This window comes from Arachis ipaensis, chromosome B5 (assembly GCF_059453495.1).
Source record: "Arachis ipaensis isolate K30076 ecotype BB chromosome B5, ASM5945349v1, whole genome shotgun sequence".
Taxonomy (NCBI): Eukaryota; Viridiplantae; Streptophyta; class Magnoliopsida; order Fabales; family Fabaceae; genus Arachis; species Arachis ipaensis.
Window position 1 is genome coordinate 135,668,011 of NC_142440.1, and position 72,089 is coordinate 135,740,099.

The window sequence follows — 72,089 nt, forward strand, 5'->3', positions numbered from 1 at the left end:
AGGATCTACACACATAGACCACTACAACCTTTATTTAAAGTGCACTTGATTTTATGATTAATTTGAAAAATTATTTCAAAAAAAAGATTATAACATTAACCATTTTACTTGTCAACCTAAAATTTACTTAACAGATCTACGATCAAGATCTATGGAAAGCACATTCGAAACTATGCTGTTAGATTGAGATGAGTTTAAGTAAATAGTTACCATGAATGGCAAGATCTATGGAAAGCACATTCGATGCAAGACCACCATGAACAGTTCCAGGCTCAGATGCCAAGGGGTTTGTTGCTTCAATCAACTTTCGACCAGTTGCAACAACACCTTTACCCTCCCAGACCATGGCAACAATAGAACCAGAGATAATGTATTAGACCAATCCATTAAAGAAATGCTTTGTAATTACTATCAATTTGTGGAGTTTCTAAGCTAAATTGTTAGCACGTATGTTAAGTGGTAACAAAAACAAAAGAAGTTACCTTTCAAATAAAATCCCTTCTTCTCAAATTTGCTAATAATCTCCCCAACCTGAAACAGAAAGTAGTTTTTTTTTCAAATATTATAAGGGAGAAAAAGAACAACATTGACCTATTTTACAAAATATCTACCTACATCAACCTAATTACTAACAATTTCAAACAATCAGTATTGAACAAATAATTAAAAAATCAGTAATGAACAATAAACAACAACCAGCAATCAACAATGAATAATGAATAACAATCAACCATGAACAATGAACAGCAATAGCAATTACTAGCAATTTCAAAAAATAACAACAAAATAATGAACACCAATTAGCAATGAACAACAATCAACAATCAAACAACAAATATATAGAACAATAAAACTGAAATTATTGATTTATTGATTAACAAGTTAACAACAACCAACAGCAATCCATCAATGATTATTGATTTATTGAACAGAAATTAGTCAAATTACTTAAATACATACCTGACGCGGAGGCTCGGGCTCCATATCTCAGTTGAATTGGCGGCTGGGTGGCTCGGTGGTCGGTCCTGTGCTGTCCTGTGTTGTGGGTTAAGTTAAAACGCTGCTGTGCTGGGTGGCTCGGTGGGAAGAAGGCTTCGGCGATCGGCGGCTCGGCGCTGCTGGGAAGAACGTTGCTATTGGTGCTCGCTGGTGACGCTGGGCGCTGCTGGGAAGAACGCTGCTGGGTCAGTGCTCGCTGGGAGGAAGGCTTCGGTGTTGGTGGTGGTAGGAACTGAGAAGAATAAAAGGCTTCGAGAAGAGCCTGAGAGCAGCAGAGAGTGAGACTGAGAGAAGAGAGGGAGCAAAGCTAGGTTTATGTTTGGGTAGGGGTGTTCAAATCCAAACCGATCCAAATTAAACCGCTTATCCAATCCAATTCAAACCGAAAACCGATTAAAACTGCACTAATTCAGATTTGATTGGATTCTATTTTTTACAAACCGCTGGATCGGATTGGATTTTGGATCTACTTTTCATAACCGATCCAATCCAATCCAAACCTCACAATGTACTATAATATTATAACATGTTCAATTTGTTATATATTTTTATATTATTCAGTATTATTATTATTTAATAAATATTTTATGTTCAAAATGTTATTTATTTATTTATTCTAACCTATAATTTTATTTCTATTGTTATGTTATCGTTGGCTTTTAAAAATATTGTTGAGACTTGTTATGTTATTGTTGATTATTTAATTGATGTTAAGACTTGTTATATGTATCTAATTTTTTTAATTTACAAAATCGCAAATCCAATCCAATCCAAACCGCTTGAAATTGGATCGGATCGGATCAGTTTTTTTTAAGTCATCCAATCCAAACCGCACTGCAAGCAAAATTAGTGTTCGGATCGGATGAGTTTTTGACTCAAAACCGATCCAAACCGCACCGCGAACACCCATACGTTTGGGGGTGGGGCGGGGGGGGGGGTTAGGTGACTTAGGTCATGAGTGAGGACTGAGGAGACAGAGTCACGTTTGGGGTCTTTGGGGGGTGGGTGGGTTGGTTTTTTAGGGTTTTTTCATATGCCGGTTCGGTTTGGTTCGATTAGGGTTTTCATTGTCAGAACCGAAAACCGAACCGAACCGCAATAAAAACAGCAAAATTTATTTTTTTTTGGTTTTTTTAATTTTCGATTTGTTTGATTTTTTGTTTATTCGGTTCGGTTGATCGGTTTAAATCGGTCCGAATCGGTTTTGAACCCCTAATTATTATAAGAGGAGTGCTAGAAGGTCAGCAATTTTTGTGATTTGTAGTCATCAGTAGTGTTTTTAATGGCGTAAGATTATATCTAATGGTGTGAAATTACTCACTTTTTTTTACTGGTTAAGTGTTGGTCAAATTTAATAAAAGTGCTATCTTCTAGACTTTCTCTTATTATAGGTATAGCGCTCTCCACATAAAATGCATCATGTACTTGAGAGTTAACCAAATTCTGCATTTCTAGATATTAAACTCTGCTCTTACCTATAACACATCACTAACAGAATTCTTTTCCATTAGACAATTTCTGGAATCAAACGAATCTTCACAAATTGTGCTCTTGTTTTCTTTATTTGCAATTTTTATACCCTGAATTTTTATGTTTAATAAGTAAGCAAGACATTCCTCCGATACTAGTTTATCTCACATTCAAATGGCAGAAGAATAAGGCTCTTCATACATGTTAGTATATAATAACAGCAAAAAACAACTACTAATGCAAATTAAAGGATGTGATGTTAGTAACATATTGGCTAGGTCATTTGTTCACTTTTTAATCTCGTTTGCTAACACAACGTCATGAGTGTGGATGTGATGCTTATTGTTGGTTTCAGAATTCTTTTTTGGTAAAGATTATTGTTTCAAATTTAAAGGGGAAAAGTGATAAATGTTAAATAACAAATTTAGATATTCAATTTAGTTTGTGTTGAGCCATTTTTTGTTGAGTATCCGAATCAGTTCCTAAAATTTTTGAATCAACACTTTAATTTCCCAAATTTTATAATATACAAATCAGTCTTTAAAATTAGTTTTTTTTTTTTTATCCAATGCAGTTTCTTTCTGTTAGTTAATGTTAACTCGCACATGTGTTTGTATGATTTGACAGAAATAAACATTAAAAGCTATTTTATGTATTTTAAAATTTAAATAACTAAAGTATCCAATTTTTAAAATGTCAAAAATTGATCTGGATATTTTTTTTCTTGCAACCATACCAAAAAAAAAAAAGATGACTAAAGACCCCACTTATTTTGATAGCGAAAATTTCGAACATGTAACATAATTAACAATATCAGTTAAACTATCAAACAAAATAAAAAAGTATTAACTAATACCAAATATCAATAACTGACTCCACCAAATTTAAACGATAATAAATCCAAACATCATTCGTTTAATAACTCAATCCAGCCCATATATTTCTGTTCGACCTGAGCTAATCCTATCATGACAATTAAAATTCCATTGGAAGATCTAAAAAGAAAGAAACCTAATAGGAACAAGTAACAACACAAGCAGAACATGGCTGAGAACCAAGAATTTTAGATAACAAAATAAAATGTTAAAAGTTGATGCTTCAACTATTATATACGCGTTACCTCATTCAACAATCATGGATCTTCTGCATTTGTAAGAAAGTCTTAAGCAAAATAAACAGAAAAACCACAATTAGATAAGCTAATAAATAGTAGAGGCAAAAAAGCATTGCCTCTAATATAATGTTCCCTAATCTACAATTAGTTTAATAATTAAGGATTAGCTTTAGCTAAGAGGTACTCATAGACCTCACATTGGAATATACACCAAGGCTTGTTAACACTAATAAGTACATAACTTTTAGTAAAAGAACTAAAAAGTATACATATTTGATTCTAAGTAAGCTATCAAACCAGTCTCTAAGATTATAGTTTCTAAATCATAAGAAACTATTTTGCGTTTTCATTTTCATTTTTAATATTTTCTATTTTCAAAATTTATCGAAGGAAAAAAGAAAAAACAATTGAAATATTTTTTTCTCTTTTTCCTCCATAGAATTTTGAAACCAGAAAAACTGAAAATGAAAACACAACCCAATGGCACCTGTGAAAGCTTGGGATCAAGCACATGTTGGATTCATCCCACAGAGAATCAAGTCCATGTTCTTGAGCTTCTTCCATAAACTAGTTCCTTTCTTATTCTTATCCTTCTTCAGATCATCAAAACTCCTTCCAGAAACAGAACCAGTTGAAGAAGAAGAAACACTTCCAACATCTTTCCACTTGAACCTTCTGAGAACACGAACCTCCAAAGATATTCCATTGCCACCAACATCATTGTTCTTATTCCCTTTGCATACTCCATCATCACCAACATCTCTCTTGAGAAGCCTCTCATAATACTCTTTGTTCCTCTTCTCCAATCCATGAATCTGAGCCTGAAGATCCTCAATCTTCCTATGCAGCATAAACACTCTATGATCCTCCCTCATCTTGAGCACACATTTCGCCAATTCCCCTGCCTTGCGCTTCACGAAAGCCGATTCAGACACCAGTTCCTTATTCTCCTCCACCAATGTGTTCACCCTGTAACTCAAACTAGCATTCTCATTCAACAAAACATGCCTCTCAGACTCCAAAACCTCAAGTAGACTCTTCTGAAGCTCGTTCTTCCGCGACGATTCGCAGTACTTCCTCTCCATTGCACCAACCTCATGAACCATCACATCACACTCCACATTCTTCATCACAAGCTCAGCAACAATGACATCAAGATCAAGAATTGGACTCATGCTTGAATTCCCATGCTTCAACTTCACCACATTGGATTGTGGTTGGTACGAGATTGCGCTTTCGGTATCCGAATAATCAACATTGCTTGTTACACCAATGCTACTTTCTTCTTGGTCAGAAAACCCTCCTCCATCAAGTGTTGAAACCTGTGAAGAGTGCCTGCTATGGTGGTGCTGTTGTTTCTGCTTTGCAAGTGTTTGAATGTACCTATCAGATAAAGTGATGTATCCATTGTATAAATCTTGCAAAAGGGTAAGTAACTGAGGCCTCTTTTGGTAATAAGACTCAGCTCTCTCTGCAAATGTGTCACCCACTTCTTCATCTTCATTTTCTCTTGTCCCCATTGTCAGCACTTTCATCCTCTCCTCTAACTCTGCCATCACCAAAAGGTTTCAAATTCAAACATTAACTAACAAGAAAAAAAGAACACAAGATCATAATATAATAATAATATTAATGACAATGCTATGTAACGCACTCTTGTTACCTGATTTACTAAGTTCCATGGCTTCAAATATATAAGTAAAGGTCACAAATTTGAAATTTCTAACAAGGGCCTAATAATCAATGAGGTTCACCAAGAAACAATAAAAGGGGTGGAGGATAATACAGGGGTAGATGAGATCTCAAATGGGGTTGATGAGTAATTGAGGTCTAAGATAGTGACAGATTACCCAACAAGGACATTAAATAAATATAATGCAAAGTAGTAAAAAGTCCAATAGTGTAGGACTATAATTTGAAATTGAATTGAAATGTGGCTTCTTTATGGTCATATATAGAAGAAAGTTTTCTCTTTTATTATGCATATATATGTAGGGTATGGTACTCTTGTACCTCTGCATATCTCTGCCTCTAGTTTTAGGTGCAAAAGTCAACATCATTGTTCATTTGTACTACAACTCTGCATGTGCCACTGTTTAGGTTTAGCCAGGAAAAAAAAGGTCTATTTCTCTCACTATTCAATTTTTTTTTTCTGTTATAAGTAAATTATTTCCTTGTCGGACAATTTTGTCCTTTATATTTTCATTACATTCAAAATTCTCAAATCATATAACAAAAACTTCATTAAAATTTAAAATATAATAAATTCATCCTTCATAATTTACAATTAGTTATTTTACCATTAGAAAAATCATTTTTGTACGTATACAAAAAAAAGTCTGCCATCATTTTGTTTTTTAAGAATATCCATTCTATTTACTAACTACATCCTTATAGTTTCAGGTTTTCCAAATGATAAAAAAGAAATTTATCTTTTAATTTTTTTTTGACGTATTATTTATGTGGTTAAACTTGAACAATCAAATGATTAATTTCTGATTTATAGATTTCTTCTTACTTCCGTTTACTCGTAATAATGATCTCTTATTTTTTAATTTACTAATAATTTAATATATTAATATATAACATGTATCTAAATATATTAAATTATCTTAAGAATAAAAGATATTAACGATTAAATTAAAAATAGAGATTTATAATAAAATTGTTTTTACATAAAATTGATAATTTAAAAAATTATTAAATAATTTGACAAATTTAATTAAATTGTCATGAATTTTTATTTAAATTAATTTAGATTAAAAAGTAAAACATACCGCAACAAAATGAAGAAAAGTTGGAAGGGAATATGAGGGTAAAACGGAAAGGTGGACATTTGAGATGAAAAGAAAATCAAATATAGACTGCAACAAGGCATTACTGAAAAAGTGAGCTGTGACTGTGTCAACAATATCATATTCATATGCGGTTTCAAATTTTGAAAATAGTGTTCCGTGAAGATCAATTAGAAAGAAAGAATGGAAGGAAAAGCCAAGCAAAAAAACAAAAAGGGTTATGCGATAGAGACAACGGTCCATAGCCAATTGTGTTTGTTTTGGAGATTTCCTTCAAAATCTAAAAATGCAAATTTGAAAACGCTAAAAATAGACTACACCTACCTGCCAGCAGTCACCTCTTGAAAAATGAGAAAAAAAATTTACATTAAAAATGCTTTATATTTTTTACACTTTTAAATAACATGTTGATGTGTAATTCGAATCAGCTGAATTCGAATTATGTGATTTTGGGTGTCAGTGAGTAATTCAAATCTACATGGTTCAAATTACATGTAAACTGAGTTTGAAATAGGTAGGTTTAAATTACATGTAAAAGTGGTTTAGTTGATTGATGAATCAGATTTTACTTTGGCTTATTTGTTTTAAATCGTTCTCTCCTTGACTTGTTTACTTTTTTTACCCAACAGAATCTATATCGTACCAATTACATCAAATTAGGTTGTAAAACACTCATTTTTTTAGTTATGGAGATGAGGGTAGTGTTGCGCATGGTTATGGGACACATGGGAGCTAGACCATTGTGTAGGGCAGCTTTTTGCTCAGTAGCAGGCTGGAGAACTCGGACCGTGCGAGTAATGTGCAACGAAAATATGATGACAAAATCGGATGGTCCGATTTCAATGTAGAGAAAATTTGAAAATGCAGCAACACCCTAATCGGACCCTCCGTTTTGTGGGTGTTTAAAAATTGATAAAAAATTCCTTTCACAAATCTCATGGTCCGTTTTAGGTATCATAGGTTATTTTTTAATCAGAAGCCACTAAACGCATGGTCCGAGTTGGGTTTTAGTTTAAATTTTGATTAAAAATTCCAAAAAGAAGTCGCATGGTCCGATTTGAGTGTTATAGTTTTTTGAATTAGAAGCAAGTAACCGGTGGATCCGAGTTATGGGTGCATATATATATGTACAAAAGGGTGTGTGTCGTGAAGAAGATTTCAGATCTGGTTCTTCTTCTTGCTCGAGCACTTCTTCTCCTCTCTTCTTCCTGTGTCTTTCTTAGTTTCGGTGTAGTCAAAAATTTTGGTTTTGAAATTTCTGTTCTTATTTAGGTAAGTGAGAAAGATGGATGATAGAGTTCTTTTTAAAGTGTATTATTTTGGTCAGATTTTGTTACAAACTTCTGAATGAGTGAAATTTATTTGTGAAAATCCGTTAGATGTTGTTATTCCCTTCACAATCTCATTTGAAGAGCTCAAATGTGTGATCTGTGAGAAGATTGATTCTGAGATGTCGAGAAAAATATCTTGCATTTTATACAGATATCCGATACCGGTGTTTGGTGGATTCGTCCAATTTGAATCCAAATATGTAACGGACGAAGCGAATTTGCAAGAGATGTTTTCAATGTATTTTGAAAGTCGTGCCCGAATCTCGTTCATCGAGTTGTACATTGAATTTGAACAATCTGAGGTCGACCGGAAGCGTGTCATTCATTTAGTGTATGTAAATCCCCTTTTTTATATATATTTTTTTGTTATTCTGCAGGATATTCGCGGACGGTGCGTGAGTACGAAGTGCGTTACTAGCGTTTACGAGAACAGAGCGAGGCTTACACTAACTGGTTAAACCGAATCCTCCGTGAACAGTATGCGTTGGCATTTGATGGTGGTTACCGATGGGGTCACATGACGACAAACCTAGTCGAATGCATTAACTCTGTCCTGAAGGGTGCACGCAACCTCCCAATCACTGCACTTGTCAAAGCAACATTCTACAGGCTTAACGAGCTATTCACCAGAAAAAGAGCTGAGGCGGAGGCAAGGATTAATGCTGGCCATGTATTTTCGGAGCTTGTGACCACGAAATTGCATGCAAACCAACTTGCATCAGGAAATATCCAGGTTAACTGCTTCGACCGGCAGAATGAGGTATTTGAAGTGCGTGAGATGCCTAGTGGACTGGAGTATGCTGTCGACCTACGTCGGCATCAATGTGACTGTGGTGAGTTTCAGGTGGATCGGATCCCGTGTCGGCATGTTGTGCAAATCAATGGCTGGACTGGCAATTGTATGTTCATGATGTGTATAAGATGGACCAGGTTCGACGGGTTTATCGAGCTAGGTTTAGGCCACTGGGAAATCCTTCTACATGGCCTACTTACACCGGACCGCGATTCGTACCCAATCCATTCCTAAGACGCGTGACCAAAGGTCGCCCCAGGATGACCCGCTTCTTGAATGAGATGGACACGCGGATGTTGCGTCCTCTACGACGATGTAGGCAATGTGATGCTGAGGGACATAGCCGTAGTAGATGCCGTCGGTCAACTGGTGCACCTGCTGGTCATAATGCTCAGTAGTTTTATATATTATCTTTCTCAGGATGTTATTATCTTTCTCAGGATGTTATGTATTAATATGCTATTCGAAACATTGTAACTTATATCAATGTACTCTTATGACACATGCAACTTAATCATGCATACTAAGTTTACATGTCCCTGTTAAAAGATACATAGATTCATTAGGTAATACATTGAGAAGTTTACATGCATACTAGGTTTACATGTCCCTATTAAAAGATACATAGATTCATTAGGTACCCTATTGAAAAGTTTACATGCATACTAAGTTTACATGTCCCTGTTTAAAGATACATAGATTCATTAGGTAATACATTTAAAAGTTAACTAATACACGGATTCATTAAGAAATAAATCAGAAAGTTAACAGATACATAGATTCATTAACGAATACATTGAAAAGTTAACTAATACAACACAACATCTATTTTCGCATTGCCCACTTTACATCGTTCACAAGTTTCTCGCATTTTTTGGGGCCTTTTTGAACACAGATGGAGTGTATCGATTAGCACTACGACCGAGCGGATCAATCCTGAGATTGTAGCCTTTGTCCGTCTCATCCGGAGTACGTGCCTCACCTGTACACAGTTTAATTAGACAGACCATCCAAACAGGAATATAATTACATAGACTAAACAAACAAGTATATCTGTACTATCAGTCTCAACAGAGATACCACACATGACTTTCATACCATTAAGTTATCAAACAACTATATATGAATCTGAATCATATGAATGTAATTAAATCAGTTGACCATAGAAATAAGGCAATACTAGTACCTGCATCATCACCATAATCAGATGCATCATTACGGGATGCTTCAGCCTCATCAGTTTCATCATCTTCCTCGTCATCTGGTTCATCTACAAGATACTCATCAGTCTCTTTATCAAGTGTCTGAGCATTTTCTTCAATTTGACTCATTGAAACACGGTGAGGATTACAACTATTAAGAACTCCTCGACCACCTTCACTTCTACTAGAGTCACCAGAGACCAACCCTCCTGATGCGCCTGAGGAGGTGATACCCGGGAACCTTGCGTCCAATGAATACCGGCCCGCCATGATATCATACTGATAGCCATAATGTGATTGACCTGCATCTGCCGCCATGAACCCAAGCAACTGGCTAAAAGAACCTCCTTCACCTGAGTCATACTGTGGCCCACCCCAATACTGCTGATGGATTGGGTATGATGAGGTAAAATGCGTCTGAGGTACATATTGGTTTGAGGACTGAGGTTGTTCTTCGGGAGGTGGAGGTGGAGGTGGAGGTAGTGGTGGAGGTGTCGATGATTGTGGTAACTGTTCTTCACCTAAATCATCATTCTCTTCATTTGCCTCATTCCCTTCAACCACATCATTCATGACCTCATCACCCTCATCATTCTCTTAAACGACAAGATCCAACAACCTCAAGTGGTGGCCATATTTATTACGGTACCAGTCCATGTAAATATCTAAGGGATTCTGTGGAGGCATTGGAAGATCAGTAAGAACATGATGATACATGTTTGTCCATTGCATAACCCAAATTATTAACAACCACAAATACTACTATAAAAAAATCATAACTTTCTAACCAGAGCAACTAATTAAATAAAATCATGCTAAATTTTTTGTTAACTACGAAATGTAGTCATTGCACCCTAACTTATCAACTAATTATCTATCATTATTAATCATTTATCACCAGTAACTCCACAAATAAACATTAAATTAAATCACACCACATACATAGTTACTGAATTTAATTAACGAATAACAATTTTACCAAATCCAATCTACTAAGTACTAATATTTTAACTCCTAAATTTAATTGATTACCTTATCGGAAAGCTAACAAATTTTTGTTATACTTTACAAATTCTAATTGTTGATAAAAAATCCTCTACATTAATCACCACCCTAAATCTTTCTTTATTTACTGTAACCAAAAATTTCTATCACTTATACTGTTATAATTTCAAAAATTAATTATGAACGTTAAATAATTAATTATAATTTCTATAATTCTTACAAAAATTTCTATACATATATTATTTTCTATTAATCTATAATTGTCCTAACTCAAATATTATGATTGATTAAAATATTCTCCAACCATATTTACATATAATAATAATAATAATAATAATAATAATAATAATAATAATAATATCACTTATATATATATACTCCTAACTTGAACTACTAGCACCAATAATTTTAACTAAATTTCTAAAAACATTCAGTATATTTATTTTTAAATAATAATAATAATAATAATAATAATAATAATAATAATAATAATAATAATAATGTCACCCTTTAACTACTAACAACAACAACGATCTTAATTAAATTTATAGTAAAAATCAGTAAATTTTTAAATAATAATAATAATAATAATAATAATAATAATAATAATAATAATAATAATAATAATACATGCTAAGCTAAGCTAAAACTCCTAAGACTACTGCACCACGCATGCCGCAACAACAACTAACTATAACTAAAAGTCTAACAACTGTAATTATAATTTTAAATAATAAAAATAATAACGATGATAACATTAAGAATAATAATAATACTGAGGTTGTCTGTTATATATCTCCTAAAACACCTTAAACAATAACTATAATTAACTTTCTAACAACACTAATACTGATTTTGAAATATTAAAAAAAATTAATAAATATACTTACATAATCATCATAGCTGAAATAATTTACAATATGATATTCAGGACGATTAACATCTCTATATTTTTTTTTCTTTGGCATTTTGATCTGTTTTGTGTGAAGGAGTTGTGTGTGTTGTTGTTGAAGGATGAAGAAGAAGAAAGAATGTAGCTGCTGGGTGGATGGGAATAAATGAAAACGATGGTTTGAGGGACTTTCGGAGGTAGGTGTGGGAAGTAAATACTTCATTGCTGCTTGAGGGGCACCGTCCTGGGGAGCAAGGGAGCTGCAACGCGTGGAAGTCCCTTCACAACTCGGACCCTCCGTGTTGTCCTTGCAAAACGGACCGTGCGATTAGTTCCCCCAACACACACGGTCCGATTTCGTTCGTCTCTGATCCCACACTGTAGGTAAAGCACACAGCCTTCTCATAACGCCGTGTTACCCCAACGTGACCTCATAAGAAAATTAATTAGCGTGTAAAACACAATTTGTCTAATCCCTGAATCAACCACATGGACATTGGACAATTCCCCTACTCACTAAGTGAACTAGCCCAACATTCATTGGCTAAATTGCATGCAATGTAAAAAAAATGTATCCTAATAAATAATGCTCTTTTGTCTTTTTAATAATGATTTTTTTATTTATATAAGAAACAAATCCTTAAAACACAAGCTATTGGAGGACCAAAACAGATGGAAATGGAATATATAATAACTAAATAAATTAATAATTAATTAATTATTAGTAACTATTAATATAATATTGTAAAAGCATATGAATATAATAAGAGAGATATAGTTATACATTTAAACACAATATTATGGATACATTAAAAAGTACATTCACTTGATACCCAAAGTTAAAATTTACTATAAAAAAATAACTTTAAAAAAAGAAAGTTTGAAATTTAGTTAAAAAACTTTGATAATTACCAATGAGAAATTTTAGTTAAATAAAATAAATAATGAGCTTTAACCGATCAATAAACCACTAAATGAGAATATTTTAATAATTTAGTTAATGATTTCAAAGTTAGCGTTTAGTGGAGAGATAGAAATGAAAAGACTGAGACTAAGAGACAGAGATTGAAATAAATCTCAGTATTCTATTTGGTACAAAGTGGCTGACAGAAATTGAAATAAGAATGAAATTTTAATTTAATTTGTACAAAGGATAAAATTGAAATTAATGAATTGAAATGAAGGTATTTTAGGTATAAAATGTTATTAAAGTTCCAGTCTCTATCTCTAAAAATTTTAGTCTCCTGTGTCTCCACTTTTTTGAGGTACGAAAATACTGAAATTTTAGGAACAGAGACAGAAATTTTAGTACTAGTCTCTGAACCAACAAACATGATACCGAATCTCAATCTCTCAGTCTCTGTCTCAATATCTCAAAACAAACACTATCTAAGTGACAAAAATTATGAATGTAAGTTTCCCGTTTCCAGTAATAGTAAGGAAGGCGCGTGTAAAAGAAGTGCGTGTTGGGTAAAAATAAACAACATATGAGAGGGTAAATAATTGGTGATTCTAACGGAAGAATTGGACGATTGACACTAGAGAGGGACATGAAGTTTTTTAGGGTGGTGAAAGTATATTTTGGTACTTAAAAGGATCAAGATAGATAATGAAATTGGTAATAATTTGAGAGTTCTTTTATAAATATGGATTTTAAGCATATGAACTCATCTCGAGCATCACTTGCACTGGCCAATCAACAAATTTATATCCTTAAATCCTATCAACAATGGCTGCCGAAAATTAAAAAAGAACATGACTATAATCAAATATCACTATCAAATTCAACGTTCCCATATCATAAATCAAAGACTTCTCGAAAGGAATTGTTCGAAAATAACATTAAGATCAACCGCAAATTGCAAAAACAAAATATAAAAATGGAAGTGAAAATTGAAGTGAGTATCATTCATAAACAAATTGGCGCATTTGGGATCAATGGTCTATTGCTCGGTAAGCTTTTCGAGAAGGCATTGTTTTCTTAGCATCCATGATCTCTCCTAACACCCCTCCCGTAAAACCATCCACGGAGTTACTATGTCGGTGCCTCGGCCTAGCTCCTCCGGTGTTGGCGCTATCGCTGCCATCAGGACTCTTATCTTTTCTTCGTTGTTGCCGCTTGTTGTGGCGCTGCCGTAATGGCTCCAATTCGATCTGTTTTCACTGTGAATCGGACCATTGAGCTTCTCGACGACAATGGAGGTAGATAATATTTCTTCGTCGACCTTTCTGAATTCCAACAAGGAAAAAGACAACACCTCAAGAAGTTCCTCAAAGGACCGTACAACAACAACTCCAAATTCTCCACCGCTGCTATAGACTCTGACTCCATTTTCATCGGTGAATTGTCCGTCTTCTTATGAATCTTCGAGCAATAATTTTTTTCTCGTTTTTTAGTTACTTTATGTTATAATTAATTAATTAAATAATTCAACTAATTCATACATGACATGTTTACAAGATGATGGCTTTGTTTCAATGCTTTTGCCAAGCATCCTTACTCTCACGCACGGCAGCAACTTGTTTACCAAACCCATTCGTCCTAATTAACTTCCGTCAATTACAATCTCCAAGTTGAAGAACTGGTATGACGCATCTTTTGCTCTGATATTATTGGCAACTGGCTCTGTTTTCATGTGGTTTACAAAAAATTATCAATGTTTTGTTTAATCCAACTAGTGTATTTTGTTATTGGCACAAGTTGAGGGCTAAATTTTTAATTCACACCCTTTGTACGGCACCAATCAGAGTCATTAAAATAGAATATTCTCATCTAGTCCTTTAAGATCTTGCTACTACTTTTTCCACTATAGACAAAACTGAAGAACATATCTTGAATCAATTTGATCCTTCTTCTCTAACTTGTTCAATTCTTCTCCTTCTCCTTCTCCTTCTCCTTCATCCATTCCATTTCATTTGCCATTCAAATACTGACTACTTTCAACAATCTGACTACTTTGTATGTGAACACATTCAATTCAGATTTCACTTTCAGATCTTTTTTCTCACTATCCTTTATTTTTTGGGGAAAATTCAGATGCAGTCAACTTTACGTAAAGTTGATAGCTGAAAACCGTTAAATAATTTAAATGATTTGACTAAATTTTTATCTAATAATTTTCAATTATCAACTTCACGTGAAGTTAATTGCATTTGAGTTTTTACCTTATTTTTTTCTTTAATTTCTTCTTTCCTTCCTTCCATTTATTGCTTACTAGTACATTACTACTTTTTTTTATTGGCTACTCTTACTCTATACTATAGTATATACCTTCTTCACATTTTATCTAAACTTTTGCTTAATGCAGTGGATTTTACCGACAAATATTTTTAAAAAAATTATTAAAATTTAAAAAATATTTTTTAATAAAATTTATGTATTTTATTTTATTGGAAACTTAAAACTTTGTTTTCAACTTTTCATAAAAATTTATTGTTTTTGAATCCTTAGCAAAATCAATATTATTTATCATTTAATTAAATAAAAGATGCTACAAAATATTTTCCAATATGTAACATTAAATGTTTTTAAATAATTTCTTATGATATTTTTTCTTTTTACTTTTTTGTAGGACATGTAATATATAATTTGATGTATTTTAAAAATCTTTTTAGATATTGGAGAGAAAAAGGTAGGGGTGGGCAAAAATCATTACCATTTTATGATGTTAGAGAAAAACCCCACAAAAATGAGATATTTACTCAGAAGAGAGATGAAAGTATTACTTGATCTGAATGCATATTAATTTTGGAATGGTACAATGAGTTTAATACATACTAGAAGTGCTGGTGAATAGCCAGGAAGGTATAATGTTGGTGTTGGTGATGATGATGCTTTTGTCTCTAAACCCTTTTGTGGATGAAGATAGCAATGTACCATTTGATGAAATCACTTTCTCCTTCCCCATATCCAAAGGGTTTGGGACCCCCTCCATTAATTTCACACTTTCTTTTGCCTCACTCTATACACATTACAGCAATAACCGGTGAGAAAGAATCAACAACTACAACTACTAAATCTTCTCAGGGAACAAAATAGGACTATTTTCCAGAAATGAGAGGTTCTTTTGCATTTAAGAAGAATGAAACATGTGGCAGAAGAACAATATGCACAACACAAGGGGCAAAAAAGAAGCAAGAGTGATAGATTATTATATTTGGTATACTAGAAAAGCTTACTAATTCAAAATATCACTTCTATTAAATTATTCTCAAATATTGTGCAAATTGCTAACATATGTCCATGTAACAATTAATCCATTTTAAAATATATAATTATAAAATAGAATTTTGAGCAAAAACCTTAGAAAAAACACTTTTCTTTGAAATCACAATCTGGACTTCTATTGTGAAATATGATGACTACTAACCTTTGTAGGTTTATTTTTGGCATATAATGTAAGATAACTAACTCAATTTTAAAATTTGTTAAAATTTAAGAAGAAAATTAAACTTGAATATTTACCTAGATCGTAGAATTTCTTAAACGATTTACACATTTAATTTACACAAGTAAAATTTTTATCCCTGTTTATGAAGAGACATATTTACATATAAATCATAAAATTCTTGCTATAATTTATAAAAAAGAATTAGTGACACATAAATTGTGGAACTTCTACCACTGTTTATAAAAAGTTAAGTTTGTACATAAATACAAGACTAAATCACGAATTGTATTTTTAAGTGTGAATTACTTATTATAAATTAAATAATTTACAGATAAAAGTCTAGATTTTTTTTAAATAAATAAATAAATAATATTATTTTTTAATAACAATTAATATTTAATCTAATATTATATTCGAAGATCCATTTTTTTTTTTGGGTTACCTGCTTAATTTTTAACTAGGTTGCCGTTCCACAAGGCAACATGCAGGTTCTACACACATACCATGGCTGGGTCAACTTTAATCTACTCCTACATAAAGAATCCCCATTGTGATGACAAAGAAGGTTTTGGAAAGAATAAAAAAAATTAGGAAAGAAGAGAATACCTACAAATAATTTGTATTAAAAAATATTAAATTTTTTATTAAACATTTTTTTGAAAGAATTTGGATTAGTCTAGTTTATTCAATTTTTAAAAATATTATCTTTATAAATAATAAGATTAATGTTTGTACTCGTCAATAAATATACTACAAAAATTTATACTCATCAAATTAGTTATGTATATAAAATGGAAGTCACTCAAATAAAGACGTCTAAAATGTTTTTTTAAAGATATTTTTTAGTAATTAAAATTTAACACATATAATCGATTAAACTGTATTATTTTTGTCAAAATTAGGCTAGACAAATTAATTTGATCGAAAAAATGATAAATCAAATTTTAAACTGATCTAAATTAATAATATATTTGATAAAAAATGACTATAATACTCTTATTATAGAAAATGATTAAAATACTTTTATTATATATATTAATTTTAAAAATTCTAAATTTTAGCCCTCTGCCGTTATAGGGTTAGAATTTAGAGTTTTCAAAATATATATATATAGGCTAGGAGTATTTTAGTCATTTTCTATAATAAGAGTATTATAGTCATTTTTTATAAAAATAATATTAATTTAGATCGGTTCAAAATTTGATTCATTATTTTTTCAGTTAAATTAATTTTTCTGGCCTAATTTTGATAAAAATAACACAGTTTAATTAATTATATGTATTAAATTTTAATTATTAAAAAATATTTAAAAAAAAGAAATTTTAGATATATTTATCTCCGTGACTCTCATATAAAATATATGTTAAAAAAATTAAATAATACATATATTTATATATAATTATACAGTAATTAATTATTTGTACACAAAATATTTTTAAAAATTGAATAAATCAGACTAATCAAAATTCTAAAAAAATGTTTAATATAAAACTCAATATTTTTAGTACAAATGATTTATATCTTTTCCTATGGTCTCCAAAACCATCTTTGCCATCACAATGATGGTTCTTTGTATGGAAGTGAATTAAAATTGGTCAAAGTAGAATTTTATTTGCAGAAATTGTTTTGCAGGTCGTCTATCTGAGCGGCGACTTCTGTAGTATTTGCAGGTTGTCTTGCTCAATGGTGACTTAGTTAAAAAATACACACATAATAAAAAAATTGGATCTTTGTATATAATCCTAGACTTTTATACGTGAATTATTTAATTTATAAATAATTAATACACATTTAAGAATGCAATCCGTTGCTTAGTTTCACAGTTTATGTACAGACTTAATTTTTGTAAATCGTGAAAGGGAACCAGAGTTTATGTGTAACTAATACCTCTTTATAAATAGAAAGGATTTGACTGTTTATATGTAAATGTCTAAACTATTAAAAAAATTTTGTAATTTATATAAAATTGAAATAAGACACACATGTAATTAATTTAAAATTGTTATATTTAAGTAAATATAAATTTTAATTATTTTATTTAAATAATTTATTCTAATAACTATGTAATTATAAATATGTACATAGGTAAAATTATAGATGTTAATTTTTTTAATTGTGTTACATCTTTACCCAATTAGTGAGAAGATTACAATGATTTATAACACTATAAATCACATGTTCTTGTGGTACTTACTAGTACTTACTTCATCTTTATGTTATACTTATACATGAATCAACCTTCTAATGAATACATATATCATTATTTATGTTCCTGCAATACAAGTGATCAATTTCTATTGCCATCATATTTACTTAGCACCGCTTTATCCAAATACCATTTCTCTCGTTGGCACATCTTTTTCATTCTTTTCACAATCCGAATGATTTCTGCGCCTTATAAAGTATATATATTGTTACTTGATATTTATTCTATTAGACTATAAGCTATTATTTCTCTGAATAAATATCAAGTAACATATATGCTTTGGAAATATAGGACTTATAGCAAAATTTTTATTTTTCAACAAATTTTTGTTTCACTTACTTTATTTTTATTAATGAATAGTAAGTTAAATAAAATAATTTTAATTATTGTTTTATTATTTTTTAAAATTTAGTTTGATAAATTTTTTTAAAAAGATACTTGTATTTTTAAAAAATTACATTAACTTATATTTATTAAAATTTAAAAATTTAATATAATATCATATATTAATAAATATCTAAATTTATTCTTATATTTATGTCTATAATAGCTAGTATTTTTAATTTTAAAAGTTAGTTTAACAAGCACAATTATTATTATTTGTACTCATTAAATTTTTTTTAATTTAATAAACATAAATTTTATAATTAAAAAAATAACTTTTAAAAATTAACCTTGATAAGCTCCTTTCAAAGAATAAAAATTTTACTAACCACCAATAATATATTTATACTAGTATCCGACCTATTAGAAATATAATCATCGGATAATATAATTATGTGAAATCTTACATAATAAATCTGTATATGAAAATTATAAAAAAAGAAAAAGATTTGCAGAGTGTAAAAAATATATATTCTTTTAGTCACCAAAAAAATATATATATTCTTTTTAAATTTTATAGACAAATTCTTTTAAACATTGTGAAAAACATTTCAAATTATTTTTTAACAATTTTACTGGTAAAAAATACATTTTTTTAATACGTAAAAAGAAGATTTTATTATTGTATGTTCAGAGCATTTTCGTTATTTATTTAAAAAAAATAAACTGTGTACCTACAAAAAGTAATGACGTCCATATCACCATAAATCACCTCATAAACCTCATTTTACTGCTCACTTTCTCCTCCAATTTTAAATAAATAAATAAAAAGTGAGAATCATCCTAGCATATAAATATATTTTCTTGATTAAACGATACTTTTTTGTACCTCTTTAGTTTGAACACACTAGATTTTCAACTCCATCCCATATCATTTAAACATGTCATGTGGCTGGAATTGAAATATTAAGTAAATCACCAATAATATTATCCAAAGATTTAGGTTCTCACAAAAAAATCTTTGTAAAATACAGAAATATTCCAAAATATATTAAAGGTACAATTTTTTTTTATAAAATTTGATTAGTTTGATGTCATCATCTTCTTTGAAAGAAAATTGATGAAGATGGTTATGCTGTCAAATTTGACAAGTTGAAGGTTTTAATTTACTACATGTTTCTAGGAGTTATAGAATCATGTTTGAGAAAGTCAAAAACAATAAGCTAAGCTTATTAAGATACAACTATATGCAAGTTGTATGCATCTCATGGCCACCATATATTGATGCATGGTTATCCCTTTAGAGATGTTGATTAGTTCTTAAATGAAGATCATAAATTAAGATGAGTAGTCAAATTGAGAGTTATCACTTTCTCGGCACTACCAAAGTATAATAGATTAACAGACAATAAAAATATAAATTATTATTATTATTATTATTATTATTATTATTATTATTATTATTATTATTATTATTCTCTCTAATATTATTATAATATTATTCTTCTTAAAATATTATTACGTTATTGTTAAAAAAATTATACTAAGATTAACTAAAAAAATGCTATTTTACGGGAATTTTGTTACGGAGCTTTTAACTAAATCACATTCTTCATTAAAGCCATAAATAAAATTTACATACAGAGAAATTTATATAGAATTTTCTTATCATAGGAGATTAAAATAAATACTGAAATACATTAAGTAGATGAAATAATTGACAAGCTTTTACCTTTCTACAAATACAGAGCTGCCTAAGTAAAAACTTTCTTTTTTTTTTTTTCATTTGCTTTATGTTTTTTGAAATTAAAACTTTTTCAAGCTTTGATAAGTTGTCAAAAGTCCAACGACTTAATTGACCAATTTTACCATTGACTTGAATCATTTTCCAAATTCTAGGCACCTAGAATGACCATTAGAAACATGATTAAGAGCCTCCATCTCCTCCTGCTGCTTAAGTGTCTCATACAAAGGAGCATTCCTAGTCTCAGGAATCCAAATGCTCAAAACGCCACTAGCAATGGACAACACCCCAAACACTATAAAAGAAAGTGATGGGCTCAACCGGCCCACCACCACGAGCAGCGGCGCCACCGACCCCCCGAGCATCGCAGTTTGCCTCAACATTGAGACAGCAAAGTTCCTCACATTTGTAGGAAACAACTCCACACAATAAATGTACAAGATATCATAGGCCAAGGAAGAGCCCATAAACCCAACTGCCTCAACAATCAACTGCCCCCAGTTCCCGCCAAATTTGACATGCGCCTTGGAATTTGAATACCCCTTTGAGAATATTAGGCACAGAATGCAAGAAACGCCTGCCACGTAGGATGAAACAGAGAATAACAACCTTCTTTTAGAAAATCCCAACAGAAAAGAACCAGCAAAAACAGCAGGGATTTCCATAACCGCATTTATAGCCACCGAGACATAAAGATTGAAATTCAAATTCTCCATGTTGAGTTGAACTCCGTAGTAAACAAATCCAACCCCAAACCCAGCAATCATAACAAGAACCATTCGTTTCGCAGCCCATTTTGTGGTCCAGAGATTCTCTCTCTTGTTCGAAATTGTTCCGGATTCTTCATCTTTCAGTTCAGAAGGATTTGCTAAGGTTAGATTCTGAGGGAATTCGTCTTTGCCGTTTATTTTGGCGAAATATTTCAACACTTTCAATGCATCTTTGCTTCTGCCTCTTATTAGAAGCCACCTTGGGGATTCAGAGACCCAGGGGAGTATTATGATTGCGTATGCCAGGGGCAAAATGGACAAGAATTTGTACAAGTTCCTCCAATTTGTTCTTGTTGGGTATGCCAGAAGAGGGAGTGAGAGGAATCCAATTGTGTAGAAGAAGAAGCTGTATTGGCCGGCTTGGCCTCGCCACTTGCGTCCAACTGACTCTGTGGCGAGGACAATGCAGCTTATGCCGATTCCTGATCTCGCAAACCCTGTTGAGAATCGGAAGAAGGCATAGGCGTAGAGGTTTGGGGAGTAGGATGTGGCAAAAAATGTTATGGAGGTTAAGATGCATGAAATCATCACTGCTCTTTTTCTTCCAAGCCAAGTATCTGCTAGGTGCCCAAATATCGCAGACCCTGAACCAAAATTTGAAGAACATGTTATTTAATGTTGTTACAAAGTAACTAATTAGTTAAGGGTTATGCTAGTTAACTAATGATTTTCTTGAACAACATGAATAACCACCAATCAAATAAAAATACACTACATTTTCAAATTATCCACCTAAATCTTAATATTAGAATAATCATCCGTACATCTAATAAAATGAATATCTGATACATCCATTTTCCACATTATTTAATATTTTCATTGTCTACGTGTACTTTTCCATTAGTTAATTACTAACACAATTCATATTCACAACATCATATGTATGGATGCCCGCCCCTTAAACTCATCCACTATGTATTATACTATATTATATTATAGGCTATTGAGTCTTTGTATTTCATATGCTTCTGTATGGCCAAATTCATATCCAATAATTCACTTTTGCAATGGGTGAAAAGTTTATTACATAGAACCAATTATTTTCGCAATTACATGTTCTATCAGTTGAGTCCAAAAAAGGGGATATAAAATCACCAAAGATCAAAAAACCCTGTATCCTTTGTACAAAATGCAAGGTATTTGTTTATGTGTATATAAAAAATTAACTACTAGATTAATCGTCATGTATTTATTTATAAATATATGTATGTTTTATATACTTTTAATGTATCTTTTATATTCTAATATTTATACAAATGACTGACTTGATAATTAATTTTTTTGTACACATATTAACGTTAAATATATACGAAGCATGAGACTATATTATGGTGATATATGATATTCTAAATTAAAAGTATAGAGTAATGATTTTAGTAAATGTATATTAGCATAAATGAATATAAACATAGTAATTAAGATTCTAAACAGGTATATACCTAAAAGAGAACCAAGGAAGTTGACAGAAGCAGGAACAGCAGCAAGAAACTTCCTATCACATATAAGTCCCCATTCAGCTACGGTGGAGCTTCTATCTCCACCAACCCATTCCCAGCTCCCAGGCACCAAGCCACAAACAGAACCGCCGCGGCCGTCGGTGCAGTACACCCCATTCTTGCACCTCCAAGAAGGTGGCTGTGCATCACTGAAGATTGTGACCAATGTGCTATGTGCATCAAATATCCATGCAAATGAAACCACAAGCACATGCAAGATTTGGGATAATCCAAGTGAGCCTACATAAGCTTCCACAACTTCATCCACAGTTAGCTCAAGTTTTGTGCCTTCTTCGCTTTCCACCAGGGTTGTGCCTCTTCTTCCATGACTCTCTTCTGATTGATCCTGTTCCATGATGCTTTCTACAATAATCAAAACACAATGGAAATAAATAATTAATTATTATTAGTGCCTATTGTTTTGCTCCCTTCCTACAATGCACATACACTCTTATTTATAGTGTTATTGTGCTCTCCTTCTATATTTCTAGAACATTAAAATAAAGTTGCAACAAAAATAAAATACATATAAATTAGACATGGGTTTTGTTTGTTAAAAGTCTCCTCATTAAAAGCATTAAAGACATAAAAGTGGGATCTTCTAAACGTTTTCATTAATTCGTAGTCATTTAATATTAAAGGTTTTTTTTTCTAGTTTTTTATCGATAGATAGTGTCCTAAGTTATCACAAATTTCAAAAGAAAAACAGTACTCTTTTTCAATATATTAGTTGTTTTGTATCCGTAGCAATTTAGTTGTGGCTTTATGTTTTCAAAAAAAAAAAAAAATACTACATAGCTAATAAAATTTATTATTTTTATTTAATAAAAATATTTTTATACTAAAACAAATCCTAACTTTTAATAATATAAAAATAAGATATTAATCTGAAATATTAAGTAATATTAATAAAAATACGATGAACATTAAAATTAATCCTACAAAATAGAAAAAAATGTCTGTTTAATCCGCACGCATTTTGTTTGAGATGCGAGCATTGCCGGAAAGAGGTTGATCGGGTTAGTGGGACACCTACCATTTTAAAAAAAAAAATGTTGTAATACTAAATTTAAATATGTTATTTAGAATATTTTTGAATTTTAAGTTATTGAACTTTGTAAGAATATCATTTTATATTTAGAATATTTTATTTTGTTATTAAAATACAATATATAAACCATTGAACCTTAGAGTTGGTGTTATTTTCATCTTACGTTTTGGTATTCATCAATTTTTTTAGTTTAAGTTCAGGTTAAATTAAAAAAATTTAGTGTTAGTTCTTTAAAAAAAAAAAAAAAAACTTGTTTCTACTCAAATTTCATTTTATATCCAATGTACTTTTGGAATTACATGCCTGGTTGGTACTCTTAATAAAATGAGTAACATGATAACATTAAACTTAATAAATTTTGATGTCATATTATTAAAATTCAGATTGAATTATTTATCTAATTTAATTCTAAAAGTTACTTTAAGAAATAGAAAATATCTCATATATATAAATTACTACCATATCTTGAAAAAAGTGTTGAGGACTTGAGGTCATAAAAAAAAGATGTTTTTGAGTTACAAAGAATGGAATGATACTGATATATTTAATTGTTGATGATAATGTCTAAAATGACAATAAATTAATATCACTAATGTTCTAATTTTGATTTTTTTGTTTCTGTAATATCTGATTTTGTTAATTCATTTTAGTGTATTAAGCTTTTTTTGTTAAAAAAAAATAATAATTATAATCATTTAGAGTTAAGATATCTATATAAAGACGCATGATTCATTTCAATTTTTTTTAAAGGATAGATGCTCCATTTAAATTTCACACAAGTAGATTCTGTATGATAATCCTCGTGACTTATATTTTGTCATATATTATATAATATTGATGTTTGTTGTGATCATAAAAGAAGTAATAAAAAAAATCAAATTTTTTTTAAAATAAAAAAATTAATAAAAAATTAATTATTTTAAAACTAAAATAATAAAATTTATATATAATAGAATTATAAATTTAATTAATAATAATTAATTTTTTAATTTATTACTTTATCCATCTTCTCACTTGTATCTAAATTTCTAAAAAGAAATATTTAGAGTAATTTCAGCGGGAGTGGGCTGATATTTATGTGAATTTTATCCGTAAAGTTAAAAATTCAACTCTTTCAATTTTTTTGACAAATTCAGAAAAAAAAAAACCGTATTATTTATCCTTTTAGATTTTAAGAATTGGGTTGCCGCCTAACCTTTTCAATTGAAATTTTTAGGTAATATTAGATAGACAAAAAAAAAAAAAAAACAATCAGAACTTACTTTATTTAGCATTAATTAATTATTGCAACAATTAATGAATGTTAAATAAGATAAGTTATGGTCGTTTTTTGCTGTTTTTCTTTGGTTATCAAACATTTTTAAAATTTTTTTTTTAAATATTGATGTTTATTGTTTTTCTCGTGTTCATGTTACATCTACGTGGAATCAGCAAACGTGCCTTATCCATTTCTTTTTCCCATACATTGGTTGTAAGTTGTAACCTCACGTAGAAGGATGTTATAAAATAATGTACCAACTTAGCTTACTCATTTTTGTCCAAAAGTACCACTGCATGTTATAAAATAATGTGAAGATTTCTAAATGAAATTCCTATAGCTAAAAGAATTTGAGAGAATCCAAATATATGAAATAACAATATTTAATTTGAAACTTATCTCAAAAAACCTAACGACATACATGTGTCCATCAAAACTTAATTTGCTTTAATAATTAAAATGTTAAATGCTTTCATTTGATGGAAATTAAATATTTAAAACTCAAAACGTAACTTAATATATATTCTCAGACTAAATTAATTTAACTAGATTTAAAACATTCCATTTATTCAAAACTCTATACAAGATGTTATGTGTAAGAATTATGAATCATTCTATGAGAAAAAAAATCATAATATATAATAAAATTACATATTAAAATTTTCTACTCTATGTTGCAATTATTTATTTTAGAATACTCGAAAAGTGCCACGATACATGGCTTGAATTCTTAATGCAGAAAAATATTTATGAATAATAATATTGATGAATAATACAGAAATTAAGGGGGTGTAGCTGCAGAAACAACAATCAACAATAATTTAAGGGATTTTGCTAAAGATACTTGTTAAGTTCCTCAATTAAAAATGTTTACATGAAAAATTACAAAATTTAAATATTTGTTATGTATTATTTATCAAAAAAAAAAAAAAAAAAAAACTAACAATAGTATTAGTTTTTTTTTTTTTTGTTGCCCACGGTATCCCCCAACCCAATAGGCTAAGAACTAATCCGTCGCGGATCGGAGCTCCATTTAAGGGGTCTATCGCTGGCCAATGAGTTGCTGCATATACAAGAAGGGATTTGAATCCCCGACACTTGCTTAAGCGGACGAGTGAGTTGACCACTCGACCAACCCAAGTTGGTTTACAACAATAATATTAGTTACTTTGGCACACTTTTCTTCATAGCAGTTTGTATTTTTTTATTTTAAATTAAACTATTTATTATTATTATCATTAAATATATGCAGGATTAATTTTTTTAGATTGTGTTTGAATATTATTTCTGAGATATAAATATAACATTAGTAGAGATATAAATTTACTATTTGGTTGTGAAAATAGGGATAGAGATACAAAAATTTTCATGTCTCAAAAAGACATAAAATAAATATTCATTTTTAAATTTTTTATCTTCTACACATAACAATACATTTTTCATTATTGATCGTGCAAGTTTTTCAGACTATATGTGTTATTTTATATGAAGGCTCTAAATATTTGTGGTAGAGGTCTTTTATATCAGAAGTATATATATTATGTACTTTGTGATATGATAAATGCAAAAGAAGCTTAATTAACTTAAAAGAAAAGGCTAATGAGTTATGACTCAAATAACATAATCTTTCCATACTCACTTAAGAGGCTGTGGATTTGAGTTTTTCTATTTTTTGTAAAAAAAAAAAAGAAAAAGATAAATTATGTGAAGAGAATTATTTCCACGTGATGAATTTATTTGATTTATAGGTAGCTCTTTTTAGTGAGTTTTCCTACTAAAGAAAGTTCGTTAAAGAATAGGCACCACAACTTATAGAAATTGGGTTATCAATGTGGACGGTAACAATAAACTTAAATATTGATGATATCAACATATAGACTATAGTCCTACAAATTTAAAGCACATACTCACTTAAGCATCATAATTTTGGATAATTAAGCTTATGAAATACCTTTTTGATTTGTGGTTGAAGTGTAACTCGTACAAACTAAACAACTTAAATGATGGAAGGTGTTGGTAAGTTGGGTGAAGCTATATATCAATATATGTCGTACAACAATGAATTGGTATGATAGCATTGGCTTTTATGCTTTGACTTTAATAGCACATACACATGTGGCTTAGAGTATTTCTTTTGCTTAGTGGTTATTTGCACAAAATGGCTAGTACTCCTTTTAGTATTTTAGGATCTAAGGCATGGTTAGTTGGATTAATATTAAATTATTTGCTTTGATTTCCTTTTACTTTTTTGGTTTAGGGCAAGCAATACAAAATTGAAGTTGCGTGTGGCGTGTTAATTTTCCAATAAATGATATTTTCTTTTAATTTCAACAACAACAAAAAATTGTTATGTTTTACTCATTTTTATTTGTTGATGGAAGTTTCTTGTAACACCCTACCACACAAAGCTTTACGCTTAAGTCGTAAAACAGAGGTGATGTGGTATTACGACCTCTAAAATGAAATAAGTACATATAATAGCAGAAGAGTTATAATATGCTAGGAGCCTTGAAGAAAAGGGGGAAATAAAAATCGCACAATAAAGGTGCAACGCTCAAGGAACGAGTTAACTTACGTGCTAAGAAAACCATAACTATCAAACATAAGCTAACAGAAGTGGGAATAGAGTGCCAAAGATACAAATTATCAAGCTCCTAACTCAGCCTGCGAAGTCAAGACTGGCCGGAGAATATTTACACATATATATACATACATATCCAAAACCCAAAAGTACATACACACAATCCTGCCTCTCCATAAACCTCTAAGAGAATCAAAAAGGACAAGTTATGCGGAGAGAAAGCTAAGTACATATATATACATCATTGTACAACAAAACTATACAACAACACTATCCAGTAACCCCTCCGCTTTAAGAGTCCAGACGCCTAACGAGATGGCTCCCGACCTGCATCTGAAAAACAACAACATAGTATGGAATGAGAACCGGAGGTTCTCAGTATGGTAAAGGTGCCACACACATAATATATAAGGTCCTGGGAATGCCATAGGCAGTCCTAGAACGCCGACACTCAGATTGTAGAACTTAAAGTATTAAACAGAAGCCATAAAAGGTGGTTTCCTAAAAATATTTAATCCTAACTTAACTTAACCTTAAATCTAAGTCCTATACTACCATTCCTCCATACCTCCAATTCCATCATGCATTTTCACAGACAAATAAACAGTTAAAGGCAAACACAAGAAGGTTACAACTATTGCAGGTAACAAATACACATTTAGCATGGCAAATACAAATAGGCACACCCAATTAGAGCACAAACAAGTAATTCAAGTAATATGCATATGATGCATGCCTGTCCTATGGCTGATGAGGCTCATCTGTCGGTTATCCAGCCAACCCGACAAGTCTGAATTGTCCTTAGACTGTCCCCCGACGTGCATCCCCAAGAGTCTATGCATAGATTTTTCTCAAGTAATCAATATTGCTCAATGGGGGTAACATTCCCGGGAATTTATATAGTGCCCGGTCACACTTACGTCGTAGGGTCAACAGAGTATCGAGTTTCCAACCTGGTACACGTGGTGGCAAGCCACGGCACTTAATCCAGGGAATCTCGTATCTCAGATTATTCAAATTCATAAGCCATATAAATAATTCAATTAAAATTCATCAACATCCACATCATTCTCAATCACATCTCATTCATCATTATATGTCAATCATATTCAATCATTATCCTTCATTATCACACCTCTCATTCCGTCCATCAATAGTTCCAATTCAAAACATAATTCATTCTTTTCCAAATGAACTAAACTTAAAACATGCTCATTTTCTTAATAACTCAAAATCTCTAATTTTTATAAAATTTCGGCAGCATCTCCTCTAAAACTCGGACTTCGCCACCCTGTTTGGGTCCAAACCTGTATTCTTTTCAATTCAACATGCCCTTTCTCATCATCATAACAACCACCACAATAAATCTACCTCAAATCAACAATTAAACTCATACAATATTCAAATCCAACAACCAAAATTCAACTAAGGATCATAGTTCACAAATCCTAGGCTTTTAACACAAAATACCTCATTATCACAACAACCTCCACAATAGTTATACCTCAAATCAATAATTCACCAAATCATTAGTTAATCAACAATAACATTCAACCATAATTCTCTCCAAATTAACATAACAACATTCACCATCCAAAATTAAAAACTAATTATCCAATAAACTTCAACCAAATATATTCATCGACAAATTACTAAATATTAAATATACACCTGCATTCCAACTTATCCTATGGTCATCTAGCCTAAGTTTTCACAGAACATTATATATTAAATGTAAGAAACCTAAACCATACCTTAGCCGATTTTCACGTAACGACCAAAGCTATTTATTCAAAACCAAGACAGCCCCTCAAAACTCAACTAATCCGCTTCCTCCAAGTTCCAGTATTCACAATTTCAAGCTCCAATTATTTATTTTCAACCTAATACACATTCATAATACATATATACCCAATTTAATACTCAAAGCTCAAATTTAATGAAATTAAAATAGAATTATCGTATCCTCACCTTACCCAAGCTTCACATAAGCAAGAGTGAACGTTTCTCTCAAGCTAATTGGATCCTAAAACATCAGAAATCAAAGAAATTCAACATTCCCACTTAAAATTCGAAAATTGGGGGAAGATGAAGCTGAGAGTGATTAAACAAGTTACCTATGAAATTGTTCCGATAGAAATGTAGAGCTCAACGCGGTGAACGCGTGGCCGCAAACGGTGCGGCGATTGGAGCTCGAACGGAGGAATTACGGGATTTGGAACTTTGCCGTAAAGGTTCGGCGTTCCTTTCCTCTCCCTGGAGCTCAGCTGCGTCCTTGAGGAAATGAGGGAAAAAGAGCCCGTGGCTCTTTTTAATGGGCTGGTCCGGTTGGGCCCATGGGCCCGGTTTGGGCCCGGTTCAACCGGTTCGGCCCGTTCAGTCCAATCTTGGACCGATTTCTTCGAAATTGGTGTCAAAATTCTCGTTTCGATGAGCTCTACCCTATTTTGATATAATATTCGCATTTCTAATCCTCCTTATTAAAAAATAATTTATTAACTAATTATCTACTAATTTAACCGGGGTTTACATCCTACCCACCTAATAAAGAATTTTGCCCTCAAAATTCAAATATAGTTACCTGAAAAGAGATGTGGATAGTCCTTTCGCATATCTGATTCAAGTTCCCAGGTATGTTCCTCGATACCAGCTCGTCTCCAAGCTACTTTTACCAATGATACTTCCCTTCCTCGTAATCGTTTAACACTAGTGTCATCAATCCTCACCGGAATTACTGGGAGTGTTAGATCTTCTCTCACTTGGATTGGTTCTGGTTCTAGAACATGACTTGCATCAGGAGTATACTTCCGAAGCTGTGATACATGAAATACATCGTGCAAATTCGAAAGGTACGGCGGTAAGGCAATTCTATAAGCCACTGGTCCAATTCTCTTCAGAATCTCAAACGGTCCAATATAACGGGGATTCAGTTTCTTGGTCTTAATAGCTCTTCCCACGCCAGTGGTTGGTGTAACTCTCAGAAAGACATGTTCTCCCTCTTCGAATTCCAAAGGCTTTCGCCTCTGGTCAGCATAGCTCTTCTGGCGGCTTTGGGCTATAAGCATTCGACTACGAATCTTCTTTATCTGCTCAGTCGTTTCGGCTATCATCTCAGGCCCTAATAAACTCCTTTCTCCAGTTTCATACCAACACAACGGAGACTGACATTTCCTGCCATACAGAGCCTCATATGGAGCCATTCCGATGCTCGCATGATAGCTATTATTATAAGCAAACTCTACTAATGGCATATACCGGTCCCAGCTTACCGGCTGGTCCAAAACACAAGCCCTTAGCATATCCTCCAAGGTCTGAATAGTTCTCTCTGACTGACCATCTGTCTGAGGGTGATATGCAGTACTCAAACTTAACTGAGTCCCGAATGCACGCTGAAAAGCTCCCCAGAACCTTGATGTGAAACGAGGATCTCTATCAGATATGATAGTAGAAGGCACACCATGCAACCTGACAATCTCTTTGATATACATTCGAGCCAATTCCTCCATTGTGCAACTTATTCGAATAGGAAGAAAGTGAGCTGATTTTGTCAGTCGATCCACAACCACCCAAATAGCGTCACAACCAGATCGGGTTCTAGGCAAACCTATTACAAAATCCATTGCGATACTCTCCCATTTCCATTGTGGAATCTCCAAAGGCTGAAGGGTCCCTGATGGTCTCTGATGTTCAATCTTAACCTTCTGACACGTTAAACATTTAGATACATGCAATGCCACATCATTCTTCATACCTGGCCACCAGAACATCGCTTTCAGATCCTGATACATTTTAGTGCTCTCTGGGTGAATTGAAAACCCGCTCTTGTGAGCTTCCTTCAAGATACTTTGTCGTAGGTCTCCAACATTAGGCACAATAATCCGGTTCTTGAACCTCCATAAACCATCCTGACCTTCTGACACTCTCCACTGTTTTCCCTGTTCAACTGCTGGTAATACCTTATGTAACGCTTCACTATCTCGATGAGCCTTCAGAAGTTCTGATTTAAAATCACTTGAAATCTGTAACTGACTCAAACACAAGATTCCAGATTCTTCTCTAACTCCCAAATTCAAACCTTGAAATGCCTTCAGTAACTCTTCCTCCCGTAGCATCATCCAAGCTGCATATAAAGACTTCCGACTCAAAGCGTCCGCCACAACGTTCGCTTTTCCTGGATGATAATTCAATTCAAAATCATAATCTTTCAGAAGCTCCATCCACCTCCTCTGACGCATATTCAACTCTTTCTGCTTAAAAAGATACTTCAAACTCTTATGGTCTGAGAAAACATGAAACTTAACGCCATAGAGGTAGTGCCTCCAAATCTTTAAAGCAAACACAACAGCAGCAAGTTCTAAATCATGTGTCGGGTAGTTCATCTCATGTGGCCTTAACTGTCGTGAGGCGTATGCTACAACATTCTGGTGCTGCATCAAAACACACCCCAACCCTTTCAGAGATGCATCACAATACACTTCAAACGATTCACTTGGTTCAGGTAATACCAATACAGGTGCAGTAGTCAACCTGTGCTTCAATGCCTGGAAACTCTCTTCACATTCCGGAGTCCAGATAAAAGGTGTATCCTTCCTAGTCAACTTAGTTAAAGGTAAGGCGAGCTGTGAAAATCCCTTAATGAATCTACGATAATACCCCGCCAAACCTAGGAAACTCCTGATCTCTGTCACTGAAGTTGGTCGCTCCCAATTCATCACTGCTTCCACCTTAGCAGGATCCACAGCTATCCCCTGCTTACTCACCACGTGGCCGAGAAACTTCACTTCACTCTTCCAGAACTCACATTTAGATAGCTTAGCATATAACTTCCTGTCTCTCAGAATTTGCAGCACAGTTCGCAAATGATCAGCATGTTCCTCTTCAGTCTTAGAATAAACAAGAATGTCATCAATGAAGACAATAACAAACTTGTCCAGATACGGTCGAAAAATCCTGTTCATATAATCCATAAATACTGCCGGGGCATTAGTTAACCCGAAAGACATCACTGTATACTCATAATGACCATAACGGGTTCTGAAAGCAGTTTTCGGGATATCCTCGTCTCTAACCCTTATCTGATGATATCCGGATCGCAAATCAATCTTAGAAAATACACCGGCACCCTGTAACTGATCCATTAGATCATCGATTCTAGGCAACGGATATTTATTCTTCACAGTGATCTTATTCAATTGCCGATAATCGACACACAGCCGCATACTCCCATCCTTCTTCTTTACCAGTAACACTGGCGCTCCCCACGGAGAAACACTTGGTCGGATAAAATGCTTACCCAACAGATCTTCCAGCTGAGCTTTCAGTTCAGCCATTTCTAAAGGCGACATCCTATAAGGAGTAATTGAAATTGGACCGGATCCAGGTACCAACTCAATTGCAAATTCAATCTCTCGGTTAGGTGGGAATTCATTAATATCTTCCGGAAACACATCTGGAAATTCACATACAACGGGAATCTGCTCTAAACTCTGATCATCACCTGATACTCCCGCAGTTAATAACATAATACCCTGACATTCGGTTCCAGAACAGTTTACTATCATAGAATTCAAATAGTAACTATTCACCACAACCGGTGCTTCTGACCCTTCCGGCATAAACTGTACTGACTTTTCAGAACAATCAAGTAAAACATGATTCTTGGATAACCAATCCAATCCCAAAATAAGATCAAGACCAGTCATAGGCAAACAAATCAAATCATGCACAAATTCACGCTGTTGCACTCGAAAAGGAACTTGTGGACATTCTATCCTAGTCACCATAGCTTCATGAGTAGCATTATATACTTTCAAATCATAACCTAGAACCACCATTCTCAATCTTAATTCATGGGCCTTTTCAAATGCAATAAATGAATGACTTGCTCCTGAATCAAATAAAGCATTTAAGATTTTACCAGCCATTTCACAATTACCTCTAATAAGTGTCTCAGATCCCTCAGCACCAATGGTAGAAGTAGTGTATACTCTCCCCGGCTGTTGCACCCTACCAGTCTCATACTTCTTCTTCTCAGGGCAATTACTGGCTATATGCCCGGGCTGTCCACAGGAATAACACACTCCAAGTCCTAGTCTGCATGGAACTCCAGGATGATACTTTCCGCACTTCTGACAATTCAGATCTTGCTGTGGCTGCTTCCCAAACCTTTTTCCTTGACTAGCATTGGTATTCAGCCTTCTGTAATTACCTTGACCCTGAGTCTGCTGCGAAACAAAACCTCCACGTTTGAAATTCCTACCTCTCGGAGCAAAGTTCCTCCCTGAAGGCCTCTGAAAAGGCATCCTCAAACTCCCTTTCTCTGCTGCCGCCTTCCTCACACAATCCTCAGCCACCCTACTCTTATTCACCAATTCAGAAAATACCCTGATCTCCATTGGGGCAACGAAGCTCAGAATATCGCTCCGAAGACCTCCCTCATATTTAATACACTTCCATTCAGCAAAATCTTCAGGCGCACCTTGACAGATACGAGAAAAGCGACATAACTCCTCAAATTTGCTAGTATACTCAGCAATAGTCATCTGTCCCTGCTTTAACTGCATTAATTCAAGTTCCTTGGCATTTCTGGCTGAATTAGGAAAATATTTCTTATAGAACTCTGTCCGGAAGACCTCCCAAGGAATCGCAGCACCATCAGGCTGCAGGATACGTCGTGTTCCCTGCCACCAATACTGAGCTTCACCTTGCAACTGATAAGTTCCAAATTCAACCCATTGCTCTTCAGGAACCTGTTGTGCCTGTAATGCCCTTTCCATAGCCTGAATCCAATTATCTGCATCAGTGGGATTTGAGGTTCCCCTAAAAGTCGGAGGGCGAACTTTCAGAAATGTAGCAAGTGTCATAGGACCGTCCTCATCATTATTGTTCCCATGATTACCCTGATTTATCTGATTACCCAGTGCCTCAGCTGTTGCCTGCATAGCTGCAGCCATATTTCCCAAGGCAGCCATAAAGTCTACTGGATCAGTCCCTGTGGGTACAGGAGTAACGGTGCCTGTCCTACCTCTACCTCGCCCGCGACCGCGTCCGCGAGTCGACATCTGGTCCCTATACACACCAAACAAGTGATATTAAGTTGATCAGTCTCAATATCGCAGGTCTAATGCTTTAAGTTCCAAATGCATGCTCACAAACGTTTATGCCATTTATATCAATCAGATATCCTAATAGCACATAAACACAGATACAGAGAATGCACAGAAGCACAATCAGTCCGTCTTTCAGGCTCTATAGGAACGAACTGCTCTGATACCATAATGTAACACCCTACCACACAAAGCTTTACGCTTAAGTCGTAAAACAGAGGTGATGTGGTATTACGACCTCTAAAATGAAATAAGTACATATAATAGCAGAAGAGTTATAATATGCTAGGAGCCTTGAAGAAAAGGGGGAAATAAAAATCGCACAATAAAGGCGCAACGCTCAAGGAACGAGTTAACTTACGTGCTAAGAAAACCATAACTATCAAACATAAGCTAACAGAAGTGGGAATAGAGTGCCAAAGATACAAATTATCAAGCTCCTAACTCAGCCTGCGAAGTCAAGACTGGCCGGAGAATATTTACACATATATATACATACATATCCAAAACCCAAAAGTACATACACACAATCCTGCCTCTCCATAAACCTCTAAGAGAATCAAAAAGGACAAGTTATGCGGAGAGAAAGCTAAGTACATATATATACATCATTGTACAACAAAACTATACAACAACACTATCCAGTAACCCCTCCGCTTTAAGAGTCCAGACGCCTAACGAGATGGCTCCCGACCTGCATCTGAAAAACAACAACATAGTATGGAATGAGAACCGGAGGTTCTCAGTATGGTAAAGGTGCCACACACATAATATATAAGGTCCTGGGAATGCCATAGGCAGTCCTAGAACGCCGACACTCAGATTGTAGAACTTAAAGTATTAAACAGAAGCCATAAAAGGTGGTTTCCTAAAAATATTTAATCCTAACTTAACTTAACCTTAAATCTAAGTCCTATACTACCATTCCTCCATACCTCCAATTCCATCATGCATTTTCACAGACAAATAAACAGTTAAAGGCAAACACAAGAAGGTTACAACTATTGCAGGTAACAAATACACATTTAGCATGGCAAATACAAATAGGCACACCCAATTAGAGCACAAACAAGTAATTCAAGTAATATGCATATGATGCATGCCTGTCCTATGGCTGATGAGGCTCATCTGTCGGTTATCCAGCCAACCCGACAAGTCTGAATTGTCCTTAGACTGTCCTCCGACGTGCATCCCCAAGAGTCTATGCATAGATTTTTCTCAAGTAATCAATATTGCTCAATGGGGGTAACATTCCCGGGAATTTATATAGTGCCCGGTCACACTTACGTCGTAGGGTCAACAGAGTATCGAGTTTCCAACCTGGTACACGTGGTGGCAAGCCACGGCACTTAATCCAGGGAATCTCGTATCTCAGATTATTCAAATTCATAAGCCATATAAATAATTCAATTAAAATTCATCAACATCCACATCATTCTCAATCACATCTCATTCATCATTATATGTCAATCATATTCAATCATTATCCTTCATTATCACACCTCTCATTCCGTCCATCAATAGTTCCAATTCAAAACATAATTCATTCTTTTCCAAATGAACTAAACTTAAAACATGCTCATTTTCTTAATAACTCAAAATCTCTAATTTTTATAAAATTTCGGCAGCATCTCCTCTAAAACTCGGACTTCGCCACCCTGTTTGGGTCCAAACCTGTATTCTTTTCAATTCAACATACCCTTTCTCATCATCATAACAACCACCACAATAAATCTACCTCAAATCAACAATTAAACTCATACAATATTCAAATCCAACAACCAAAATTCAACTAAGGATCATAGTTCACAAATCCTAGGCTTTTAACACAAAATACCTCATTATCACAACAACCTCCACAATAGTTATACCTCAAATCAATAATTCACCAAATCATTAGTTAATCAACAATAACATTCAACCATAATTCTCTCCAAATTAACATAACAACATTCACCATCCAAAATTAAAAACTAATTATCCAATAAACTTCAACCAAATATATTCATCGACAAATTACTAAATATTAAATATACACCTGCATTCCAACTTATCCTATGGTCATCTAGCCTAAGTTTTCACAGAACATTATATATTAAATGTAAGAAACCTAAACCATACCTTAGCCGATTTTCACGTAACGACCAAAGCTATTTATTCAAAACCAAGACAGCCCCTCAAAACTCAACTAATCCGCTTCCTCCAAGTTCCAGTATTCACAATTTCAAGCTCCAATTATTTATTTTCAACCTAATACACATTCATAATACATATATACCCAATTTAATACTCAAAGCTCAAATTTAATGAAATTAAAATAGAATTATCGTATCCTCACCTTACCCAAGCTTCACATAAGCAAGAGTGAACGTTTCTCTCAAGCTAATTGGATCCTAAAACATCAGAAATCAAAGAAATTCAACATTCCCACTTAAAATTCGAAAATTGGGGGAAGATGAAGCTGAGAGTGATTAAACAAGTTACCTATGAAATTGTTCCGATAGAAATGTAGAGCTCAACGCGGTGAACGCGTGGCCGCAAACGGTGCGGCGATTGGAGCTCGAACGGAGGAATTACGGGATTTGGAACTTTGCCGTAAAGGTTCGGCGTTCCTTTCCTCTCCCTGGAGCTCAGCTGCGTCCTTGAGGAAATGAGGGAAAAAGAGCCCGTGGCTCTTTTTAATGGGCTGGTCCGGTTGGGCCCATGGGCCCGGTTCGGCCCGTTCGGTCCAATCTTGGACCGATTTCTTCGAAATTGGTGTCAAAATTCTCGTTTCGATGAGCTCTACCCTATTTTGATATAATATTCGCATTTCTAATCCTCCTTATTAAAAAATAATTTATTAACTAATTATCTACTAATTTAACCGGGGTTTACATTTCTAAAATTCAAAATATGTATGTGTCAATCTGAATTCAAAATTATATTAAATGTAAAATATTTTCTAATTAAAACTTTATATATTGCAAATAGGATTATTGGAACTAAGTTCGATTGAGTTGAGACAGACTAAGTTTAAGTTTGACTCGTGAAAATTAACTCAATTCATTAATAATTAACTATCTTTATAAACAAAAATTCGACTCACCAAAATTCATAAATTAACTTAAATAACATGATCATAATATATACTTCTATATAAATAAATTATAATTTATATATAAAAAAACTATCAATTATATATATTATTTCTATCTATTAATTATATTTAGTAGAGTCTATAGAGCTTATAATAATGATGTTCACAATGAATAAAAAAATTAAAAAATAATATTTTAATTTTAGTAATATTTTTTAAATATTGTTAAAATTATATAACTATCATCACCACTATAATTATAGACACTATAGCATCTAGCTTATAGTTTATGTCTTCTCTATATCAAAATCGTATATAAAAGATGGCTATAAAATTTTATATTAAAATATTAACATATAAACATATTACTCTTTTCTATCTTAAATAATAATTTAATTAGACTTGTTATCCATTCAACTTATATAAAATAAAATAAATAAAAATATTATAATTTAGATATGACAAAAAATGCATCTTCATTGTTAGTAAACATGAATATTGTAATTATGTGTTTGTGCAAAATTATATTATTATTATTATAATTAAAAGTAATATATATATAATCGAACTAATTTATAAATCAATGACTTGAACTTATTTAAGTTTAAGTTTGGCTTATAAATTCAGCTTATCAAACTGTTAATGAAACGAGTTTGAGTCGGCTCACAAATTAATTTAACTCATTTTTAATTTTAATTAATTTATTAACTAATTATTTATTAATTAATCTAAATTTACACTTTCTATGTTTCTGATTTTGTTTTGGAGAGTTTTCCAACTTCATTAACAAAATGAGCTAGAACTTTTTCTTTTAGAAAATGATCTTGAGATAGAACCGTGATTAAAGTATATTTGTACCAAGTGTTATAATTGTTGTCATCAAGCTTGTCACTAATAATTGGTAAATGATACTTAGAGGTTGAAACTGAATTAAAAGCAGAATCATTAGTGAGTTCCACAGCCATTAGGAACTTGAATGCTTTGGATACCATATGAGGAAATTGAAACTAACAGAAGAAAGAAAAGAGAAGATTCTTGGAGAAAAACAAAAAGTGATTTGTGACCGAATGTATTATGAGTGTATTGATCAATGAAGAAAAAGAAACAAGATTATTTATAAAGGGTTCGGTCTGTTAAGTAATAACAACCCTTCTAACTAACTTTCCTTCCAATTCTAACTATATAATTAACAATTACCAAACTTAGCAGCATACTAGCATAACATTTTGAATAAATAATCAAATTTTCAGATCACTCATTCTCCAAATTAATCTTCAAAAAATTTTTTTAATCAGATTTGTTCTTCAAAAATTTTAAATTAGTCATTTTAATCCTTCTGTCACTTCCATTACTAACAGTGTTAAAATATATTAATGTGACATATTAAACGACACTATAACACATATTTAGTAGTTTTAATTGACAGTTTATATGATAATTTTATAAAAGAGGTTATGACCAAATCAGTACCCGAAAGATTCAAACGCTGACATTTCGGTATCTCACTATTGTAATTGACAAAATGGTACTTGGATAATTTTAAAAATTGACAAACATGTCCATGTACTTGCCGGACGAAAGCTCCGGTGAGGACAATGCTGAGCTGGACACTGAATTTTGCTGACAAAACAGGTTTTATTTGAGTTAGAATTTGTAATTAAATAATTTGTTAGCCTAGGTAAAAATAAGATTAATTGAATTTGATTGTGCCCCAAATCAGAGGTTTTTGCCCTAATTCTCAATACTGCTCTCTTCGTTCACTCGCAGGAGGGGATTCAAAATTGGAAGATGCATACAGCAAGGGCTCGTGAAAAAGCTGCAACGGTGAGAAGGCAGTCATCGATGCAAGCCTTCGACGTGGATGGTGCTTCCGGTATTGCGAGCAAAACTTACGATGGTTGTTGCTTTTGTCCCCTTCCATTGGTTCCGTTGAAGTCGAAGACAAGTAGCAACCCTGATAGATGGTTTCTACGCTGCCCTATGTGGAAGGTAAGCTTGAAATTTTGATGAATATGTGACGAAGTAATGCAATATCCTTTTTTGGTTTGTCGTCTCTGCTTATTCAATTTTAGTTTTTGATCGTTCTCTGATCTTTGAAATTTTCGTGTTGTGCTAGAACACACAAATGCGTTGCGGATATTTTCAATGGTTGGATAAAATACAAGAGGAATGTGTGGAAGGAGAAGTTTTTTCAGAGAATAGTAATATGCTGGACAAATCAGAACAAAAAAGAAAAGCAGAATCAATGTCGAGTGTGGGGATGGTCAGGAAATTGATAGGATGATGATGGTAGTATCTGTAGTGAATGATATAAAGGAGCATCTGAAGAGGGTTGAGTTGTAGCTAATTTTTATGTGTATATTGATTGGGTTAAATGTGGCTTTGATTATGTTTTATTTGGCTAAGTAGGTAGACAGTGCACAGTTTAAGAGTATATAACAATGATACTTTGGAATTTTGTAATCTTCTCCTCATTGTAATTGAGATGATTTAATGTATGTTATGTTATTCTTGTGCTGTGACTGAGTTATTGTTGTTGTGATGTGAGCAAGTTATATAGAGTATATGTAAGCCATTAAAAATAGATTTGTCAACAGAAGCTCAATAAAACACCAGGAGCATAACATGAAGTTATAACCATTAACTATTTAGAGTAACAAAGTTCAGACCCCAAATAAAACTAGCAAAATGACACTTATGTTCATAGTAACTGTTACAGACCCAAAATGACACTAACAAAACACAAAAAAATTTGGTTAGCACTTACATGTCATAATGGCACTTGGGTGCATATTAACTAAATCATGTCCAAAATGGAGCTAACAACAAACTAAAAAACCCAAGATTCTCCTTCTCATTAGCCTAACCAACTACTTTATTAGTCACTTCAATTTCGTTTACATTATCACCAGCTGGATTCACTTCAACCACACTATCATTGCTACCATCAGACACGACTTCTTCGTCAATGATTTCAGGGTTGATATCAATGGGGTGATCAAAATATAGGTAGACAGTGTTGTCATTCTTCATCGCACTCTCACACATCCTCATCACTTCAGCATCCGTCCTAAGCACTCTAAGACCTTTAGCTAAGTCTAAACCAGGTTCTAGCCAGTACACCTCATTGTATCCAGGGTAACCCAAGTCTAGAAATAAGCCCTCAACAAAAAATAAATTGCATGTCTCCACATTCACCCTGTGTATCTCAGTTACTAAACTCCCGTCGTATATCACATTACCGTCCCCACCCCTTTTCAAGAAACCCATGTGATGATAAACAAACGTAACTAGACGATCCATCTAAAAAATCATAAAGGAAAGATATAATGAATAAACAAGGAGTTACAAGCACAGAAAACAAACAACAAAAATGGTTCACTACTAAAACAATCAAAATGATCATAATGCTGTCCACAAAAGCCACATAAACGAGACGATGGAATGAAGGAGAACTTACCTCTTCGTAGGATTGTTCCTAGTGAAGAATGGAGATGCGATGATGCCACTAGCAAACCTTCACACTTGACGCTCCGACTTCGACAATGTCTCTCACTTCGTTTTCGTTCTTCTTCGCGCCAAGCTTCTAGAGCAACGTCTCTCCCTCTTTACGTGACCTTTCACTTTTACTCCTAGTGAAACACTAAGTCATAGTAAGTAAGCAACTAGTAACAGCACTTGTTAATTGGGGATTAGGGTAAAGACCTCTGATTTGGGACACCATCAAATTCACTTAATCTTATTTCCACCTAGGCTAACAAATTATTTAATTACAAATTCTAACTCAAATAAAACCTGTTTTGTCAGCAAAATTCGGTGTCCAGCTCAGCATTGTCCTCATTGGAGTTTTGGTCCAGTAAGCACATGGACACGCTTGTCAATTTTTAAAATTATCCAGGTACCATTTTGTCAATTACAATAGTGAGGTACCGAAATGTCAGCGTTTGAATCTTTCAGGTACTGATTTGGTCATTACCTCTCTTATGAAATTAGATCAAATCAACCCCAAATTGAAGAATTTCAATGCTACTTTAAGTTCTTTCCTCAATTAGGTTTTGATTTGATCTAATTTCATAAACTTATCATACTAATAGTCAATTAAGACTCTTATGTATGTGGTATAGTATTACTTTAATGTACCACATTAACAAATTTTGGCGCCATCTACAAAGAAAATGACAGAAGGACTAATACGATTAATTTAAAATCTCCGCAACCTCTTAGATGAATATAAAGAGATTATGCCATTTGAGTTATAACTCATTGGCAAGGACTATAAAATACTTGAAAACTTACTAATGTAGATATGAATTTAACAAAGTACCATTATATTTACACATTTCACAAACAAGAATAAAGTGAATTAAAAATTAATTTTTTACATGCATTAATTTTAAAATAAAATTATAGAAATTAAATATTTGAGAAGTCAAATAGAAAATATCTATATTCAATCACAAATAATGATTTAGCCAACTGATGTGGGAGTAAATGGAGTTAGTAGATTAAGTATATATTAATAATTATAATATAAGTTATATTTTTTAAGATAGTAAACTTTCTCGGGTTTAAGTATTGAAATCGTTCCTAAGATTTGGGGTGAAAATCAAAATCGTCCACAACCTTTTTTTGTTATTAAAATCATCCTCAACGTTACAAAACGTTATAAAATCGTCCTTTTTCACTTCAATTTTATTTTTTTTTCCCAAATTACTCTTCATTATTAATAAAAATAATTAAAAATAATATTAAAAAATTAAAACAACTCCCCTTCCCCCAAAACACCCCTAAACCCTCCCCCTCTGCCCTCCGCCCTCCCCCCTCCCCCTCCCTCACTCACTCCCGCCTCCCCCCTCTGCCCACTCCCTCACCCCCCCACCCACCCCCACCCCTCAACCCTCACCCTCCCCCTCCCGTAACTCCCTCTCACTCACCCTCCCGACCCCCACCCCTCAACCTTCCCCCCTCCCGTAACATCCCTCACCCATCACCCCACTCCCGACTCCCTTCACTCCCTCATCCCCTCAGCCCACTTCCACCTCAGAAAATCATAACTTAGAAAATCATAACTCAAAAAATCAGAATAATCAAAACTCAGCAACAATAATCAACAAATTCAGCAACAACAATAATCAAAACTCAGCAAAACTCAGCAACAATTCACAAAAAATTCAGAAATTCTACAACAAAAAGAACAGTGGCAGAAGAAGAAGAAGAAGAAGGAGGAGGAGGAGGAGGAGGAGGAGGAGGAGGAGGAGGAGGAGGAGGAGGAGGAAGAAGAAGAAGAAGAAGAAGAAGAAGAAGAAGAACAGTGGCAGATCACAGGTGGCTTGGTCGCCGTCCCTAAACGCCGTCGCGTTAGGCGCAGGAGTGGCCATCGTCGCTGCAGAGAAGCCGCACTGCCACCTTCGCATCATTGCCGCCAGCTTCGCCGGATCTGGCCGTCGAACCCGTCCTTGCCGCCGCCGTTGGAGTCGCGAGCAGGAGCGGGAGAAGAAGATGCGAGCCAAGGCCGAGGCGGAGGGGTGGCCACCGTCGCTGCAGAGAAGCCGCACTGCCACCGTCGCATCTTTGCCGCCAGCTTCGCCGGATCTGGCCGTCGAACCCGTCCTTGCTGCCGCCGTTGGAGTCACGAGCAGGAGCGGGAGAAGAAGATGCGAGCCAAGGCCGAGGCGGAGGAGGCGCCGTGCCTGGCAGCCGCCGTCCCCCGGCTTCCCTTCCCTCCCCCTCCCCCACCCCCCCCTTCTCGCGCCCCACCCCCTTCTTTCTCTCCCCCCGTTTCTCTCTGTATCCCTTTCTTTCCCTCTTTCCCTTTTTTAATTTAATTTATATTTATTTTATTTTATAATTATATTTATTTTATTTTATAATTTTTTAATGAGGGGTAGTTTGGTAATAAAAAAATAAAATTGGTAAAAAGGATGATTTTAAAGCGTTTTTGAACGTTGAGGATGATTTTAATAACGAAAAAAGGTCGGGGACGATTTTGATTTTCACCCAAGACGTTAGGGACGATTTCAGTACTTAACCCAAACTTTCTGTTATATATTAGTCTTATATCGTCTAAATTATAAAGATCTTTTTCTCCTACTCCTATAAATATATATTTGTACTCTTTTAATTATAAAGTGAAGTTGATATGGATATGATATAAGTTTTGTATTTATTTTTTTTAGTCTCTCCTAAAAGTAAGATGTCTAGTTTATATCCTTAACTTAACCAATCAAAGTGGGTTTATGGCTGTTTTACCGTAGTAGAGTTGTTAATCTCGTCAAGTTTAAAAAATAATCTAAAGTACGTCGTCATAGTGTGATTGTTAACCTCTCTAAAATTAGTGACCCAGATGTCTATGCGTCACCAACTTTTTAGATACTTGTGTACATATATATAATTCTAAATTAGATTTAACAAATTATATTAATAGAAAAATAGAGTTATGTTACGTGTACATTAAAATCAGCCATCAAAGTCAACTGTCAGCGTAAAATACATACTAGAATATAAATACACATTAAAAATAAATTAAACCACATATATATTTATACATAACTACATTAATGACTGATTTTAGTGACTAATTTTAATGTACAAATAGTATTTTTAAGAAAAATAATTTGATCAAAGTAGCCCATCTTACTTGTTGGGATGCTACCCGTGCTAGTTTTTAGAACTGCCTCTCTATTTGATAACTTCCGATCCATATCTGTAATAATATTTTTGTATACAAATACTAAGAATTGGGTTAATATTGATTAATTCATTAGTTCAACATCATTGCTATTTATATTAATACACGACACTCTCCTTTCCATGATCGCAATATTGAATTCTTTATACTTTTGGAAAAGCCAAGTGACATGTAGTTTTATACATTTGCCAGAGTAACCTCAATCCTCGTGATATGATACCCACATTTCGGCTTGAAATAAAATGAAAAAGTATAGGATATAGTATATTATTTGTCAATTTTTTACTAATAATGATTAATTATTATATTTTAAATATATATATAAAGAGACACATTTAAAAAATATATTTATAAAGACACTTCTATTAAACACAGTCATAAAAAAATATTTTTATTAGACACATCTACAAAAATACTTCTATTAAATATCATTATAAATAAGAGTTGGTCAAAGTTAGTTGAAATGTTATTGGTAACATAACGGGATTGAAATAAAATTTATCTTGGATTCAATATTATAATATTGAACAATTAGAAAGATAGAATTGAGCAAAGCAACAAAAATTGAATATTCTTCCTAGCTAGTTTCCACTACTTAACTTGGAAATTGGATGTGATCATGATGAGTTCAACCCTCTTTGTAATATTTATACCCTAATCTCTAATAATAATTTGCTTGTGAGAGAGCACGTTTTAGTTGTCTTTCCCTGTATTTTCTCCATGCAACTTGAATCCGTGTTGCTGCAACGGATCTCAAATAAGGTGATTCAAATCTAAATATCACAAATTATCAGAAACTACATCAGTAATACTGCATTTTAAAATAATATACTAACGGAAATCACATGAACGTAACAGAATAATACTTTTTAGAGACGACGAATTTATTTAACTCTCTAAGGTGGACTCATCTACACTATTCATAAACATAAACCATCAAAATTATCTCCGATTTTTTAACACGCTAACAAAAAATATCCGTCACTTTTAATAATGATAAAAATATTGTAAAATACAATAAAAATAATATTTTTATAAGTGATAAATAATTTGACAAATTACTTATCTATTTGACTTAAAATTTTTGAATAATTATGTATTTAAAAAAAATGAGGACGATTTTAACTGTTTATCCCTGTTTAAAAAAGAGAAGTTAAAATAACGAAGACGAAAGAAATATCAGTAACGAGGCTATGAGATTAATTATAATATCCTTATGGTTAAGTATTTTTCATTTATTCATGAGGATCATACTAAGCTAATAGTAGTGTTCTAGTTGTAGGGTGTGGATAGTATCTATATATGAAATCTCCATGAAAAAGAAAAAAAATGATGAGGCTGACATCGAACCAACTGTAAAAAATTAAAATATAAAAAGATAATTTAATGACCTCAATGCTCTTTGAACAGGTGGATTTCGCAAGAATCTTGTGAAACGGATTGTAATTGCTTCTAGGTCAGCAGCTCCAATTGAATATACCTCCACATTCGTTAAACACGTTACTGTCCTTCTGCTAAGTAATCTTGGTCCAGGAAGCCATGCCTTTTTACCATCTGCAACAAAAATTAAATTATAAAAAAAAATATTAGAAATATAATCATTTATACATCTCTTATTATTAATTTTTAAGTTTTTATCTAAAAAAAATTCATAATATAATATCAGAATTTTTTTTACCTAAATGTCTAGAATTTGATCCTTCTTAACTCCAAAAAAAAAAGAAATCATAATAAAACAAATAAAATAAATCACACGTTTCTAAATTTAAACAAAAATACTATTTACATATCAAAATCAGCTACTATGTATGAGAAAGTAGAGAGGATCAGCACTTTTATTAAAATCTGGCCAGCACTTAACTATCAAAAGAAAAGTGAGTAATCCCATCATATCGTTGGATGTAATCTCACACGATTAAAAATACTAATGATGGCTAATTGATGATTACAAATCATAAAACTTACTGGTCCCTAGCACTCTTCACTATATATTTGTGTACAGATATATATATAGTTTAACTCATTTTAATATATATTTTGTATTTTATATATAGTTTATATTAGTAGTTGATTTTGATATACACGTAGTATAGTTAAAATTTCAAATACTTAAATAAAAAGTTGAAGTTGTTTTCATAATATTGAATATTTCTGTGACTATACCTGTGCTAACTGAAGAATTTTCAAGACACCATATTAGAAGTTCTTCACCACAAGCATCCCTTTCGGTTAAAAAAACTCTAGTTCCATCTTCGCCAATGCTCTTTAATTCCCCACGCAAAACAAAGAACATTTTCTCTACCAAATCACCAGGATGCAAAATAGTACTTCCTTTGAAGTATACTTTTTGCCTAAGCCTCTCACAAATGGCGTCTAAAATAGGCTCATCCATTAAGCTGAAAATTCGAATCTGCATAAAATATAGATCCTCAAGCTTTTTGCTTTTCCTCACAAAACTTTAATTAAAGGCTTTTTTTTTTTATATACATGGACTAGTGTTTAATGTTGAATTACCATTGGTTTTGTTTCATTTTACAATGAATATGAAATAGGCCTATCTTCAAAATGATTTTTACAGTTAATTACCCTTATTAAATATTTATATAATCTCACTTCATTTTTAGTTAAATTCTTATGGTTTAAAAATTTATAATTAACGTTATAAAACATTGTTAAATCAATCTATCTTCTACCTATTTATATTTATTTTCTATCTTTTTATAATATATAAAAGTTGAGATCAAAGTCAATTCTATAATAAGCTAAACACTTATGTTCTTTATAATTTTAATATTTTACCATTTCAGTACCAAATTAATTTTTTTACAACATAAAAAGTAGCAATTATATAACTAACTTTATAATAAGATGGAAGATATTATATATATGTCCAACCTTACTAATCTTCTTGTCTAATCTATAGTTATTTCTTCTACTCACCTTTCACTCTTTCTTTTATATTAGTTCCTAATATTCTCTCAAATTGTTTCTTATCTATTCACCACCACTACAATAATATAACTACAATAATATAGACTATTTTTTAGGATTATTATGTGTCAAAAAAAATAAAATTCGTCAAAAAAATAAATTTTGACACTATTTTAACTATGAAAATATGTTAATAAAAGTTTTATAAAAAATAGTATTTTTAACATATAAGTAATTGTAAAAAAAAATTTAAATCTTATTTTAATAAATATTGGCCGTCAAAAATAATTTATTAGAAAAATTTGAGAATATATTTTTTGTGATACTTATTAACCGTCAAAAATATTATTTATTTTGACACTTATTGACTATAAAAAATTCTCAACAAAAATTTTTAACAAAGAATGAGATGAGATCTTGAAACTGAAGAATAAACTGAAATTTTGAAGATGAAAAATGAGTAGTATGATCCTAAACTGAGAGCAGTGTGATGCTAAAATTGACGGAGCTCAACGAAGAAAAGGAATAATAGAGTAAGTTGAAAACAAAAAAATGTCAAAATTGAGGAGTAATTTTCTATAATCGAATTATTCATAAAAAAAAACATAAAAAATTTGACATTTGTGATATTTGTCAAAAATATATATTAATTTTTACGTTTAACTATAACTGTTAAAAAAATCATGTTAAAATAACTCTCTTTTCTTGTAGTGCACCTACATGATGCTAGTGTTATGTTATGGCGAAAGAAACTTTTCAAACTGCTCCTAAGGAGTAAGGACTTGAACAATATACTACAAATAGATCATTTTCAACATAGGGCCGGGTGAGATTATGAAGTTTATCCAACATTTAAATCCCAAAATTATGATTCACTTTAAGTGTAAAGATGGTTAATTAGTGTTAATATATGTATATAACAAATCATATGCTATAGATAGTGCTTACTTTCTTAATAAATTCGAAGAGATGACGTCTTATGTCTCTCTGTAGATCTTCTGGCATATTTTCCATAAGCATTTGTGCATTCATCCCTATTGTTGCCACCCAATTATACCTTTCGGCATGTCTGATCCTCCTGCATTATAGAAATATTTTCTCTCACTCGTCTATATATAATATGGTCAACATTTTCATGAGGCAATCCAAATAAAAATGAAAAATACAAGGCATACTATGTATTCATAGCATTTAATATTATAGACGACAAAATACAGGGAATCAAATTTCACTTGGCTAACTTTAGTCAATTATTTTTTAGGATTTATAATTTAGAATCTAGAATTAAGAGTTTATGATTTATGATCTAAAATTTAAAAATAATAAAATAATTTTATAAAAATTGACATTGACTAAAAAAAATTTGATTTTCTCGCATTACTCCTTATAGACGACATTGGTAATTGAGTTAAGTTTGAGACTGTGTCATTGAAATAACACATTGCTTATCTTTATTGCGCATAAAAGAAGAAAAGGAAAAGGAAAAAAAATGAACCAAATTACCCAATTGACAAATATAATTTTGGCAATGTGGAAGTGCTTTGTTGAAATAATTTCATTGCGTGGCTTCTTACTTTCTTAGATCTTCTGATAAGTGAAACTGGTTCATCCATTGCTCAACTTCACGGCTTCTAAGTTGCATTTCTAGTGTTCTGTAAATAAAATGGATGAAAACACATCAAACACATTATTTTATTTAGCAATAACGTGAAAGCAGAGTATATGGGGAACTCTGAATATTTGACTTGTTGAGGAATAAGAGAAACATTGTGATGAAACAAGTAAGGAAGACATGGAATGAAAGAGCAGAATTTTACCTTTGTCCGAGACTTTGGAGAAAGTTTTGTATGTTTCCAATGAGAAGCGCAAAAAGCAAGAGCCCCAATCCTATGATTATCATTGTGAAAAGGACTTCCAACTCAAAATCACTTGGGGTTAGATTACCAGCAAGAGTACTGATTTGCTGTATTCAGGAAGAAAGAACAATGATATTAAAATTGAAGTCCTACAATTAATATTAGCAATAGAAGAAGAACTATACCTGGAAGCCCCAAAAAAGTGCATACAAATATTTTTTGATCAAGTTGCTTCCTGTAGTAAGTCGAACAACATCGGCATAGATCCCATAATCAAAAGCCCCAGACAACGAATTCAAACAAGATGTGGCATTTACGTTGTTTGTCCACAAATCTTGTGTCTGGTGAGAGGAATGTCCTTTTCCACAATCCACATATTTCATGCAACCAATGATCTTAGCATTATGGCAAGCGTCTAGCAAACATTGATTAACTCTCTGCAACAAAAGGTATTAGTTTTCCTTTAATGAAACCTTTATGATTGAAGGCTTTGGAGTCCTTTTCTTTTTTCACAATAGAGATAACAATTAAATTGTTTCTATCTTTTAAGCAATTATCAAACTAAGCTTCCTCCAAATAAAGAATTTAATTTTTATGGTTGTTTTGAGTCACCTGAAGTCCAAAGAGATACCAACAAGAGCCAACAATATGGCCAGAGAGCATAAAAATGAGAAGATTGAGAGTGCAACTTGCCCAGGCTGACTCAAATATGATTCCTGCTGGAGATTGGCCAATTAGCAATGGCAAGAACCTGAATAATCTGGGAATGTATTGCACAAGGATCACTGCAGATATAAGATTCTTTGAATGATTTGCTCCTGATGAACCCAAGTACTTTGGTAGCACAAACAATATTATTATCTGCACATATTTCATTAGAATTACAACACAATAAACCCATCATAAATTCTATCCTTTTCAAAGTAGTAGTCCTATATTCATGTTCAGGTTTTTAAACCTCACGATTCACATAAAAGAAGCGGTACTATATTTCTGCGGATATGCAAAATACTAATGGTGGTTTGGATAAACAACTTAATTAAAATTTAAAAAAATTAAAATATAAAAAGTTATAAAAAGTGTTTATAAATAAATTATTTTGTGTTTAGTCTTAGTCGTAGAAGTACTTATTTTAAACTTACAATGATAGATAATTTTTAAAAGAGAAAAAATCACTTTTTTTTCATAAATACTTCAAATAAATTTTTAGAAAATCACAAGTTAATTTTAAAAATTATATCAAATAATAATAACTTTTTGAGAAGTCACAAGTAAAAAAAAAAGTAACTTCTATACCTTTTCAAACCAGTTGCAAGTAAAATGTCAAAAGAAAGGAAAATTTTACCTGAGGCAAAGGAATCACTACAAATAAATCAAGAAGAAAATAGCTATGCAAATAATGCATAGCAATCTCTTTTGGATGGTCAACTATATCAATCACCCTTGATCCAGTACTAGCAGAAACATAAGCCAACCTAAACTGTAAAGATGAAACTTGATAGAGTTAGAATTGCACAATAAATCCTTATTATACATGACATTCATTATAATGACAGCAATCGTAGCATTCATAACTTCTATGTTATCGTGCAATAAATTAAGAAAAAAAAGACTTCAAACACAAATGGAAGTGTCTACTACTTCAGTCTCTTTTTCTCAAAATGTTATCAAATAAAAAAAAACATTACCTTAATTTGAATTATATTTTTTAAGTGCAACCAAAATTTCATAGCTACTATAATCATGATAATAATAGACATTATAGGATTTTCCTATTTATCATCCCTAAGAATGTTCCATGATGTACTAATCTAATGAACAATATGATAGATGTAAGAGAGTTTGTAGACTCTGTTCTTTTGATACCAAAATGTTTGTTTTTAATAAAAAGGTTTTGCTAAGAGATTACCTGAAGAAGTATATTCAAGAAATACACTAAATCATTCAAGCTTCTAAGTACAACAAGTGGTATTGTCCTTGTCCAGTTGATAACAATGCAATTGAAATCCTACAGGATGAACAGAAAATATATAGAGAAAATCAAGAGTATTAGGGAAAGATTAGTAACTGCAACTTGCAAGATTATGCAACTAATTAAGTTACAGGAAAATAATTATACCTTTTGTACATACGGTATGAAGAAAAATAATGGATTGAGAAATATTGCCACCAAGCAAAAGATAGCTATAATCTTGTTCCATTGCTTGACGCGTTTTGAGTGTGGGCTTATAACTTTAGGAATACATGAAGAGATGAATGATAACACTTTTTTGACAAAACCCTCTTCATCACCATGAATGTCATCGTGGTACTGTGAATTTCAAAATAGCGGGAGGCGAAAATCATAATTGGTTATATGAATAAGAATTTAATTTTGGTTTTCTGTCAAGTCATTTTACCCGAGTTAAGCCCTCTTCTATCCTTAAGATTGGCAAGTTGCACTGATCTTGCCAATCTCAAGGACCAAAGTGAGGTTTAACTCGATTTTATCCATACATCTAATTACATAATATCATATAAATAAAAATAGTTATAAAAATCATAAAAGGATGTAATTGAATGCCAGTGTAAAACTTTAATAATTGAGTATACTAAAATAAAGACAAAAACTTATCTGTAATTATTTTTGTAAGAAGTTGATAGCTGAAAATTACTAAAGGTAAGATTTTACATAAAATTAAACTCTATTTAATAAATGTTAAAAAAAAAAAGAAAAAGATCACAAATAATCTACCTAAAGAAGAAACAAGTATATACCTCTTGATCAAATCTACTGGGAGTTCTTGGAATTCCTTGGTGAGCATTATCATGAGTACCGACCCTAATACAAAAATAATTATTACAAATCAATCCCTGTTGCCCAACGCTCACTGCGGGTGGTGTGTGTTCCCAATCATAGTTGTCGTCCCAGTTGTTTTCACTGTTTTCAGTCACAGTAACTCCACTCTGTTTGAAAATATTTTGGGTTCCAAGGGTGGCATATAGTTCATCAATCTTGGGCGGGAAGGTTCTAACGCTGTTAAGTTGACGACGACTATGCTCTCCAAGACTTGGTTCTCTGTTGTAATATGGCTCCATAGACACCATGGGAATGTACATGGATGCGCTTCGTCTCCTTGATAGGATCCTCCGGAAACTAGAATACTTGAGTTCATGGGATGATTGTGCATTTGATGATAGCATTGGCTCCTCTTCTATTTCCAAGTTAGCCATGTTTACTCTGTATTATTTCATAGAGAAAACAACACATTCGATATGTTTTTAAGTGTGTCTATGTTCCATAATACAAGTCATGTGAGTCTAAGTAGCTGATAACCAAAGAGAAGGTAACAACTTAATAAGAAAACCAGCAAATAGCATTTCTCATAAAATATTAAAGAAATTGCACACACACAAAAACACTGAAAACGTAAATAAAAGAGAAATCCAAACCAAATGTGTCTAAATATAAAAGTATTATGTTGGAAAACGGAAAAACTAGGACATACTCGAAATTATATAAAGATTCACACTCACATACATATATTACAAGAGTACATGGCATATACAGAGACGTGCTTTGTATTTTTTTTTTGTTTTTGGGTTATAATAAGAGGAAAAAAGAGACCCACATGTGTTTTCTTTTTTTCGTCCTTCTGTATGTCTAGCTAGGGTTAGAACTTAGACGAGTTTAGCCAAAAATTGAGTTTGTCTCACAATTCGATCTATTAATAATCGAGTCTATTTTTAAGTTTAAAAGTAAATATACTTAATTTTAAATAATTAAGATCATTAATATATGATGAATTCTATCATATCACTTTTTAATTAGTTATTAAGTTAACCACGATTAAACTATTTTATAATTAAATTAGTTTTTAAAATGGGTAATTATACAATTTTTTAAAGTATTAAAATTCGAAACATGGCCTTTTCCTCAAATCATTTTCAAAAGATGTATTCTAACCCTCAGTAATGGCTTTCAGCCTTTCGCTCTTCCCTTATTCTTTCATCCTCGTTGCGCCTCTCAAGCAGCACCGTCTCGTTGGTTGTAATCAAATTATAAGCCAACTGAATAATTAAAAAAGATTGATAGGAAGTTTCAAAAACACAGAGAAGAAAGAAAACCAACATGTGTAAACACGGCGAAGTAGACTCTGGCCAGAGATGATATAGCAGTGACGGTCGAGGACGCGACGACGAGAGACGCACCGGAACAAGGAGACGCGACGACACAGAGCAGGGGAGCCGGACGATGCAATGTTGGAGACACACCGGAGCTGGTGAGACGAATCAGAGGAGTCGGCGGACAATCGTGACGTCTGGACTCTGGAGTTCAGCTTTGTGAGACTTTAGGAGAGGCTGATTGGTGGGGAAAAGTTGTTGAGTGACATTGAGAGAGAATGAAAAAGAAGAATTTAGAATTAAGGCCACCGTTAACGTGATTTGGAAAATTAAAAAAAAAAATCAGTTTCTAATCTTTTAATAAATTATATATTTATTCTTTTTAAAAAATTTAATTACAATATAATCTAATTATGGTTAAGATAATAATTCAAATTAAAAACAAATATTCAATTAAGATGTAACATATCACAAAAAATAATTTACATATTATTTTAGGGAGGCTTAAATAAAATTCATCTTAATATATATATATATATATATATATATATATATATATATATTAAAAGTATAGATTAAATACATATAAAATATATGTATTAATAATTTTATTTATATATATAAAATCAAGCTACTCATGAACTAATAAGTTGAGCTTATCTAAGTTTAATTGATTTAATTTATGAGTTCAATTTCATATTCAAACTCGACTCATAATCTTACGAATTTAACTTATTGAGCTTTAAATAACTCGAATTTAAACTTATCAATGAACTGATTTGATTTATTTTTTTCCCTACTCTCTGCATAAGCAAGCACCTTATATAAAAGGAGTAAGTAAGCATTGGTCCAAACAATTTTTTTCCTGTATTTCTTTTCGTAAATTTTTTCACTCGTATCTTTTTATGAGTCTATGACACAATATCTTACATGCTTATCGCTATTCATGCAACCAAATATGGTTTTGTTGTTTCCAACCAAATATATAACAATTCTGCTGAGGAAATTAATAGATCTAATCAACAATAAACTAATAAGTATTTTTGAATTATATTTTATACTAATTAATTATTATTAATTAATAATTATTTAAATTTTATTTTTTAAAAAATATAAAATTAATAATTATTAATTATCTCTTCTTATTCTAATTCACTTTTTATTATTTACTATGCAAATTCTAATTCTTCTTTTAAAAGAAACTTCTAAATTTCAAAAAAAAAAAAACTCCAAAACATAACATAAAAAATCATTCAAATCCTAAAAAAAAAACATATAAAACATAGGAAAAAGAATTATCTAAAACTAATTAGGAGTGAATGAGGATCGGATCGAATTTAATATCCGCAGTTATTAAGCTTGGATGCGATTCAATCCTCACATTTGTACATCAGATATCGGATATATTTGTAAAACACAAAAATATTTTTAAAAATTTATTTTTATTAAAAAAATATCAATAAAATTTATTTTTTCTATTCTTTTAAATATGTTTAATCTTAGAATAATATTAAACATACATTTTAAATAATAAATTAAAATAATACAACATATATGATAATTATTAGTTGAAATAAAATATAAAAAAAATTACTTATTTATTTTTTTTATTTTTACAGATATGCGAATCGAATATGCGGATATTTATACAAAATTCTAATTCTATTAGTCGCAATTTCTTCTTTGTTGTGTTTAAACGAAACTGCTATACCTCTCTAGCAGTTTACGTGTAAACTTAATCCGCTAATTTCTTATAGCGGTTTTTATAATAACGTGAAAGTTACTTTTGCATATGCAATCTTTAAATATTATAATTCCATAAAATTAAAATGTAAATGATTTAGTTTAATAAATTGTTATCAAATAAAACTTAAATTTTCTTGCTTCAATTATATTAAAAATACACTCAGGATACACGAGCCACTGCCACTCACGGCAAACGCTCTCTTTAGTTACTATCTCAAGCTGCTCTCTCTTTCTTTTCTCTTGGGCTTCATTATTGCCCCCACAGGATGCACACATAGGGATAGAAAAAAAATCCACACCCACGACAAAAAAAAAAACCTTAACGGAGTGGAGATTAAGGTACTCGTTTTACAGGAATTTACAAAATTTTTGCCAAAAAAATTACTTAAATATTTATATATATATATATATATATATATATATATAAAAGTTAGGTAAATAATTTTAGTTTATTTTATTTTAATTTATATATTAAAAATTTTATGTGTATATTATTATATTAAATTTGTATTTAAATTATATTTAATTGGATATATTTAATTAAATTATGTAAAATTTTTATCATGGTTGTGTTTTATTTAAAAAAAAATAAAACTTAATAATATTTATAGATATCAGCAGATATTGGCTTTCTCTCTGCAGAAAAAAAATAAATAAGAACACATGATAAAAATAAAACAAAGGAAATATTACCAAAATTACTTATGAAGTTTATGAACGCTGACAAAAGTATCCATAAACTAAGGAAATTAATGCTGTACCCATGAAAGATGGGTTTCGTATGACAAAAGTATCCAAATCCAAATTTTTTTTATTTTTTAATAAAATTCCTAAACTACCCCACCCTACTCCCATTCTACCGTCACTCCCTCTCTTCTCTTCTTCCTCTCTCCTCACTTATCCCTCAAAAATTCTCACATAGTCACAGAAACTCTCCTCCTACTTCCTCATTGTCGTCTGCCACTCACCTACTCCATTACCGCCAATCTCTTCCCCTCTCACTGCTTCTCCCTCTCAATATTAAGGTGACTACAACACCTTCATCGCACACCTGTGACCCAACCTGAGGAGAATGCTGCCGTGGCGCGCCTGTTGCAGCCGAGGAGAACATCGTCGTGACGAGTCTGACCCAGTCGAGGAGAACACCGTCGTCGCACACCTGAGAAGAGAGAGGGGTCGTGGTACTCTTGCATGCAGAAAGCGGGTTCGGTAAAGAGAAATCAGAGAAGAAAGGGAGGCGGCACTGTGGATGGAGGTTCTGTCATTGACGATGTTACAGTCGGCCGGCGAAGAAAAAGGTATTTCTTTTTTTAAAATATTTTTATTTTATTTTTCTTCTTTTCAGAAATTGATTTAGTTACTACTAAAATGATATTGTTCTATTTTTTTTAAATCTGCTTCTATTTTTTATGAAGGCTGAGATTGATTTACAGAAGATTCAGTTGATGGCTACTTCTACTTCTGATTTGTGCTGAAATAAATTTCAAATTGGATGAATGGATTTGTTGATTTTTTATGGTTGATGGCTTTTTCTATTTCTAGTTTTGCTAAAGTGAATTGAAATTGGATGAATGGATTTGAAAATTTTTATGTTTTGAGTATTTGTTGGTGTTTGATTAATTTGGTTTGGGTATAGATTATAAACTTATGAGTGAATCAGTTGAGGTCCGATCCTCTACCACCACCACCACTACCATTGATTTTGGTCTAGTTTGTTGTAGGAGTAATTTTGGACTCCATGGCAAGAGTTGCTGTAAATTGAGTTATGAAAGGTTGAAAAAGTGACTTGAGGTTGAGTGTAGGGTAGTTTAGGAATTTTATTAAAAAATTAACAAAAAATTAAGATTTGGATACTTTTTGTCAGCGTTTGTAAACTTTATGGGTACTTTTTGGTAGTTTTTTCTAAAACGAAAATAAAGGACATTTTACTAAACAGAGATAGAATAGATAAAAATTCTCAACCTATACAGATCGATTGTCATCTCTCCTCACATACACAAATAAAGAATTCTCTTTATATTTAAAAGTTTATAATATTTTTATTTAATTATATTATTTTTAATACTGCCTGACGATAAAATATTGTGTTCAATTCCACTCTCATTTTACACTTAAATTTTAGTTGCGTTGGTTCACTTTAGTATCCACCAACATAAACAAAAGAATTAGACAATGGAATTTAATTATGTATTCAAAGATAGAGAAGTGACAGGATCTACTCTCCTAAATCCTCTGAAGCCTGAAAGAAAACAATTAGACACACTCTGAACCTTAGATTAACTGCACAATGATCCAAATAAATGTTCGACCCAACTTGCTATACGCCGTTCATGCACAAGTTATTGTTTTGTGTTTAGAACTAACACATATGTGCCATACTATATAATTAACGAACTATATGAAAGCATTTGCTAGGAATATTTGCACCTGGTTTAGGAAGAATTCAGGATCAAGCGGAGTGTGTGATGAGTTAAAAACAAAAAAGAAAAAAAGAAAATACACTTACAGTAAATAATAAACAGTGAGGAAAAAGTTAATAAAAAAAAGAGAAAAGAAAACAGTAAAACCTGTGTACTGATGAAGTTCCAGTCCAAGCCACCAATTACTTTTACAGCATTAAAGCAAGCAAAGAGTAGTCTGTGTTGCCAGGAATTGAAGAAGACTTTGTAAGCGAAGTCAGTGGAAGACTTGTTATTAATGAAGTGAGAGTTGCAATAATTGTCTATGTGCGTCAGAGATGACATGTATTTTTATTGGTCACTAATTCACTATCCTTTTTCGACAAAAAAGGTGCTATTTTTTCTATATGGAAAAAATGTGATTTTTGTTAAAAATAAATCTTTTTGGTGTATATACAGTAGAGGCGGCAAAAGGGTCTAAATCTGCCGGCCTGACCCGCGTAACCCATTAAAATAGGCGGGACGGGATAGAAAATTGGGACCGCCAAAAAGTAAAAGCTCGCCTAACCCGCACCGCGAGCTTTGGTGGGGCGGGGCAGGCTTCTCCGTCGGGCTTAGTTTTTTTTTTTTTGTAAAGGGGTATTTTTATAATTTTTTATCCAAAATCCAAATTCTCCCAATCTAACTTACAAGAGTATGAAGATGAAAATTGAGTGTTTTGAATTATGTTTATATTGCTTTGGAGACAATATTTATAATTATATTTTGGATTATGTTTATTTTTCTTTGGAGACAATATTTATAATTATGTTTTGGATCAAAACTTGGTTTATAATTATGTTTATTAGATATTTATAATTACAAAGACTTTAATATTTGCGAATATAAAAAATATATTTTTTTTATGCTTTAGAAATTATAAATTTATTAATATGGTTGTGAAATTATATATATTATTTAGTAGTTAATAGTAAAAAAAAAAAAGAGGATATTTGGTGGGCTTAGCCCGCCAACCTACCAGCTTGCAGTTAGGCAGAGTGGGGTGAGATTCTAGGACTGCCTCACTAGGCGGGACGGAGCGTGCCAGCCCGCCAAAGGGCGGGCTTCTGACGGGGCAAGGCGGGCTTCCCCACTTGCCACCCCTAATATACAGATGAATGGACGTTGCAGGTAAGGCAGGCCCAACACACAAGTGATGTGTGAAATCTGTATCTCTACAAATTCCCTTCGGCAAGTATATTGAATTTGTCGTCAAGTAAAAACTCACAAAAGGTCGAATCCCACAGAGATTAACGGATTAAGCAATCAATGGTTAGTTGATTATTCTAGTTAGACAAGCATAATTGGGTGATAAGGAACAGAAAATGTAAATGACATAAAAGTAAAGAAAAGCAACAAAGTGCAAGAAAGTAAATGACATAAATGTGAAGTACAGGAAAGTAAAGTGCTGAGAATGTAAAGTGCAGGAAAGTAAATGACTATAAAGTAAATGTAAGAACCAAAAATAAAATGAACATTGGGATAGAGAGATATTGAATTCTCCGGATCATTTGCTTTCATCTCTTCCTCAATTCATGCAACTCATTGATCTCTTGACAATCTTAGGTGATTGAATCCCAATTTCTTGGCAGTTCAATCTCTCTAAACTTGAACAATTGCCTAATTCCTTAGTCTAATTGCTCATGGGAAGAGATGAAGTTTGGTCACTGATTATACCACACACCTTCATAGATCAAAGTATTGGGAGAATTATATGTCACTATGTCTGACCAACCCCAAACCTAATCCAATGTGAGAAAGATTTCAGGCATGGTTCTATGATTCCTTTTCCAAGGTAATCACAAAATCCAAGTACATTCATTTTCTTTCCCAAGACAATTGAATGATTGAATGAAGAACGAAATCTTTCTAGTAAATCAAAGAGAGATGAAGAGAAGAAGAAGAATAAAAATAATTTAATCCATCAAATAACAATAGAGCTCTCTTTTCCAATGGAAAGAGCTAGTGATTCACAACTAAAATATTTACAAGTAAGAAAGTGGAAGAGGGAAGAAGTGTGGGTGAGAAGAGAGGGTCCGAATACTCCCCCCCAATGGTGTTCTCCAGCCTCGTCCAGAATGAATTGAATGTAGAAACTAAGGCCTTTATATAGGCTCTCCTAAATTACAAAATGAAATGAAATGGAAAATAAATTACAATCAAATAAAAATTAGCTAATCCTAGATGCTTCTTGTGGCTTTGATTGGTTGACAATTGTGGACTTGCTTGCTTGAGCTTTGAAGTAGACTTAAGTGAATCAAATTGAGGTCCAGGTGCTAGTGTTAGTGCTGCCGTTAGTGGCACTAACGTTAGGACTTGCTACCCAGTTGGTATTTTTGGGCTTTAAAGATGCCTATTGTTTGTTCTAATTTTATGCCCACTATAGACTATTATACACCGTTGGAAAGCTCTGAATGTCAACTCTAACGCAACTAGAAGCACCTCAATTGGACCTATATAACTCAAGTTATGCTTCTTTGAAGAGGATAAGGTCGCTGGCATCGTCGCTGGCGTTAGTGGCACTAACGTGGCCATTAACATCAGCGTTAAAGGGGTTAATAATGCCAGGTTCTGAAGCTCAAACTTAATGTTCACTGATGCGGGCGGAAATTTGCGAGTTAAGAATGATTATAAAATATGCGTTGCAAGTATAGTTCTCAACCAACCAGAAATCCGCTTTGTCAATTTAAAAAGGGTGTCACAAAAATTAAAATCAAAATACTGGGAGTATGAGTCCCAGGTCGTCTCCCAACGAGTTGCAGAAAAGTGTACTATTTTATTAATCAGATGTTTTCAAAAAGGTTTGAGTTGAATGGCAGAAAATTAAATTAGAGAATTTATATAAATTTAAATAAAAGCCTTGATTGGGAGTTGATTAGTTGGAAGCCCTATTCTTGTTGCAGTACTATCAAGATTAATTGATAATTGGGGATTATTTTGTTTAGTTGTCCCTCACTAAGTAAGGGAAAGTTAAACAAGTTGGAATGCTATTTCTATCCACAAGTTTCAATCCGCTCTGGGGAGGATTGGTGTTAGTGACTAGAGAGCAATCCAACAATAAACCCAACTACAATCTCTCTCTTGAGCATCCCAACTTCAAGGGTTTCTTTCAATCAACTCCCCATCAAGTTAGGGGACTACTCGCTCATTGTAAATATAAAATTCATAACATAAGAAAAGGAATTAAAGAAAGACATCATAAATAATGATCAAAAGATTAATCAAAAATAAAAGTGATTCTTGTATTAATAAATGCTAAAATAATCCAACAGTAAAATTAAGTAAATTAAGGAACATGGAAGAGTAAGAGACAAGTAAAGAAAACGAACTAGAGTGTCGAAGTCTTGATGAGGCAATAACTCTTCTCAATATCCCAATGCAAAAATAATGAACATAACCAATCCTAAAAACTATGAATGTGTAGAGAGAAAATCTAGAGGAGAGGAAAACTAGATCTAAAAAACTAAAACTATGCGGAATGAATGTTGTTGTTGGTTTCTGCATGTTCTCTGGCTCTAGTCTGCTTTTCTGGGCCGAAAACCGGGTCAAAATAGGGCCCGAAATCGCCCCCAGCGATTCTGCAGATTATGCAGATCGCGCATGTCACGCGGTCGCGTCATTCATGCGGCCGCGTCACTGCGATTTCCTCTTCTTCGCGCGGTCGCATCATCCATGCGACCGCGTCACTTCTCGCTGGTCATCTCCTCAATTTCTTGTGTTCCTTCCATTTTTGCAAGCTTCCTCTCCAATCTCCAACTCATTCATGCCCTGTAAAGCCTAAAACGCTTAACACACAGATCACGGCATCGAATGGAATAAAAGAGAAATAAAATACATAATTAAAGTCCCTAGGAAGCAAGTTTTCAATCATACAATAACTTTAGGAAGGAATTATAAATGCATGCTTATTTAATGAATAAGTGGATAAAGATCATCATAAAACCACACAATTAAACACAATATAAACCATAAAATAGTGGTTTATCAACCTCCCCACACTTAAACATTAGCATGTCCTCATGCTTAGTTGAAGGAGATAAAATGAATGAGTAAGAACATGTAAAACCTATGAAATGCAATGCAACCTATATATATGAATGCAACTATATGATTTTTGTCCACTTGATCTAAAGTAAATAAGCTCTTCAAAATAATTACAAATCAAATTCCACTAACTCAATTCTTATACAGTAAGAACAGATAAAAATGCAAGAAGATAGCTCATGAAAGCAGGGAACATAAAAATTCAAGCATGGAACCTTCACTGATGGTGTATGTACACTCTAGTCTCTCTAGTGTATAGGGTCATCACTCTATCCTTCTCTAATCATGCTCTCTAATTTTTTTTTGTTCTTCTCCTAACCAATCAACAACATTTAATATACCAATGCAAACATCATGAGGTCTTTTTTAAGGTTGTAATGGGGCCAAGGTAAGGGTAAGGATATACATATGGCTAAGTAAGCTTATAAATTGAATCTTTAATTAACCCAAGCTTTAACATAACCTATATATTTTCTATATAACTTTAGAATTCATACCTAGCTACCCAGAATTTTTCTTTCACATCCATACTCATGTATCAACCTTTTATTTTGATTTTATCATACATGCATTGATCCTTGAATTCTTAATTCAACATTGGGGTAATTTTGTCCCCTTATTTATTTTTTTTATTTTTATTTTTATTTTTATTTTTTTTCAACATAAACATAAACATAGCTTATCAATGCACATAGATTTTTTTAATTCTTATAGTTTCACATGAGTAGGTATCCAAATTCCCATTATATTATCATGACTCATTCCCTTTTTATACTTTGTTCCCACAATTTTCCATACTTAAATAACACGCACAATTATATCTTAAGCTAACCAAAGATTCAATTTGGGATATATAATTGTTTTTCCGCTTAAGGCTAGTAATGTGGTAAAATATAGAACAAATGGGATTTAAAGGCTCAAAGTGGCTAACAAAGGTAATTGAAAGGATAGGCTTTATTTGGATAAGTGAGCTAAACAAATAATGGCCTCAATCATGTGCAAACATATAGATATAATAAATATTGGACATATATGATGAAACAAAATGTAGATTACAATCATAGAGAAGTACACACACAAGAATAAAATAATTATGGTTAAATAATGTAACCATTCATAAAGGCTCAAATCTCACAGGTTGTGTGTTCTTTAGCTCAAAAATCATGTTCCAAATACAACTTCAAGCAAATTTAACATAAAATAATTAATTAAAATTAGTGAAATTTTTGTTCCAAAGATAGAGTCTTAGAAGAAACTCATTGTCTTTTCAATCAAGCAGAACATGCATGCAACTAATCTATTACTATGCAATTTATCCTATTCTATAAAAGAAAAAATCTAACTAAATATCCTAATTTATTGGTGCTAGGGAAGAGAAATTACCTCCGGAAGTCAGGTACTGACCGACCTCCCCACACTTAAGGCTTTGCACCGTCCTCGGTGCCATCTGTCAAGAACAAAGGTGGGCTGGTAGCAGTATCTCCACAGTCGGGACCATCATGACTCCCTGTGCTGGTAAAGGAAGTGGAGTCCGGGGTGTCTGAGTCCTTGAATTTTCCCATGATCAGCTCCTTGAGGTATGTGAATCGGCGCTTGTTACGACGCTCTCTCATCTTAGCTTTGTGTTCTTGCCGATCCAACTTTTCAAGTATCTGCTAGAGCAGCTGATCAGTAGTGGGTGCTTGTGGTGTTGAAGAAGGAATATCTTCAACTGGTTCAGTAGGCTGGCTGGTAGTGGCTGCTGGAAGTCTAAGGTACTTCCCGTTAGGGACATACTGATCATCCCGGGGAAGCATGGCTTTGGTGTCCCCAGCTCTGTAGGAGACTCCGGTGGCTGAGACAAGATCTGAGACAAAGGCGGGGAAAGGTAAGTTGCCCGCAATTTGGACGTGTCCCATGGCATTCCGGATGTGTCTTGGTAGGTTCAGAGGCTGGTCTGTAAGGATGCACCATAGTAGAACGGCCATGTCCGCAGTGAAGGAGGATTCGTGAGTGCTCGGAAAGACGTAATGGGACATGATCTGTGCCCATACGCGAGCCTCCAAGGTAAGTGCTGAAGCCGAAATTCCCTTAGGGCGGGTACGATGGTATCCGTAGATCCAACGGCTGCCAGGTAGTGCGATAACTCTGAGAACAATATCCCAGTCAAATTGGTACATCTGGCGCTTGAGTGCGGCTTCTTGAAAGGCATCCAGTCCTTCTGGAACAGAGGGAAGACTTAGAACTTTTTGAATGGCCTCTTCTGTAATGGGGACTTGCTTCTGACGGACGTAGACAGATTGCAGGGTTGGTAAGTGGTAGTTGGAGTAGAACTCGACTACTCAAGAAAGATTGACCTGCCTTGGCTGTCTTTGTAGGAAACCCCATTGTCTTTGGGCAATCTGCGGCTCAACAAATGTAGCAATGTGGTTTGGGAAGAGAAGAAGGTATTCGTTGTTGTAACTCCTTTCAGCCAGGATGGGGAACATCTGCTCACAGTAGCGATTGGGAAACCGCGCAGTGTCCTTTGCTGGGAAGGCTCTTTCTTTATCATCAACCTTTATAATCCTCTTAATTTTTTTTGTTGAGGGCTTGACTGCGGTGAAAGAAGGCTCTGCCACTAATGCTCTCTTTGTTCCTCTCCTTGCTGTTGATTTGGGAATGACTTTCTCTTTTCCTTTCTTGGTGGCCATCCTTAAAAAGGGAAGAGAAAGTAAATTAAGTTTACAGAGATAGAGCAAGGAAGAGAACGGAAAAGGATGGTTATAAATGCACATTAAAAGGTAAATGAAGTTAACACACGCTCATGAGTACATGTGAAAACTCATTAATGGAAAAAAAAGCTAGTGCATATGATGACAAGTGAATGCAAGGTGTTTATTGGCATGCCGGCAAAGGACATGAGTAGCATAGATCAAACATCACTCGTAACAAACCATCACGTTTGTATTGACAATTAATTTCAATTAATAAAATAGTAAAGGAAAATTGTGAAAAGCAAGCATTGAATATTAGAGTAGAAAAATGTAGAGAAGTTCATAATGCCATATAGGCTTTTTCACAAACGCATAGCATGCATGTAGAAGAGGCTCTTGAAAATAAGAATTGGAACATGCAAGTAATCCCTTAAAAAGCAATGTATAATTGTCAAATAAATTTACAACAATCCACAAGCATATAATAATAAATAATGACTCACATAAATTGAGAACACCAAGTAAAAAGGAAAAAGAAAGAAAAAGAGAATAGGAATAATGAAGGTAAAAAGAAAGAAAAGAAGATAACATATAAAAATAAGAAGAAAAATAGAAAAGTAAGGAGAGAAGAAAAAGAAAAACCTTGTTAATGGAGGTGAGAGAGAGAGAAAGTGTAAAAAGTGAGAAAGAAGGAAGAAGGGAGGAAGGAAGGGAGAAGAAATAAGGAGGGAAAAGAGAAAATAGGATTTGGGGAGAAAAAGATATGATAATTGGCAAATTAGGAAAACTGTGCGGCGCAATCGACGCGGTCGCGTGGGGCACGTGGTCGCGCGACTTGCGCTTAAACTCAATGACGCGGTCGCGTCGGTCACGCGGTCGCGTGACCCGTTTTAGGCTAATGGTGCAAAGGTAGCCTCGCACTCGCACAACTCTCTGTTCAAAATCATATTAGTGCCAAATTTTGGGTGACGCGATCGCATGGGGAATGTGATCGCGTGAGTGGTCAATTAGTGGGATACGACGCGGTCGCGTGGGGCACGCGATCGCGTGAGAGGGACTACGCGTCCAGCGCCAGTCCAGCACCACTCTAGCACAACTTTCGGCTGTGCACCCTTGTTACGTCGAAATTCAGGTCACGCGGCCGCGTGGGGCACGCGGTCGCGTGGGAGGCCATTATTCCCATATGACGTGGTCGTGTCAGCGACGCAGTCGCGTGGGACGGTTTGTGCCATTGGCACGCCTGCTGCCCTGCTCCTGCGTAACTCTCTGTTCATATTATTATTGTCTCCCAGGTCCTTGCGACGCGGACGCGTCAACGAGGCGGTCGCGTCGCGTGGTGATTTTTTTTTAATTAAAAATATGTGAATGCAGATGCACGAAATGTACTAATGAAGAGAAGAGTTATTGAATAAGAAAATTAAAAATAAGGAAAAGAACGATCATACCATGGTGGGTTGTCTCCCACCTAGCACTTTGCTTTAACGTCCGTAAGTTGGACGCTCCACTAGCTCAGTCTTCGACTATGTGGGGATCTTCCAAGAGGAAGATCTCGAGCTCCTTGTTCTTCTTCAGCTTCTCGCCATGGTACCGCTTTAGACGATGTCCATTAACTTTAATAAGTTCAGAGCTTGAAGGATGGCTTAGGTGATAAACTCCGTACGGTTCGGCCTTCTCTACTCTGTATGGACCTTCCCATCTCGATCTCAACTTGCCTGGCATGAGCCTTAGTCGAGACTTGTAAAGGAGGACTAAGTCCCCAGGTTGGAACTCTTTCCTCTTGATATGCTGATCATGTACAGCCTTCATCTTCTCCTTGTATAGTCCTGAGTTCTCATAAGCTTCTAGGCGAAGGCTTTCCAGTTCCTGCAGTTGCAACTTCCTTTCAGCTCCGGCTCTCTCAATTCCCTTGTTGCATTCTTTTACTGCCCAAAAGGCTTTATGCTCTATTTCAACAGGGAGATGACAAGCTTTTCCATAAACTAAGCGGAAAGGACTCATTCCAATGGGTGTTTTGTATGCTGTTCTGTATGCCCAGAGTGCATCTTGTAGCCTGGTGCTCCAGTCTCTTCTATGAGGTTTGACTATCTTCTGCAAGATACGCTTTATCTCTCTATTTGACACCTCAGCTTGCCCATTAATCTGAGGATGGTAGGCTGTTGCAACTTTATGAATTATCCCATGCTTCTTCATTAGTCCTGTTAGTCTCCTGTTACAAAAATGGGTGCCTTGATCGCTCACGATTGCTCGTGGTGATCCAAAGCGACCAATAATATGGTTTCTCACAAAGGAAACAACAGTGTTAGCATCATCAGTGTGGGTAGGAATTGCTTCCACCCATTTGGAAACGTAATCCACAGCTAACAATATATAGAAATAACCATTAGAATTTGGAAATGGACCCATGAAGTCAATGCCCCAAACATCAAAAATTTCACAGAAAAGCATAATCTGTTGAGGCATCTCATCCTTCCTGGATATATTACCAAATTTTTGGCATGGAAAACAAGATCTACAAAATTCAGCAGCATCCTTAAAAAGAGTAGGCCACCAGAATCCACAGTCTAAGATTTTTCTAGCAGTTCTTTGAGGGCCAAAATGTCCTCCACTCTCAGATGAGTGGCAGGCCTCTAAGATGGACTTGAATTCTGATTGAGGCACATACCGTCTAATTACCTGGTCAGCTCTACATCTCCATAAATATGGGTCATCCCATATATAATATTTAGACTCGCTTTTCAGCTTGTCCCTTTGATGCTTAGAAAAATTTGGAGGAAAGGTGCGGCTAACTAGATAATTAGCTACAGGTGCATACCAAGGGACTATCGCAGATACTGCTTGCAGATTATCAAATGGAAAATTATCAACTATAGGAGTGGAGTCATCTGTAATGTGCTCAAGGCGACTCAAGTGGTTTGCCACTAGATTCTGGTTACCACTCCTATCCTTAATTTCTAAATCAAATTCTTGTAATAGCAGTATCCAACGTATAAGCCTTGGTTTGGACTCCTTTTTAGATAATAAATACTTTAGAGCTGCGTGGTCTGAATACACTACTACTTTAGTACCAAGTAAATAGGCTCAGAATTTATCCAGAGAAAAAACAATAGCAAGAAGCTCTTTCTCAGTAGTAGTGTAATTCGAGTGAGCGGCATCCAAAGTTTTAGACGCGTAAGCAATAACAATAGGATCCTTACCATCACGTTGAGCCAGTGCTGCTCCTACTGCATGGTTGGAAGCATCACACATTATTTCAAAAGGTTGGCTCCAGTCTGGTCCTCTCACAATTGGAGCTTGAGTCAATGCAGCCTTCAGCTTATCAAACGCCTGTTTGCAATTTTCACTGAACTCGAACCCAATATCTTTCTGCAGTAGCCTGGATAAGGGAAGTGCTACCTTACTGAAGTCCTTAATGAACCTCCTGTAAAAACCTGCATGGCTAAGGAAAGAACGGACCTCCCTCACAGAAGAGGGGTAAGGTAAACTAGAAATAACATCCACCTTTGCTGGATCTACAGAAATGCCAGTATTAGACATAACATGTCCTAGTACAATCCCTTGTTTAACCATAAAGTGGCATTTTTCAAAATTTAATACCAGGTTTGTACTGACATATCTATCTAATACTCTAGATAATCCATCTAAGCAAAGGCTAAAGGAATTGCCATAAATACTAAAATCATCCATAAAAACTTCCATACAGTCCTCAATAAGATCAGAGAAAAGACTCATCATGCACCTTTGGAAAGTAGCGGGTGCATTACACAAGCCAAAGGGCATTCTCTTGTAAGAATAAGTCCCAAAAGGACATGTAAATTGGTATTTTCCTGATCCTCAGGAGCTATATGAATCTGGAAATAACCTGTGTAACCATCTAGAAAACAATAATGCGATTTAGCTGACAGGCGATCCAGCATTTGATCAATGAATGGGAGAGGATAGTGATCCTTACGGGTTGCTTGGTTGAGGTGTTTGTAGTCAATGCAGACCCTCCATGCGTTCTGAACTCTGGTTGTCAGGAGCTCTCCATGCTCATTCTTCACTGCAGTGACTCTAGACTTCTTTGGTACCACTTGTACTGGGCTTACCCATTCACTGTCTGAGATGGGATAGATGATATCTGCCTCTAGTAGTCTGGTCACTTCCTTTTTGACAACCTCTAGGATAGTGGGGTTCAGTCTTCTCTGGGGTTGACGGACAGGTCTTGCTCCCTCTTCTAAAAATATTCTATACTCACAGACTTGAGGGTTTATGCCTACTATGTCTTCCAAACTCCAACCAATTGCCTTCTTGTGCCTCCTCAGCACACCAAGTAGCTGCTCTTCCTGTTGAGAAGTGAGTTCCCTTGCAATGATAACCAAAAACTTCTGCCCGTCTTCAAGGTAAGCATATTTGAGGTATGGGAGAAGGGGTTTTAATTCTAACTTCTGATCATGTTCAGGCTCTGGGTTGTCTGGAGCTGGTAACAGTGGTAAGGCACTGTCATTGTCCTCTGAGAGTGTCCCCACACTTGGACCTTGTCCTGTGTGCTTCTCTTCAAATTCCTCCTAATGGACTTCAGCCACGGTTTCATCTATGATGTCACACTTGAGGATAGAATGATCCTCTGGAGGATGCTTCATAACTCCATTCAGATTGAAGATTACTACTCTGCCATCTATTTCAAAAGAGTATGTTCCTGAAAAAGCATCTAATTTAAACTTTGAGGTCTTCAGGAATGGTCTTCCGAGTAGGATTGATGATGGCTTGTCTGAGTCATTTTAGGGTATTTCCAGGATATAAAAATCAGTGGGGAACGTGAGTCCCTTAATGCCTACTAGTACATCTTCAGCAACTCCAACCACTATAATAATGCTTTTATCTGCTAACACAAAACGAGCTGCCGACCTTTTTATGGGAGGAAGCCTCAAAACATCATATATAGACAAAGGTATTATACTTACACATGCTCCTAAATCACACATGCATTCAGAAATTATCACACCACCAATAGTACAATTAACTATACAAGGACCTGGGTCACTACACTTTTTAGGTAAACTTCCCATTAAAGCAGATATGGAACTTCCTAAAGGAATAGTTTCTATATCATTAATTTTATCCTTATGTATACATAAATCTTTTAGAAAATTTGCATATTTAGGTACCTGTTGAATAACATAAAAAAGGGGAACAGTTACCTCAACCTTTTTGAATATCTCTACTATTTTTGGATCAGGTTCCAGCTGCTTCCTGGGCTTCCTTGCAAGTTGTGGAAATGAAATAGGAGTGGTGTCTTCTGCAGTGTCTACGCCTTTTAATGCTTCCTCCTGTGGTTGCACTTCTTCTTCAGCTATGTCCTGTATGTCCTCTTCCTCTTCAACATCTTCTATTTCCACTACCTCTTCAGCTGAGGCGTGTTCTGGTGGGCTTGGCTCCTCCTGGTTCCTCTCCTACAGTGTGGTTCCGGACCTTAGGGTGATGGCATTAATACCACCCTTAGGATTGGGTAATGGTTGAGAGGGAATTCCACTAGAGCTCGAAGGTTAGTTATTGGAGTTGGTCATTGATCCAATCTGGGAGACAAGAGCTTGTAAAGTAGCGTTCAGACCATTTAGAGTGGCATTAATATTATTTTCCATGGTCTGCTGTCTCCGATCCATAGATTGTAGTAAGTCATCATTAGCAGATGAAGAAGGATAGGTAAGTTGAGAGGTCTGCTGTAGGGTATTCTGTGGTCCTTGGGATTGCCTTAGGTGAGGTGCTCTGTAAGGCTGATTTTGATTCTACTGCCTGTTGTTGTTGTTATTCTACCTCTGATTTTCCTGATTATCTCTGCCTCCTCTGTTGTTGTTGTCCCTCCAATTCTGGTTAGAATTGTCTTGCCATCCGTGATTGTAATTGCCACCTTGATTGTCCCCTTGGTTGGGACGGTCATAGAAGTTATGTGTGGCTGCCACTGTGTTGTCTTCATGCTGGAGCTGCGGACATTCATCAGTATAATGGCTATAATCGGCGCAGATTCCACAAACTCTCTGTGGGACTAACTGTTGGTTTTGCTGTGGTGGAGAAGGTTGAGCTTGCTGAACTTGATGTTGATTCAATTGCATCTGCTTCAGCAAGTTGGTCATTTCACAGATACTCTGAGTTAAAGCAGCAGTCTCTCTGCTAGAAGATACTTCTACAACGACTTTTGAACGACCTTGTTTCTGCCTGTAATTCCTAGTAGATTCATCTAAGTCACTGATTAATTGCCATGCCTCATCAGTGGTCTTGTACTTTTTCATAGACCCATTGCTAGCACTTTCTAATGTAGTCCTCCTATCTTGGGGCCTCATTCCCTGTGTGACATAACCGAGTAACACCAGCTTGTCAATCATATGGTGGGGGAAAGCTTCCAGAAGATTGTTGAAGCACTCCCAGTACTCATAAAGAGTTTCGAATTCATCCCGAACAATCATGAAAATATCTTTCCTCAGTTTATTAGTAACTTCAGTTGGAAAGAACTTTTCCAAGAATTCTCTTCTCAGTGTATCCCAGTTGGATACAATTGCTGCTGGTTGAGTGTAGTACCACTCTCTTGCCTTCCCCTCAAGAGAAAACGGGAAATCTTTCAGCAAAATTGAAGTTTCATCTGCACCATCACGCTTGACAGTAGAACGGGCTGCCTGAAAATCTCTCAGGTGCTTGATAGGCTCTTGAGCAGGTAAGCCATGAAACTTGGGCATCAAATTGAGCAGTGCGGTCCTTATTTCAAAGTCTGTAGCCACCGCTGGGTGATGCGCTTGAAATGATTGCATTGTAAAATCAGGGGCTCCAGCCTCCTGGATAGTAACTCTCCTGGCTGCTGCCATGTTACCTGCACGTAAAACAACCAAATCAGTAGAACGGGTGCTAATTTCTTTCTCAGGTGACGTTTTAGATCCGCCCTGAGAGAGGACTAACCGACGCCGAGCTTGCCTTATTTGTGAAATAGTTCTTTCAATCTCAGGATCGAATATTAGCAAGCTTGGATCAGGAAGCGAACGTGTCATCTAACGAAAGAAACAAGCAGCTCATAGTAGCAAGATTAAATAAAATGCAAATAAATAAATTTCAATTAATAACTTTAGCACTCTATTGCAACTCCCCGGCAATGGCGCCAAAAATTGATACGGGCGAAAATTGGCGAGTTAAGAATGATTATAAAATATGCGGTGCAAGTATAGTTCTCAACCAACCAGAAATCCGCTTTGTCAATTTAAAAAGGGTGTCACAGAAATTAAAATCAAAATACTGGGAGTATGAGTCCCAGGTCGTCTCCCAACGAGTTGCAGAAAAGTGTGCTATTTTATTAATCAGATGTTTTCAAAAAAGTTTGAGTTGAATGGTAGAAAATTAAATTAGAGAATTTATATAAATTTAAATAAAAGCCTTGATTGGGAGTTGATTAGTTGGAAGCCATATTCTTATTGCAGTACTCTCAAGATTAATTGATAATTGGGGATTATTCTGTTTAGTTGTCCCTCACTAAGTAAGGGAAAGTTAAACAAGTTGGAATGCTATTTCTATCCACAAGTTCCAATCCGCTCTGGGGAGGATTGGTGTTAGTGACTAGAGAGAAATCCAACAATAAACCCAACTACAATCTCTCTCTTGAGCATCCCAACTTCAAGGGTTTCTTTCAATCAACTCCCCATCAAGTTAGGGGACTACTCGCTCATTGTAAATGTAAAATTCATAACATAAGAAAAGGAATTAAAGAAAGACATCATAAATAATGATCAAAAGATTAATAAAAAATAAAAGTGATTCTTGTATTAATAAATGTTAAAATAATTCAACAGTAAAATTAAGTAAATTAAGAAACATGGAAGAGTAAGAGACAAGTAAAGAAAATGAACTAGAGTGTCGAAGTCTTGATGAGGCAATAACTCTTCTCAATATCCCAATGCAAAAACAATGAATATAACCAATCCTAAAAACTATGAATGTGTAGAGAGAAAACCTAGAGGAGAGGAAAACTAGATCTAAAAAACTAAAAC

The 72,089-nt window shown here is 33.7% G+C and overlaps 4 protein-coding genes across 4 annotated transcripts; all 4 read right to left on the reverse strand.

Annotated features, from left to right (window-relative positions):
- Positions 1–3,734: 3,734 nt before the first annotated feature.
- LOC107644051 (kinase-interacting family protein) lies at positions 3,735–5,371 on the reverse strand. The gene is made up of 2 exons (XM_016347832.3): positions 5,247–5,371; positions 3,735–5,132 (listed from the first exon to the last, which is right to left on the reverse strand). The coding sequence occupies exons 1-2, from the start codon at positions 5,263–5,265 to the stop codon at positions 4,087–4,089; spliced, it is 1,065 nt and encodes a 354-aa protein (XP_016203318.1). The 5' UTR covers positions 5,266–5,371; the 3' UTR covers positions 3,735–4,086.
- Positions 5,372–20,268: 14,897 nt separating this feature from the next.
- On the reverse strand, positions 20,269–22,934 carry LOC107641050 (organic cation/carnitine transporter 1-like). Its single transcript, XM_021124433.2, has 2 exons — positions 22,476–22,934; positions 20,269–21,620 (listed from the first exon to the last, which is right to left on the reverse strand). Exons 1-2 carry the CDS (start codon positions 22,885–22,887, stop codon positions 20,404–20,406), a joined length of 1,629 nt encoding a protein of 542 aa, XP_020980092.1. The 5' UTR covers positions 22,888–22,934; the 3' UTR covers positions 20,269–20,403.
- Positions 22,935–27,729: 4,795 nt separating this feature from the next.
- Positions 27,730–34,483, reverse strand: LOC148565884 (uncharacterized). Its single transcript, XM_088488925.1, has 2 exons — positions 33,358–34,483; positions 27,730–27,755 (listed from the first exon to the last, which is right to left on the reverse strand). The coding sequence occupies exons 1-2, from the start codon at positions 34,481–34,483 to the stop codon at positions 27,730–27,732; spliced, it is 1,152 nt and encodes a 383-aa protein (XP_088345051.1).
- A 10,219-nt stretch (positions 34,484–44,702) lies between these two features.
- Positions 44,703–57,641, reverse strand: LOC107644052 (putative cyclic nucleotide-gated ion channel 20, chloroplastic). The gene is made up of 13 exons (XM_088489188.1): positions 57,500–57,641; positions 51,840–52,302; positions 51,202–51,393; positions 50,992–51,090; positions 50,428–50,562; positions 49,695–49,943; positions 49,268–49,519; positions 49,044–49,189; positions 48,801–48,878; positions 48,175–48,304; positions 46,459–46,705; positions 45,687–45,849; positions 44,703–45,068 (listed from the first exon to the last, which is right to left on the reverse strand). The coding sequence occupies exons 2-13, from the start codon at positions 52,293–52,295 to the stop codon at positions 44,957–44,959; spliced, it is 2,259 nt and encodes a 752-aa protein (XP_088345314.1). The 5' UTR covers positions 52,296–52,302; positions 57,500–57,641; the 3' UTR covers positions 44,703–44,956.
- Between the last annotated feature and the right edge of the window lie 14,448 nt (positions 57,642–72,089).

Coding starts and splice junctions, on each gene's coding strand:
- LOC107641050 (XM_021124433.2), bottom strand. CDS start 22,887: ATGGAACAGGATCAATCAGAAGAGAGTCATGGAAGAAGAGGCACAACC. Junction 21,621..22,475: donor CTTCCTTGGTTCTCTTTTAG/GTATATACCTGT, acceptor ATTTTGGTTCAG/GGTCTGCGATATTTGGGCAC.
- LOC148565884 (XM_088488925.1), bottom strand. CDS start 34,483: ATGTCGACTCGCGGACGCGGTCGCGGGCGAGGTAGAGGTAGGACAGGC. Junction 27,756..33,357: donor ATCTGAGACACTTATTAGAG/GTAATTGTGAAA, acceptor GTTGTTTTTCAG/ATGCAGGTCGGGAGCCATCT.
- LOC107644052 (XM_088489188.1), bottom strand. CDS start 52,295: ATGGCTAACTTGGAAATAGAAGAGGAGCCAATGCTATCATCAAATGCA. Junction 50,563..50,991: donor TCTTGAATATACTTCTTCAG/GTAATCTCTTAG, acceptor TCATCTTTACAG/TTTAGGTTGGCTTATGTTTC. Junction 49,944..50,427: donor TAGTGATTCCTTTGCCTCAG/GTAAAATTTTCC, acceptor AAATATGTGCAG/ATAATAATATTGTTTGTGCT.